Below are 72089 nucleotides of genomic sequence, written 5' to 3' on the forward strand. Positions count from 1 at the left end.
GATTTGAATGGTATTGGTCTTTTTTTGCTTGAATTCTCAAATCCAGAAATTCTCCTAAAATCAATTAAATTCACAGTTCACGTTTGTAATCTTAACACATTTTCACAAATAGTCCTACTGGTCCAAAACATCATTAGCAACTGTGTCATCACCAGCCCCTAATAAAATGTCCCCAACCATACATTCATGTACATTGTGGGTGTTTGAGTTAGAAGAAGTTAGCACTGTGATTGTGGAGAGAGATTTTGGTGAATTTACTATATTGGTGATTTTATAGTTGTCTTGTGTATTTTTACAGTGTGTCTTCATTGTGGTCCTTTGTTTGTCTATTGAATAATCTGGTGGGAGAATAGATTATGCAGTAGACAGCTAAAGAGCAATGCCAAAGGTTTTAAATGGTGAATACAGAAAAATCTTCCCAGATTTGTCAGAATATCAGAACCTAGATTTTAAAAGCCCAAAGGTATGTTCTATTATAGATCAAATGGTCTTATACACAGTATTATGCCTTTGCTTAGCAGGTGTATCCAGAAGTGACAATGGAGACAGTAGCCAGTTGAAGCAGCTGTAAGGCAAATAAAAAATAGCAGTTGTTGGTTATAACATCTATATTTAGAGATTAATAAGGAACCAGAGGAATCTGTATTTACCCAGCAGCCATCCCTCTGGCATTCATCCCACTTGAAACTTCTCAAAGATGAATAACTGATTGAAGATAAAGACATCATGACATGAATCAGGATAACCCCTCACAACACTAACAATTTTTAGTTTCACATAATGAGCCCCCTGCACATTGGTAGTATGGGCATGTTGGTGGTTAAGATGTATATGAGCCCTAGCCCGACAGGGTCTCAGCTCATTGTATTTGCAGTCTACAGCACCCATAACATTAGGCATGCCTCAGCTGCTATAAAAAAACTAACCTGACATCATTCCACTGTGAATCCTGACTAGGGAAGCAGATACAGTTGTAGAAGAGTGTTTTTAGTGTGGCTAGGACTTGTCCCAGATATTTTAGGAGGGTGGCTTGGGAAATTCCCACCACCTGGAACTGATTTACTGAATTTACCCAGTGGAAAATAGGTGCAGAACAGCCAGCAGCTTGTGCTGGCCTGATGTGGCTCGTGACAATACAGTGTCTGGCTCAAGATACTGTAAGTTTTAATGAAGAAGAGGCATAACATATGTATGACTTCCCTAACAGGGACTGCATTGAGGTTTAGTGGCCCATGGAAGAACATAGTCCTGCATAGTCTCTGCGGCAACTGTACCTGCTGGTTATTTTGTTCTATTTATTGCACCTGGGTACTGTCAGTCAGATGGTGGAATCCAAATTAGACAAAAGATTTACCCAAACACAGCAAAAAATCCTGTTTATGCCATGTTAAAATCACAGACAGTGATGCAGCTGCTTGTCTAATTTTATAAGCATCATGATTAAGGCTAGATGAATAGTAAAACTTTCCAGATCTAAACATGCTACTGATTTAGTTATCTATTGATTTTGCAGTTTGAGATGCACTTTAGGGAGATTAACAAACACGATTCTTAGTAAATCTGTGATTTGTATGTGTGTCAATGTTAAAGGTTACAATGTTTGGTCCAATAGTGCATTGTGTAGATGAGGTGTGTTTCGTCTTGTTTGAGGTGCAATATAGGTGAGATTTTGGTTTTAGTAACTCCCTGATTTGCAAGGTTGCACCAAAACTTCAAAAAGAAAATTAATCAACCAAACATAATTAAAACTATTTTTATTTTTATTTTTGCAAATAGTTGCTGTCTCAATTTTAAATGCTAACCATGTGTAGGAATAATATTGTTGTCCAAAAGGACCTACCATTTTATAAACTAGAAACCTATAACTTTAACTAATGGCACAGAAATTTATATTTGACACAATATGGGTGAGACGTGGGATTTAGATTACCCCAAGTATGGATTTTTTTTTGTGCATGTGCTTTGTAAGTAATTTTCTGGTGATCAACATATAATAATGACAAAGGGACCACATCATTTCAAAGAGGTGACTCCACCATTTCAGGCTTAAGTGTCCTCATGTGTGTTCATACCAGTATAGAAAATAGAGGGTACAATGTGCCCTCCCATATCTATGGCAAACAAATTTCCATAGTTGGTCACATATTTAAAAAAAAGGCTTTAAATGTGGGTTCCCCCATGTGTGCTGCAATTAATTACTTAGTGCCCTCCCATCCATATGCAGAAAACATGTTTAACTTAGAGTAGGGTAATATTACCTGGCGATCACAAGACAAAAGCACATTCTCTGAAAGAGTGGTATCCCATTTTCAATAGTGGGTGCCCTCAACTATACAGGTGCACTATACAGTAAGAGTTGTGTCCCCCAAAATATACAGTACATATACAGAAAATTTATATTTTCCTCAAGGCTGGCTAACATTGTCTGGTGAACAATGTGGCCCATCAGACAATACTCACTAAGGGGCCCATCATTTTTTAGTGGGTACCCCCTTTTCAAATGTGGGAGCTCATTAATTTATGGATGCCAGGTTGGGGGTTAATCTTCCCGCTTCCCTTCAACCCATTACATTTCTGCAATATTGGTGTTGACTGTTTACCAGGCAATAACTTCTATGGGGTTGTCTAGCTTTCTATAAGCAACTCCACTATTCTAGAAAAGGGTGCCCTCATCTTCTTAGCTGCAATTTTGGGGGAAATAAATGGACCTGCAGACCATATAACAGCATTTTCATGTTATTTTCTTTGTTGTCAAAAGTACTTCTGGATCCACTTCTTGGTTGGCTAGACTCCCCCCCCCCAAAAAAAATAATAACAAAAAAAAATATTATATATATATATATATATATATACATACATATGTTTAAATAAATATATACACTATATATATATATATATATATATATATAATATATATATTTTTTTATTATTATTTTTTTTTTTACTGTTTTTATTTATTGATGATATCTTTTTCCATTTCACTTGCTGTTACAGCCAACCCCATTATTTCATAAAGGTTTATTTTTAAATTGCTAATATTAGTTTAAATATTTCCCCACAATTAATTTTTTGCTCCAGGCTGTCTCAGTAATGATTAACCAACTATAGAAGTTGGACACTAGTGGTTGCATCCCAGCCAATGAATTGAAGCCTAAATGGTTTCTCGCTATTTCATTCTATGTATGACACTGATTTTAGCTAATGAGAACATTGATATTTTGACCCTATATTTTAGTGCAACAGAAACTGCAATGCTTATAAAAGAAATGCATTAATTATTTTTATGGTGAAAACATGCAAAATAACAACCTTTTTTTCTATCAAAAGTCCTAAGACTTATAATTTACCACTTAAATGGAAAATAAGCAATGTTTATTTTGATATATTTTTTTTGCTGTGAACTACGGGTACTAGCGGGCCCATAATGTCCCGCATGCTGGTACTTGTGGTTTTCCAAGTACCTGCAAGCGGGGGAGGCTTGCTGAAACCTGTAGTTCCACAGCAAGACAATATTTTTATCTCTTTAAAATGCACCACACTATGCATAATCAACCCTGCATCTACCATTTCTCCCGATTGTTGGCGAGCACCCTGTCCTGCTAATGGACCAGAATCAGCAGCTCGCCCCTGCTATAAGGCCTGTAGTGAGCTGTCATATTGTCAGGAAAGAGTAAGCATCAGGATGGCAAGACGCAGGAAGTCCCTATAATGTGTTCAATACAATGTCTAGTGCATGGCAGTTTCATGTAAAATACAGCTGGGTGGCATAGAGAAGAATAGAAATGGCAGATGGTGGTAAATTGAGGACAATGTATTGACTTCAGTAAACTTGCTTAAGAATACTGACTTCAATTGCTTGGTATTTATGCAATGCTGTGTGTGCGTCTTTTGGTGAACACAGATAGATAGATACCTGTATGTATTAAAAACAACACCTATGGTGTTACTTGTGGGTGCTCAATCATTAGATATTGTAGTTTGAAATTATATGCATCTGATCTAATTAGTCTACTTAATATTGAAGATGTTAATTATCTATGTATGTGTATAATAATTGTACAGTATTTTCTGTAAGTAGAGGTATATGTTTCAGTTGTTGTATCCCTATTCAAATAATGTATTGAGTGTTATAAAACCCCAAATATATTTACTCTTAAAAATGTTACCAATTAGTATTTGGTAATATGCTAACACCAATATTTTGCCTGTATTGGATATTACAATAAGGAGTATGTAAGCTAGTTATGCTTGATAACTTTGTTTATTAGGGTTTAAGCAATGGAATGTAGCACTGCCACATAAAAGGATGGGGAAGTGAGGATAAGGGTAAAAATCAAAAAATAAATATAATTAAATATAGAACTAGGAGACTAATATTATGGTCCAGCAGATTGATCCAAATATCTAAAAAACAGGAAATTGGTAAAAATGTGCAATTAATCTATAAGAATAAATTAATTGTTAAAATACTTTAAAACTATAAAAATAGATTAATGGGTCAAAAATAGTTCTTGATGTAAATAGTCCCAGGAAGTCTTTCCTTGCGGTAGAAATGCTGAAGAAATGTGCAGGAGGTTGCTCACAGCTGAGATTAACTAGTCTTGGCCATCAAAGATGAAACCAAAAGCTTTAAAAAGCACCACTAGCAAGTGCTCTGAATTGTGAGGTCCATGACCAAAGGGATCCAAACTGCACAACTTGCAATAGCGAGATGTTATGTCAACACCCTAATATTTTGATCCAAAATGGAGCGAACTGAACTTCGTGTATAACTTACAGCTCTCTAATAGTAATATTGTGTCCTCAGATACACAGTGCTAATGGATAAAGTGTACTCGTTACTTACTTTTTAAACATAAATGAGTAAAGAAGAATTGCTAATAAAAGACTTATGGCTAGGATACACAAATTGAATATAAGCAATATATTCTTTTTGGAAATGATGACTAAAAAGCACCACAATATAAATATATATATATATATATATATATATATATCTTTTAGAGATGTGCGGTTCGGTTTTCCTGAAAACCAAACACACCAGAACTTTGGGTTTCTGAGTCGAATCATGTGCCAGCTTGGATCACTTTTGGAGTTCCGAGTAGAAATGAGTCCCTGCCCAGGCCTGCTGTAAGTTCAGAACTCAGATTTGGATTGCATGTAAACAGGTACAAATTATATGATTTTAGCTCTTTTATCAAATTTAAAGAAACATAAATCCAAATCCGAACAAAAACACTTGAGGGTAGTTTTGCCAAAACTAAAACAAGGGGTCCACGCACATCTTTAATATCTTATCCTGAGAAATACAATGACATAAGAAATTTTGAGACATCAATTCAAACAATACAAAGGATTATTCTATTCACACAGACTAAACTAAACAAGGTTCAGTGCCTGAGCAGAGGCCTGGGCAGGTGACAATGCAGATACTAGCAAGAGCCTGGAAAGGCTGAAATTCACATAATGGTCAATATCCATTTAAAGTCAGAATCAGGGCAAGGCAATAATCAACCAGAAAAACAACCCCACAATACAATGTATTAGTACATATTACAGCAGTGAGCAGCACAGATGTCTGCAATATAAATGTGCAGGTATACAATAAGAATGCTGCCTTGGAGCAAGACCACCAGAGCCACTTTGTCTGAGTGCAGTCATGTGACCATACTTCATGTTGGAGCTATATATATAATGTTCCGCCTCCCAAATGCTCAGCGGCTTTCTCAAAATATGTATTTTAAGGAGGCTGCTGAGCATTTGGGAGATGGAGAAATGCATTAACACCCCTGCTAATGAATACACACCACCGGTGTTTGGATCTATTGTGTCTGGAGCTCTACATTTGCTATTACTTCTGCCTGCAGTCTTCACAGAGGACTCTGTGATTAGGAGAACCACCAGGGGCGTAAAGTAATGGGTGCAGGTTGTGCGGTGCACACAGGCCCCTGGATCCAGGGGGACCCGCACTGCACACCCTGCACCCATATTATCTAAAACTTACCTCTCTGAGGTCATGCATCGGGTCTCTTAGCACTGCTGAGAACGCCAGAAAATGGCCGCTGTGACCATTTTTCCGGCATTTTGGGCATGCATTATGAGGAAATTGCCAGGAAAATAGCGGCTGTATCACTGCTCCAGCAATCTGCGCATGCGCAGTAGACTCTGGGCACACTCTAGAGTATGCCCAGAGTCTACTGATTCTGTGGCGGCTGGCCAACCAAGTCAGTCTGCTGCCGGTTACCAGGGTGATAGGAGGGGGTCCATGATGATGGATGCACATGGGCCCCCTCCTCTCTAAATACGCCCCTCAGAACCACTGCTGATTGCTGACAATTTCATAATGGAGCAGTTATAGGAAGTAAGCAGTATTGGAATTGAGTATATACAGTAGGACCTGGATCATTGAATGACTTATGCTAATTGAAAATACTCTCCCTAATTGACTTTGTGGATATTTAACAGCTAAAAGTTATTCGGTGAAAACTACAGTAATTGCTAATATTGACTTTCCAAGGCTTTGCTATCAACCATATTAACATCTACTAACAACAGTGCATACGCACAGAAAGCAACATTCAGCCTTTTGCATGTGTAATCGCAATAGCGATCCTATTGAATCAAACGCAATGTCAAATATTTTGGCAACATTTTTTTTTCTAAAGTGTACCAGATTACCACAAATGTAACAATAACCCAAAGCTCAGTTTTCATGTATAACAATCATATGGAGAGCTCAAATATGATCATAAATTAATGACCAACCTGTGGCATACTATTTCTTCATAAAGGGTCATCATTTTTCAACCATGCACTACATGATCATTGATCATGTACCCAAATTAGTACGTGGTGGCAATAGATCTTTGTGGTTCCTGGAATGTGAGGCCGGATTCATAAATTAAATTCACTGGCACCTAGGGCACTTTATGAAAATTTTGGATTACAAAGCTTTCTCTGAGGGGTTTAAAGTAGAGTATGATGATAAGTAAATGTTTTGGCTTGTCTTTGAGTATGCTACAGTGTTATCTTTGCAGAGTCTATGTGTTTTTATAATACATCAGTACTGTATGTTCCCTGACTATGATGGACAAGTGTGGGCATTGCTTGCATTTACTTATTTGTCTAAGCATATATATATATATATATATATATATATATATATTAGGGATGTGCAGGCTAGGTTCTACTCGGTTCCTTTTGGTTTTTTTTACCGAATCTTATTGGCTATCCAAAACTCGTGACAGCTGAAACCCAGTAAGATTCGGTAAAAAAAACCGAATGGAACCGAGTAGAACCGAGCCTGCACATCCCTAATATATATACATATATATATATATATATATATATATGTGTGTTACAACACAATAGTTTGTTCATCAACATACAATACTTTTGATGACTATGATGGGCAAGGGTAAGCATGCCCTACATTTATGCATTTGTCTAAGCACATATATATAACAGTGATATATAATTAAGGATTTATGCTGTTCAGTGATTATAGATGCCCCTGCAAGAGTATATGTGAAGTAAATGATAATCAGGGTAGACAGGATTGGGACATGTATGTTGCATCAGTATACCTCCAATTAAGTAGCATGTTATTTGTTATTTACCTTGATATGTGATACAATGGTATTATACTCCTCATATGCTGTGTTCACTATTGATTGTATTTTGTATTGCATTGGTCTTGGCATCTATGGAGTTATATTTTCTGACTGCTATTGCAGATTATAGGAAAGATTCCGGGACTGCACACCCTGAATATACATATAATCGGAGGTGCTACCTGATGAGACTAATTGCAGGCACATAAACAGACAGATCTCAGGTGCACAACTCCAAATGACTGATAATATATAAATGCAATCAATAGAGGTTTTTAGCATAATCATGGCCACGGTTATAGGCCTACCCACCATATCCAGGTAACCTCTTTTGGGTAGGTCCCTAACATACTAGGGTTCAAATCCAGAGTACAAGACACCCCTAAATCAGCACAGCCAAGCTGCCCCAGGGCACCGCCATAGTGAGAATAGTGAAGTGTATAAAAAGAAAGAGCAGCTATGGCTTTACTGCACATCTGAAGGAAAGGAGATGCCTTCAGTCTGGATTAGCACCCCTCTCTTATTGGTTTAAAAGCATGGAGTCTGGTATTGTATATGCACACTATTAATAGGCACAATTTTAGGTAAGTCCTACAAGTTATATACTTCAGTGCAATTTTGGGGCGTGGGTCCCCTGGATTGCTTTGGTTGGTCTGCTCCAGGGCACCGCATTATAACACATTCTTTCTTTTCTGCACAATTGTAATACTTTGTTTCATTATATTTGTATTTTCACCTTTCTATGCAGCCATAGCTGCTCTTACTTTTATATACTTCACTTTTCTCACTATAGCAATGCCCTGGGGTGGCTTAGCTGCACTGATTTAAGGGTATCCTGTGCTCTGGATTTGAACCCTAGTATGTTAGGGACCTACCCTAAAGAGGTTACCTGGAAATGGTGGGTAGGCCCATACCCTTGGCCAAGATTATGTTAAAAACCTCTATTTATTGCAAAATTTTATTGCATTTATATATTATCAGTAATTTGGAGTTGTGCACCTGAGATCTGTCTGTTTCTTTGCCTCCTATAGCAGATTGTAATATGCTTTGAAGATATCTTTGCATCATTATATTATTGAATGTCATTTTTTTTACATTATGTAAGATGTTAATGATATTGCTAGACCTATATGTGTAATGTAATTTTATAAACAGCTATGCTGTCACCACTTTTTAAAAGTTGCTATGGTTCCGGTGGGTGGAGATGATGCCGGAGCCCATCTACTCCCTCTGCTGCCTATGTTGCTGTGGTACCGGTGGCTGGTTGATGAGGTCACTGGTGTCAGCCTCCCTTCTAGGATGTCAAATCGATTGGACTGCACGTGGTAGGGTATGTGAATAAAGTAAGTACTGTGTTATTTGTAAGTGATTGACCTTGAAAACAGAGCAAAAAAGGGCTCCAAAATGCTGGTGCATTACCTGTGTGTTTGCTGATTTTGTTCACCCGAGTGCCCCCACTCCAGACACATATTTTTGGACTTCCAGCTGGCAGTCCTAATGGAGGACACTAGGTAACGTAGCAGATTTGCTCATTGGAATGCCTCCCTACCAGGACAGAATATATATATATATATATATATATATACAGTATATATATTATTGATACCCCTAAATCTCTATACCTAAATGTCACTATTTAGCACTACAAGTCGCTTAAGAAATAATTGTTTTCCAATCCAATTGTGGTTCCAAAGCACAAAAAGTTTTAATTATTCAATGAAAAGTGTAACGCACTGTGATCTAGACAATTAGTGCAAAAAGCAAGTAAATACAAAGGTACAAGCCGATACATACACGTGAGCACTGGTACCAGTATACAGTCATCAATCCAGAAGCCTGTGGTCATCCAAAGAGAATGGCTGTATACTATAATCAGTACTGAGGTTATATACCTTACAGAACAAATAAACTAGTTGACAGATTTCTATTGAGTCTTTCTCCTGGACATTCTGGTACGATGCAGGTCATAGGTCAGTTCATACAGCTTCACTAGGGGTTTGTCCCAGTTCCGCAGATGTTGCTTTGTGTAGTTTTCTTGCCGTAGAACTGGTTTAAACTAGCTAAAGACACTACATACAGATATACATTCTAACCACTAATTCCCTATGATTCATAACTTGCGGACGCATGATGCGATCTCCTTGCCGATAGAAACGGAGATCTGCAAATAATCAGTGATTTACAATGGTACCAAACATGACCTATCTTCTAGTTTCTGTACCTTAAATATCATAAACTTTACATTTCACAACATAAGTATTTGCTAATAAAACTTCTAATATTAACCTCAATGCTTGGGAACCTTGTTATTATAAGTGATAGCATGTGTAAGCGTGAGAATATTGTGTAAATTTGCTAGTATGCATTATGCGTCTATGTGTTTTGTGCTTATATGTGCTTTCATGTACAGTGCAACTGTGCGTTGTGCATCTTGTATGTTTTAAATGTATTATCTAATGTGCTTATAGGTTTTGATTGGACTTTCAACAACATGCGGTAGAAAAATAGACGCACGATGTTAATAATTAAATATAGCATCGTACACAATGGTATTGTGCTGACAATACAAAATGGCATGGTCAGAAGCAACACAAAATGGTGGTGCCAGATATTAATGTACAAGATTTGGTCTCAGCCAATCATCCGGCTTCAACAATATATATGTACAGGTTATATTATACATATATTATATATATACAGTATATATATATATATATATATATATATATATATTAAAATAGATGAAACTTAATAACTTCATTATTACAAGTTTTCATTATTGTCTCTTCTAATTATGTAATATGTCCACAAAATACCTTTGTTATATTTTAATATGAATAAAAATGACAGTGTCTCAAGAGTATTGATAAAAGTCTTCTCCTTTTTCTAAATCTACTCACCTCCCCTATGAATCCTCCTTAGAGAAAATAATTACCTCTAGAGCAATCTCAATATGTATATAAAATGAATCAATATCAGTGTGTAATGGGATGCAAGCACTAAATATTGTGTTCTCACCTTCATTTGCAAATGATTCATTTTATATCTTTGCAGCGACCTTTAGTCATTAATCTGCTTTCTATGGAAAACTCTGCACATCTTCAGTCACCATTTTACTAATTCACAACATCATTGGAATATGAACAGAATATATTCTCCTTTTTTAGATAATTCTCTGACAACCTGAACCTAAAAGAGCATGGATTTTAATCAGAGTCTAGTTGATCATGTAAGAGCTATTTTCGATCTAATCTAGTCTATGAACATATTTATAAATTGTTCAAAGTTACTAATTTCTACACATGTCCAGTTACATCATCCATAACTTTGTGTGTGTACTGTATCTATACAACGGTAATAATATATCTCTCACACTTCTTGTCATCATTCACATTTATTTATTAATAACGGTATAATTGATGGTTTTTTAAAAAAATCCAGCACTCTCCTCTATTGCAATGCAGATTGTCAGGGTGCCCTCCATTAAGGTTAAGGTACATTGTCACAAGGCTGATGGTGGCACTTTAGGACTGAATAAATAATAAATAAAGCAGAGCTATTCAGATTTGCTGTTTTTAACATTTATTCAGTACCAGAGATCTGCATTTAGCCTTGTGAGTCTACAGTGATTTAATAATTTGTAAAGTCACAATTTACTGCAATTCCAGACATCAGCTTGTAGTATATGCCTCTGTCAGTTTTCAGCACATACAACAGATTGGGGAATATAAAATTTAAATCATTTTGTGGTGAGGTAATAGACTGCTCTCTTCAAGTGCATCCACAGATTTTCTATTGAACTTGAGTTAGGGCTCTGACTTGGCCACTTAAGGACATTAACCTACCTATCCTTAAGCAACTGCATTGTTTTTTTGTTGGTATCTTTAGGGTAATTTTCACACTGGAAGGTGAACCATCTGCCCATCATCAGCTGTCTAGCAGAGGGACACAGTTTTTCTGAAGACCTAATGTTGCCCCCATCATGATTCACAGTAGGGTTGATGTGCTTTTAGATGAAGGGCTATGTTTGGTTCTCCCCAAACCTAGAGCTTGAAATTCAGTCCAAAAAGTTATATATTTGATCTTTGCAGACTTGCAGCAAAGGAACATAAACATTTAAAACAATTATACCATTTGGAGCTATAATTCACTATAGTCACAGTATATACTGTAAGAAAAATTACCTGCTAATTGCTATGATCAATATAATATTTGACTATTATTTTGAACCATTATATTACACTAGCATTTAAATAAGTGTTGGACCAGAGACATAAGTCCCACATCAAAATAGATCACAGTTAAGGGAGTAACTTCAAGTTAAGAGTTAACAATATTTATTTAATGCAATTTTACTAATATACAATCAGTACCAATAATTTACCCAATGTGCACCAATGTACTGATGGCCATAATATAATGATATTACCAGAGACCTGATATTACATGTGAGGCGTGAATGAGGGTTAATGTTTAGGATTAACTGTTTAATATTATAAAGGGTGAAGGGAGGTGTTTGGTGTATTTTTTGCATATCTATAAATTCTATGTAATAGATGGAAGGGTGGCCTGTACATGTATATTTGTGGTGATATAATAAATTTTCATAAATAGGAGTGTGGAATATAAAAATGCAGAGTTATTGTAGGCCTCTGAGCTGTAAGATAAAAAAAAATAATAGTACATATTAGGTAAAATTAAAATACAAATATTTGCTAATCATTACGGTATTGTTATGTAAAGACTTGACTTTGCCTACTCTCTTCCCTATAAAAAACCACACTAACAGTTTATTTTTCACTTATTTAATTGTGTATTACTGTACCTAAAGGGACTAGCTGTAGGTCCATCAAATCTATAATAACACTGGTGAACAGTCAATCTATTGCCAGGGATTTAAGAGTCGATATTGATTAATTTTGTGCTCCTGATCATGAATATGCTATTCTTGTTTTTCAATTGGCTCTGGTTTTTGAGATATGCATATGACTTTAATATTTATGAAAAATTAAATTAAACAATGTTAAAAATAGTTAAAAATATATTTTTTTATACTGATTAAATTTGATTCTTAAAATGTTATAAAAAGACACAGGATAATTACATACAGTGTTAGGAAACTATAAGAACCATTTTTTGTAGCATTTTATTTTTTATTCTTCTTGCGGGCAGTCCGTCTGCAGACTCCAACAGTAATCGGCCATCCTGTGATGATCCCACGTTCCTTGATATCTTTCTTCCATTACCTGAAAATCCTGGTGGAACAGTTCACCCTGTTCTTTGCTTAAATCTCCTAGATTGGACGGAAAGTGATCTAAATGGCTGTACAAAAAATGTACATTAATACTCATATAGGCACCTACTTTCTTGAAACATTTTAACATGTTGTGGACTAATTCATGATAGTTGTCTGCCTTGTGATTGCCTAAACAATTTTGAATGGCAGGCACATAAATCAGCCATGCTTTAGATTCGGTTTCAGTCATAGATGTGGTAAAATATGGATCCTTCACAAGTTTCCGTATCTGTGGGCCATCAAAAATTCCTACCTTTAATGTTTCAACACTAAGAGTTGGAAATATTCAACAAATATACGTGAAACAATAGCCTGACTTGTCCAGTGCTTTTACAAATTGTTTAATTAAACCCAGTTTGATATGGAGAAGCAGCAGTATGATTTTTTTCCTGTCAATTAAGGGCTCATGAATGTTGTTGGCTTATCCTACAGTTATAACTTCGCTTGGAGGCCATACGGTTTGCTGCCAGTGCTTTTGTTTTGCATGACTATCCCATAAGCATATGTGACAAGGACACCTAGTTTATCCACTTTGCTGCCCAAGAATAAAGTTTACCATTTTTAAATTGACACAAACAAACCACTGATGCTGAGAATAAGCAATTTGATATTTTCATACTGTTCTTTAAGTTATGTTGAATTACAGATAGGAATCGACGCAAATGTACAGTATTCCCATTGTGCAGTAATATGCATTTTAAGCTCCTTTTAGAACTATCCAAAAGCAGTCGCTAGTCTTCTGCTCAATATTCTGGTAAACCCATCATCTGTAGAAGTTCTGGATTATAGTTGCAATACACAAGATTGTTGTCTTGGCTAAAGAACATCAGTATGGCTTGCTCTCTATTTTGATATGACATTGTAGTAGCATCCGTCTCAAGCCAGTGCTTTTCTTGAATTCTGAATGATAAAAGCTTAGCTCCTTTTTTCGATAAATTCAAGTCACAAACTAAATCGTTCAGTTCCTTTTGAGAAAATTTGTTTGGAGTAGAGGAACTTTCTTCAAACTCACTTTCATCTTGTCACTTGCACTGGATGCAATTAACATTTCCACATCATCACATTCAACTTCACACAATTTATTAATTTTATTTGTTACCAGTTATTTATATATCACACACATATTCCATAGTGCTGTACAGATAATATTTGTTCAATCACATCAGTCCCTGCCCCAGTGGAGCTTACAATCCAATTTCCCTACCACATGCACACACACTAGGGTTAATTTTGTTGGGACTCAATTAACCTACCAGTTTATTTTTGAAGTGTGGCAGGAAACAAGAGCACCCGGAGGAAACCCACACAAGCACAGGGAGAATATACAAACTCCACACAGTAAGAGCAGTAGTGTGAATCAAACCTACGACCTCATTGCTGTGAGGCAGTAATGCTAAAAATTACACCGTCTGTGCTGCCAAAAACAAATGAATGATGGTACAGGTAAATTTTCACTATGTGGTATTGGTTGTTTTGCAGAATTCATACTTGGGTATTTCCATTTGCATTTCTTAAATCCATTCATACCCTTCACAATTAAAGCACAAAAATAGCAGTCACTCAAGTGATCTTTTGGCTCAGGCCACATCATAGGTATGCCAAATTTATGTCTTTATCAATTGCGGAGTGATTCCTTGCAGGTTTTACAAACTTTGTGAGGCACCCAAATCTTGTCTTGCTGGCTTATGTGATATCCAAAATAAGCCTGATATGCTTGTTTCACGAATATAGTTATATTTTTTCTTTCTTTTGCAACACTATATTTGCCACAAATATAACAAAAAACATAAACAAATGTTTTCCCCAGTGTAATAGATCATAGAGATTTCTTGAGCCAACCCCTTGTGAACCTCCCTCTTCTATCAAACCTGGAGGGTGCACCCCAGGGACATTAGATATCCAGAAGGATCAGGTATATTATTGTGTATATTATTGTGTGAACCTGTCTCTTTTCCAAGCACCAGTGAGTAGGATTTAAATTTACTTTAGACCCATCCATAATATTAGGTTGTATCTATTCAAGTTCCCTGAAAGACAATGTTTACTATGGTGCTGACATAGCAACTGAGGACATAATAATAAATACTATATGTATTAGGTCAAGTAAAACCAGAACTAAAAATTGATCTTTTCCCTCCTCAGTAAAAGCCTTTGTAAAGGAAAAATTATGATGCTTGGCTCAATCTAGTTTTATGGATGGTTAATATTAAGTTTGTTACAACTGGATAACACCTTTTAGAGGATTCCTGAAATCTGTCTATTACTTCTTTTCACATTACCCATTGTATTTATCCTTTTGCAAATAATTAACATACTGATGAAATGTGCACTGCTTACAGCATTTATATTATCCTTCTATAATCTTATACAGTAATTCTGTTTAAGAGTGGAACACATTCAAATAATTGGGTTTTACTATATATCTTTATCAAGCATAAAACTTCCATTATGTGCCAAGATACCAATATAATGAAGGTTTTCTATAGTAACTCTGTATCATTTTCATGTACAGATAACACCACTGACTAATTTCTCCACAATTATATTATTGGGATTCCGGAGTAAGAACGATTTCAAAGTTCTGTTATTCATTCTGCTCCTTGTTATTTACTGTGTGACAATAGGTGGAAACGTCCTGATAATAACACTGGTTTCCTACAGCAAGAACCTCCACTCTCCCATGTACTTCTTTCTCACACAACTCTCCATGTGTGACATCATGCTGACCACAGATGTTGTCCCCAACATGCTTCATGTTGTGCTAAATGATGGGGCCACCATATCTCTTACTGGATGCATCACTCAATTCTATTTCTTTGGTTCATCAGAAGCAGGAGAATGTCTTCTACTGATGGTGATGTCCTATGATAGATATTTGGCCATATGTGAGCCATTACACTATACCTATATAATGAACAATATGTTTTGCCTTAAACTAATTATTGTATCTTGGCTTTTTAGTTTTTCTGTTTCTTTAGTCCTAACAATCATGATAAGTGATCTGCAATTCTGTGGGCCAAATATTATCGACCATTTCTTCTGTGATTTTAATCCTATATTAGAACTTTCTTGCTCAGATATTTCTCTAGTCCTAATGACATGTGTTTTTCTGGGTTTATTTGATGTAGTCTGCCCACTCTTTTTAATCATTGTTTCATACACTTATATTGTCCTAATCATATCAAAAATTTCCACATTAACTGGGAGATGGAAATCTTTTTCTACATGCAGCTCTCATCTGACTGTCGTGTGCCTATTTTATGGGACCCTTATAGCTATGTATATGCTTCCAAATAAAGGGCGATTACTGATAATAAGTAAATTACTATCTATGCTGTACACTGTGTTTACTCCATTTTTTAACCCTTTCATATACAGTTTGAAGAATAATGACATCAAGGAAGCTTTGATAAAAATCTTGTATAACTACAATGGTTATTATTTGACAAAGACTGCATTAAAAAACATCTAATAATATTTCTGTTCTCATGTCAAATATATGTAGGATGACCAAAATCTACAAAAAGTAAGTTTAAAGTTAACAAAAACTGTGTAAAATATTGTATATGTACATTATATGTAACATGTGGCTATTATCAAAACTAGACTCTGGAGGCATTGTAATGAGGAAAAATATGGAAAAGCAATTGGAGAAAACTTAAGTGAACAGATAAGCCACTATAAAGTGAGTTAATTTTGAAAACCATGTGGAGTTTTTTTATTAATACTGCCACTTACTATAAATGTTATAATAAATGGATCTCATTTATATCATGTTTAGTATTATTTACATATGTAATATATTTTTTCATGATTATATTATGTGATTATATATGTTTACTTTCTATGAAAAAAATGTTAGTGAGATACTTTTTATCTATGTATATACACTGTACATCCCATTGTAAAGCTAATTTTATGTTTAATAAAAAATATTTCTTAAATTGAGATTGAGACTTCAAAATTTTATTGCTATTTTATTGTATTTTAAGATACACTTTTAAGGAAGTCACAAGAAATTATATGCATGGGTGGACAAGGCTACTGTGAGCACAAGGCTTCTGTGAGTTTATGGACTTGATGTCCATAAACTCATACACTTAAGAGGGAGGATAGCAAGTCTATTACATCCAACTGTATAAAGCCATATTTGCTTTTTATAAGGCTGATTTATGGATTTTATTGATTTTTATAAATATTAAAATGTTTAAAGGAATTTTATAGTGATTGTGTAATTGGGTGAATTCTAGTATAAAGGTCTCTGTGTAAAATCAAGAATACAACCACAAATCTTCTCCAGTGGGTATATTACTAAAAGGAATATTAAGAAAGAGGTATTATTGGAGTCATTAGACATATATAAAGGAGTAGTATCTGGCTCACCCAAGAACCCTCTAGCAATCATTGCATTTTGGTCCATAGCTGGCATAGTTGGGTGGGGATGCAGCCAGGTGAACAGAGTATTATTTGTACTATCTAAGATTTAACATAAATTTAGTGTACAAACATTTTAGCACATTGAGGGAATCTGTAATTATATATATATATATATATATATATATATATATATATATATATATTTATAAAATGTAGCATATGGGAACACAGGTGTGGCGGCACTCCAGGCTTTGAATGAAGACAACTCGTCATCGGTGATCAATGTTTCAATGCTTTAATGCATTTTTGTCAAGCATAAATATAAAGAAGTGATGCGGTACTCACCAGAATAAATACCCCCATCACTGTGGTTGCGGGATCCTGCTTCCTCATGTCCTGATGATCCGGATTTGTGACATAGGAATTGACATCAGCATGCTGCGTGACTGTGTACCAAAATTGAAAACAAATGATAAATGATAACATTTATACAAATAATTTAACATAAATATATATATATATGATGAAAACATAATACAAAAATGCACATAAGTGAATCAGTAAATAAATGTGTCTAAACAATCAATATGTATATAAGTGCCATGAACATGTTGGACACCGGCTGTGTATGAAGCCATGATACTGTGTAGAGAAAGAAAGTTGCTGCTGCTAAATAACGTCATAGTGTCGAATGATCACGGTGATAAAAGGACATTTAAGTCCAACTAGTGTATATAAAAAATATATAGAAACACATCATATATAGCTAGGCTACTAGTCCAAAACCAATGTGTGTATAATAAAAGCAAATCTGTAACAATTATGTATAAATGTTACATGGTATCTAATGCTGGTATATATATAAATGTATATCAATATCCCTAAAAATAAATAAGAGTACAATTAGATACATATACATGGAACAAAGGTGAAGAAAGTAATTTTCAAGAACATAAAGAGCATAACAGTATTAATGTTATACTTCTAGAAGACAACTAAGTAAATAATGAGTAAATAAATTAATACCAGAGGAAGCAATGTAATCCCAAAGTATCAGTAAGTAAATTTGGAATTAAAGAATCCAATTTTTCGATCCATTTTTGTCTCTAATTGTAGCAGCCCTTTTGATCTATCCCTCTTCTGGTTAAGGGGGGGACATTGTCTGTGATATGGTACAATAAAGTAGATAAGTTGTACTGGGCTGTGGCAAAGTGCCTAGCCACTGGTTGTTCACTGGTGCCCTTGGCCAATGCTGTCCTAAACGCTGACCGGTGTTGGATCATTCTTTCCTTAAATTGTCGGTAAGTTTACCGACATATATTTTAGAACACAGGCATGTAATTATATAAATTACATATTTGCTACTGCAAGTTAAATGGTAACGGATATTGGCCCTGATTCAGAGCCGGTCACTGCTGGCGGCCGCTCGTTCTGAATGTGGGCGTGGTTTTTTTGGGGGTCTCCGGCCACTCGCAAAGTAGTGGGTGACCACCCACAGCCTGTGCGAGTGGCCAGGAGCCCATCGCAATAATTGCAACCATCGGCCTTGCAACAAGAACCTGTTTTAGGGTCTCGGCTTCCGCAAGGCCGAGTGGACTTCCTGCTCTAATAGAGCAGGAAGTCCACTACTGACATCACGAGTGATGTCAGTAGGTCTGCCCACAAATGCCAGGCATTCCCTAGGACCACCCCCCCAGCCCGCCTACAAAACAGGGTGAGCTGTCACTCACCATCGATAGTCGCCCCGTCTTGTAGCAAGCCCCATAGTGACTGAACTTCAGTTGCTGGATGGGGCTTGTGCATGTGCATGCCGAATGTAGTGCATGCGCAATCCATAAACATTGAGCCGCTTGCAAGCTGCTCTGAATCAGCCCCATTGTCCTTAGTTCCCTTGTACAAATGATGGAAAGTCCTCCCTGTTTTAAGGTAATTGCAAGTGGTGTAGTTTATGGGCATTTACAACACCCCAATTTAGGTTTGCCTAAAAATGTTTGTACGCTCTTTACTACAAAGTTGGTAATGACAAAGTCCCTCAAGGTTTCTTCTCTCTTGTAGCAAGACATGAATTTTTTTTATTATGCAGGGTATTAAGTTCCAGTTCTGATGTAATCAAAGGCCATAGTGGTTTGGCTTTATTGTTACTGTTTATTATTATTATAATTATTATTATTATTATTATAATTATTATTATTATTATTATTATTATTATTATTATTATTATTATTATTATTATTATTATTGTTATTATGGTGAGTGCAGATCCCCTGTGATTTCTGTATATATCTATATATATATATATATATATATATATAGTATATAGTTAGAGGGTAATCTATATATATATATATATATATATATATATTGTGTATATTTGCACTCAGCCCTCAATTATCAACATGCGGGGTGCATACACAGAAATATACCTTGACTGCTGTCCGTGACGATTAATTTAAAGGCAATTAAGTAGCAGACACTCTCCAAACAAAAAAATAAACTTTTCTTTATCATTTATATTTATTGGTGATATGACATGGAGTAAATTAGTAATATTTCTTTGATCTCCCACAAATAATATTAAGACTTAATCATGTCAATGTCCATGTAAGCATTTCATATAGCACACAGTGACAGCTTGTGATGTCCATAACACCAGCATGATGCTCAGATGCATAAATTAATAAAACATCCTGTAATCTTCATCAACATTGTGTTCTTGGTGCAATCTATATCACATCAGTTTAGTGCAATAATAATACTCATAATGTCCTTGTAAGGCTCAATGCCAAATATGCAATATGTAAAACTTCAGTACTTATACCAAATAAGTTGTTGTTTTGTTTGGAGAGTGTCCACTATTTAATTGCATATATATATATATATATATATATATATATATATATAAATATATACATATACACACACTACCATTCACAAGTTTGGGATCACTTAGTAATGTCCTTATTTTTTTAAAGGAAAGCACTGTTTTTTTCAATGAAGATAACATTGAACTAATCAGAAATACACTCTATACACTGTTAATGTGATAAGTGACTGTACTAGCTGCAAATGTCTGTTTTTTAAAAGAATATCTACATAGGTGTATAGAGGCCCATTTCCAGCAACCATCACTCCTGTGTTCTAATGGTACATTGTGTTTGCTAAGCGCGTTAGAAGACTAATGGTTGATTAGAAAACCCTTGAAAACCCTTGTGCAATTATTTTAGCACAGATTAAAATGTATTTGCTCGTTAGAGAAGCTATAAAACTGGCCTTCCTTAGAACTAGTTGTGTATCTGGAGCATCATATTTGTGGTTTCGATTATACTCTCCAAATGGCCAGAAAAAGAGAACTTTCATGTGAAACTCTACAGTGTATTCTTATTCTTAGAAATGAAGGCTATTTCATGCAAGAAATTGCCAAGAAACTGAACATTTCCTACAATGGTATGTACTGCTCCCTTTAGAGGACAGCACAAACAGGCTCTAACCAGAGTAGAAAGAGAAGTGGGAGGCCCCGATGCACAACTGTGCAAGAAGACAAGTACATTAGAGTCTCTAGTTTGAGAAATAGATGCCTCACAAGTCCTCAACTGGCAGCTTCATTAAATCATTAAATGGTACCTGCAAAACACCAGTGTCAATGTCTACAGTGAAGAGGTGACCCCAGAATGCTGGCCTTCTAGGCAGAGTGACAAAGAAAAAGCCATATCTTAGACTGGCCAATAAAAGGAAAAGATTATTATGGGCAAAAGAACACAGAAATTAGACAGAGGAAGATTGGAAAAAATGTGTTATGGACAGACAAATCGAAGTTTGAGGTGTTTAGATCACACAGAAGAACATTTGTGAGATGCAGAACAAGTGAAAAGATGCTGGAAGAGTGCCTGACACCATCTGTCAAGCATTTTGTAGGCAATGTGATGGTCTGGGGCTGCTTTGGTGCTGGTAAAGTGGGAGATTTGCACAAATTAAAAAGGATTTTGAATAAGGAAGGCTATCACTCCATTTTGCAACTCCATGCCATAGCCTGTGGACAGCACTTGATTGGAGACAATTTCCTCCTCCAACAGGATAATGACCCAAAGCACACCTCCAAATTATGCAGGAACTTTATAGGGAAGAAGCATGCAGCTGGTAATCTGTCTGTAATGGAAGGGCCAGTGCAGTCACCAGATCTCAACCCCATTGAGTTGTTGTGGGAGCAGCTTGACCGTATGGTATGCAAGAAGTGCCCATCAAGCCAATCCAACTTGTGGGAGGTGCTTCAGGAAGCGTGGGGTGAAATTTCTTCAGATTACCTCAATAAATTAACAGCTAGAATGCCAAAGGTGCAATGCTGTAATTGCTGCAAAAGGAGCATTCTTTGATGAAGGCAAAGTTTGAAGGACAAAATTTATTATTTCACATAAATATCATTATTTCTAACCTGGCCAATGTCTTGACTATATATGTTCTATTCATTTTGCAACTCATTTGATAAATAAAAGTCAGGTTTCATGTAAAACATTAAATTGCCTGAGTGACCCCAAACTTTTTAATAGTAGTGTGTATATATATATATATATATATATATATATAAAAAATATATTAGATATCTTATTTAATCATAGTCACATAAGAGGTATTTTCATAGCCCAAAAACTAGCTTGGTTGGTCGATTAGCATTTAAAAACACAAAACCAACTCACACACAAAGACCACCAAAGGCAAATGATTAACATCTCAACACATGTGTTCATGAGCTCTCTGGCCTTTGTTGTAACACATGCAAAGCTTAGAACCACCCCCATAAGTTTCAGCTGACCAAGGAATAACTGAACCCCACCGGTGAGGGAGGCTGGGAGTTGAATCCCATGCAAAGAGAGCTGAGACACTCACGTTGCTACATCCATACCAGAAGGATGGGATTTCAACAATAATCAATGGGGAAGTTGGCTCTTTTCTTCCCCAATGATATCAGAATTGTAGGATGATTTACAGAAACTATAATATTATAGAGTCTCCTCACATTCAAAATGGAGTTTATCTTTGGACCATGAGGCTAGAAAACAAAGAGACATGCGGCATCCCTTCCCCCATACCCCAACATTCCCCCACACTAACACAATATCTCTATATTGCTCTCTCTCTATATTATTTTTGATTATCTTACATTACATTTAACTTATCTGTTTTATTATATACTGTACTGTATGTGAACTTTGAGCATAAATTCTTTATATAAATACACTTTTACTCTAGTAGACCTGGTGTGCAATGTTTTATGAAATTAAATAATCCTAATGCTTCAAAGCTATATAATAACCTTTTGAGTAAATGACAAAAATAGAATACAGATGGGCCCAGCTAGTTTGTTGCTCATAGAATGCATTTGCAAGCCTCTGTGTCACTCCATGGAACGTTATGTGATGGCTGTACTGTGGCGTAGTGTTTTGCATGCAGATACACCAGCACTGGCTCAAAGAACATAGGCATGCTGCATATCATTTTAATCACCAGAAGCTGCTTGTGCTTTCAATTCAATTTGCTGTATGATTCAGACACAGTTGATGGTAAAAAGTTGCATAAAAAGATGCGCTACCGAGTCACACCATGACATGGCATGACTAGAAGGCTTGTTTAACATGCAAGGAGGCTGGATGTATAAGGACACATCTATAAATGTATTTGTATAATAACAGAATTCAGACACCACCAAGTGATTTCTTTTTAATCCTGTAGTGAAGATTTAAAAACTAAAATAAAAAATATATATCCTTTTCCGTGACTCAAACCCAGGACATCCAAGGTGCAAGGTGCACACCTTAACCACTCGCACACACACATCAGTCATGTTGAGAACTGCACATGTTGTGTATGTGATGTGAAGTGTAGTTGCTTCAAACATATGAGATTGAAACCAGGCAGAAAGATAAATGAAGTGCAAACAGATAAACAGGAAAGAAACAGATATATACTGTATATATATATATATATATATATATATATATATACAGCTTGTGGTTTGGCACTAGCCAAAGATAAGTGCTGTTGCTGGGTGCCTTCTTTAAATGAACATATAGATCAGATATTTCCTTGAGAAGCATGATGAGCCCCCTTGGGAAAGAAAAAAGCGGCAATCCAATAGTGAAAAAAGCAAAGTGTATTAAGAAATCACATGATACATCGAGTATGTCGACGTTTCAAGGTCTCCTTGGACCTTGTCTTCAGGACCAGTGTACTTAAAATGAACAAACAGAGAATCTTACCTAAATAATGTCTGTAATGAACAGGCGTGTGTATGCACTCTGGACACACCCGACCAGAGGATGACCCTTCCATCTAGGGAAACCTGGATTTGGCCCTCCTCAATGATGTCATGCATCTCCATGGTGACCCTGATCAACAGCACCATCTGACTTGGTAGGGGAGATCAGCTGAAAAAAAGAAGAGGAAGAGAGTAAATGAGCAGTGAGTGTAGAATGTGTAAGTGACGTGAAAAAACAAGAAAAAACTAAAATTGTGTGTCAAATAGTGAAAAAACAAATGTAAGATACATGTAAAGAATAATGACATTTAAAGAAATGTGAATAAAGTGCAATGTGTGTGAAAAATATGAGTATAATTGATGTGTGTAAAGTGCCTGGATGAAATTGGTAAAATGATTTACTGTACAGATGCATATATGTTTTAAAAAGAGAACAAAGTGCTTTGCTTAAAAGGGTACATGGACAGACATAAACAATCAGAATTATAAAAAAAAAGAAGAACATATCCAAAAAACTGGGAAAGAAGCTTTGAAGTGCACTAGTGGGAAAACAGACTAAAATATGAGTCATCAAGAATAGGCAAGTCACTATGTAATGGTGTCCAAAAAATGAGGTTATAAAAGCACATTCCAGGCAATTTTTTTGTTAAGGCCATGGGGCGCTAGTGTATCCAATCTGAAAATCCATTTAGATTCACATTGAGATAGGAGCTTGTTCTTGTCACCTCCACGACTGAGTGCGGGAATATGGTCAATTATTTTGTATTTTAGGCTTGACAAAGTATGGTTATGAGCCTTAAAGTGTCGTGCCACTGGTTGATCTATGTTTTTTCCTTGGAGGGCAGCTCTAATGGCAGACCTGTGTAAGGCCATTCTATCACAAAAAGTTCTCATGGTCTGTCCTACATAATATAGTCCACAAGGACATATGATAAGATATATGACAAACTGTGTAGTGCAAGGTGCAAATCTTATAAACCTGTATGGGGATGCTTAAAGTACTGTCCTGCTTCCATAAAGCTGCAAGTTACGCATGACGGGCATTTATAACAATCCGTTTTTTTATTTGATCAGATGCAAGGTTACTTTGTTGTACTCCAGTGATGTCAGTTTTGACAAGTAGATCCCTAAGATTTTTGCCTCTTAAAATAGAGTCTAAGAGAGTTACATAAAAATAAACAAGAAGTTTTTACTATACCAAGAAACGATCTACTGACTTCTAACAAGAAAAATCGTAATACAGAGAAAATTCCATTTGAAACAGAGTACTCGCTCTCTAGCCAGATAGTACTCAGGGTGATAAAAGCATTTTGGCCTTTGGTCACAGGAGATCGTGAGTTATCTGGACTACAGAAAAAAAGTCTAATGCTGAGTTATAAAGAGGCAAAAATCCTGTGTCTTTCCTGTTTGTGTCCTGATGAAGACCACGTTTATGTGGTCAAAACATCGACTTTCTGACAACTTTATGATGTGAACATTAAAGTAGGTTGCTTTTTAACCTTTGTAACCTGAAGAGAAGCCCTGGTGAGTGCGTTCTTTTTTCAAGTGTTTGTTATGCATTTGAAGTAGATATAACTTAATTACCTAATTATTAAAAGTTTTCATTATTGTTTTGTCACTTCCAACTATATATTATGTCCACAAGATAACTTATTTTAATATGAATAAAAATGACAGTATCTCAAGAGTAATGATAAAAGTATTCTCTTTTTTCTGAATCTACTCACCTCCCCTATGAATCCTCCTTAGACAAAATAATTACCTCTAGAGCAATCTCAATATGTATATAAAATGAATCAATATCAGTGCAAGCACTAAATATTGTGCTCTCATTTTAGATCTTAGCAGTATCCTTTAGTCATCTATTTGCTTTCCATGGAAAACTCTGCACATCTTCAGTCACCATTTTACAAATTCACAACATCATTGGAATATGAACAGAATATATTCTCCATTTCTTTTTTTAGATAATTCTCTGACAACGTGAACCTAAAAGAGCATGGATTATAATCAAAGTCTAGTTGATTATGTAAGAGCTATTTTCTATCTGGTCTAGTCTATAAACATATTTATAAATTGCAGAAGGTTATTAATTTATTCTTACACATGACTTTAACTTTTACATCAGCCATAACTTTGTGTATGTATCTTTTCATTGGTAATAATATATCTCTCACAATTATTGTTGTCATTCACATTTATTTATCCATAATGGAATAACTGATGGTTTTTGCAAAAAATCCAGCACTCACCTCTATTGCAATGCAGATTGTCAGGGTGCCTTCCATTAAGGTTAAGATACATTTTCACAAGGCGGATGGTGGCAATTTAGGACTGAATAAATACTAAATAAAGCAGAGCTATTCAGATTTGCTGTTTTTAACATTTATTCAGTATCAGAGATCTGCATTTAGCCTTGTGAGTCTACAGTGGTTTAATAATTTGTAGAGTCACAATTGACTGCAATCCCAGACATCAGCTTGTTGTATATGCCTCTGCCAGTTTTCGGCACATACAGTAGATTGGGAATATAAAATGTAAAACATTTTGTGGTGAGTGGTAATAGACTGCTCTCTTCAACTGCATCCACAGATTTTCTATTGAACTTGAGTCAGGGCTCTGATTTGGCCACTCAAAGACATTAAACTACCTATCCTTAAGCAACTGCATTGTTTTCTTGTTGGTATGTTTTGGGTCATTTTCATGCTGGAAGGTGAACCACTTGCCCCTCACCAGCTGTCTAGTAGAGGGCCACAGCTTTTCTCAAGATTTTGTGTGTACCTTGGAAGAATCCAAATTCCCTTTTAAATCTTGACCAATTTTCTCCTAAATGCAGAGAAACTCCCCTGTGACTTAATCTTACCACCATCATGTTTCAAAATAGGTTTGCTGTGTTTTGGATGGTGTGGTATGCTTGGTTCTCACCAAACATAGAGCTTGAAATGCAGTCCAAAAAGTTATATATCTTGATAATACTTTGCATAGTACTCAGAGGGCAATAAAAAGCCTTTAAAATATTTTATTATAATTCTCCAAACTTGTTCCTTTCCACAACTTTATCCCAGTGCTGTTTTGAAAGCACCTTTAGAACAATGGATAATTATTTGCATTACCGTGCACTACAAGTAGTTGAATATGTAAAGAAATGCTAAGTTTATTCTAATGAAATAAAAACCAACACAATTGATGTGAAGTGGTTTCCAATATCATGTTGTGGGTTACAATGTGTAAATAAAGCATAAAACTGGAAAACATTTGATTGCACACATCTTATAGTCCAGGGTCCAATGTAACAAAAAGATGAGGATTTTGACTGGGCACTATATATATATATATATATATATATATATATATGGTCTCTTTAAGATAAATAATTTTTTGTTTCTTAACTCCTACATTTGTGCATTTAATTCTCAAGTCTTCTATATCAGACAATGGCCATGTAATGCTCAGATTTGGCTTTCTGCTGCTATTGCTTTCACACATTATTTTTCTGTTCTTTGCATTATTTATGTTCAGATGCTGCAATAAATCATAAACTATTAGTAGTCACTTTTTGATCGATGAATGAATGTGGCAGTGATGGTAAAGGTGTTCTTTGCAGGATAACCACTGTTTTTACTTTATGGCATCTTTCACGGACTCTCTGTGACCAAAGGATCATTAGGTGTCTTCTATAATGGCATACCATTGTAACCCCCATTACCATTTACCTCAGAACCTCATTGAGGATGCCATAAAAGACAATTATAGTAGTTAAGAAGCAACAGAGAATAAAGTGTCAGTGAAAGCTGACAAGGAGAAAAATAAAGGAAATTTAAGAAGTTAATTGGGGTGACAGGAGGACATTTCAGTTCAGCTTCGCAGACTGGCGGCAGAGAAGCATAAACATTAAAATAAAATTATCGTTTGGAGTCATAATTCATTATAGCCACAATATATACTATAAGAAAAATAACCTACTAATTGCTGTGATCAATATAATATTATACTGTATTATTTTTGTACCATTATATTTAGAGATGTGCGCCAACCCACGTGTTTTGATTTTGGATCTGGATCTCCCCTGGTTTTGAATCTGAATCTGGTTTTGGATTTTTTCCTTGGTTTTTTTTTGTTTTTCGCTTTTGGTTTTGGAGCTGGATTTTTTCTTAAAATGTCATAAAAACAGCTAAAATCACATAAAATGGGCCTGTTTTTGTTCCTACAGTATTATTAACCTCAATAACATTTATTTCCAGTAATTTCCAATCAATTTTAACCACCTCACAATATAATTTTTTTCATCTAGTTAAGGCCAAAAGTGTGCATCCAGCTAGCTGGCTGACTAAGCTTAGCGACACAGTGGATGGCACTAACATGTGGCAGTTCAGCTTCCAATTTACAACAAGGATACAGTGTGTTACACAGTGTGGGTTGGATACACCAATAGTGCACTCACCGTGACACCAGTGTCGGCAGAGCAGGGTTGCTGACGGTGTCCTCAGTACATGAGATGGCAGTGCTGTGGTGCTAGCAGGTTACCAGCAGTGTCAGCAGAGTGAGGGTGCCAGCGGTGTCTTCAGTGCAGGTTTGCTGGCTGTGTTGGTATTACGGGGGTTGCTGACGGTGTCCTCAGCACATGGAATGGCAGGGCTGCGGTGCTGGCAGTGTCCTTAGTGAAGGGTAATAGTGGTGTCAGCAGAGCAGGGGTGCCAGTGATGTCCTCAGTGCAGGTTTGCTGACTGTGTCAGCAGTGCAGGGGTGTTTTCAATGCAGGTTGCCGGTGGTGTTGGCTGCATGGGGAACCAGTGGTGTCAGCAATAGGGCTGCTGGCGGTGTCAGTAGTGGGGGTGCCGGCAGTGTGGGTTCCCATCAGCAGGTGTGTTGGCAGCGGAGGGTGCCAGCTGCAGGAACCAGTGCCATCTTCTTTTAGTTGTTTTTTCCCTGCATTCAAAGGGCTTAATGCTGATTGTCTGAGAGCCGTGACAGGCGGCTTTGTCAGCCAATCAGCGCTTTTCCCATTGAAGGCAAAGGGATCTTCAAAAATGGCCGCTTGAGGCAAATCCTCGAGATCCAACAGCAGATCACGAGGTTTTGCCTCGGGAGAGGGATCCAGGGTTGGCAGGGAGATCCTAGCTTTGCTCAGATCGCCCCAGATCCCTAAAATTCGGGTGGGTTCGTATCTCTGATAACCAAACCCGCTCATCCCTAATTATATTACACAGGCATTTAAATAAGTGTTGGACCAGAAACCTAATTCCCGCATCAAAATACATCACATTTAAGGGAGTAACTTCAAGTCATTGTTAACAATATTTATATAATGCAATTTTGCTAATATACAACAAGTACCAACTATTAACTCAATGTGCACCAATGTACTGATGGCCATAAAACAATGACATTACCAGATACCTGATCTTGTACAATATTGCCCAACTGTCTGTAGTTAGATTGTTTTACTATATGTAAGTGAGGCACAATGTGAGGTGTAAATGAGGTATATGGTTTAGGATTAAACTGTTTAATATTATAAAGGGTGAAGGGAGGTGTCTAGTGTATTATTGCATATTTATAAATACTATGTAATAGATGGAAGAGTGATCTGTATATGTACATTTTTGGTGATATAATAACGTTTCATAAATATGAGTGTGGAATATAAAGGTGCAGAGTTATTGTAGGCCTTTGAGCTGTAAGATGAAAAAAAAATAAATGTAAAAATTAAGTAAATTTAAAATACAAATATCCTTTGCTAATCCTTACAGTATTGTTATGTGAAGAATTGCCTTTGCCTACTCTCTTCCCTAAAATAAATCACACTCAGAGTTTATTTTCTACTTTTTGCATCGTGTATTACTGTACCTAAAGGGATTAGCTGTAGGTCCATCAAATCTATAATAACAGTTCTTGGGGATTTCTCGAGCAGACCCCTTGTGGAACTTCCTTTTCTTTTAAACCTGGATGTTGGCACCACTGAGGAATTAGATATCCAGAAGGATCAGGTATATTACTGTGTATATTATTGTGTGACCCTGTCATTTATTCCAAGTTCCGGTGAGGAGTTACTCTTACTTTAGACCCATCCATAATATTAGGTTGTAAATATTTACGTTCCCTGAATGACAATGTTTTTTATGGTGCTAATTTAGCAACTAAGTACATAATATTAAACACTATGTGCGGTATCCAATTAGCCCTGAACATTGTTCAGGCGCAAACGGATCCCACAGAGCTATGCAATTAGCTCTGAAGTGCCGCTTGACACCGGCATTTATCATGTTTTTTTTTGTTTTGGGGGGGGAGGGGGACCTGATGTGTCCAGGATAAAAACCCACGAAAATTGTAGTTTTGTTGCCCCCGCAAAGACAAAAACACATTGGTCAGTGTCATGTCAGGTTACAGATCCTATGTGTTTTGGTCCAAAATATGCTATTTTGCATGAAATAATAGGATAGGGTGTAAAGAACATCGGTGAAAAACAGGGATAATTGGTGAAAAAATCTTGTTTTTTGCTGTTTGCTGCTAATTGGATACCAAATGTATTAGGTCATATAAAACCACAACTAAAAGTTGATATTTTCCCATCCTCACTAAAAGACTTTGTAAAGGGAAAATTATGATGTTTGGGCTAAATCTAGTTTTATGGATGGCTGATACTAAATTTGTTACAACTGGTTAAAACCCTTTAGAGCAAAGGTTCCCAAACTTGGTCCCCAGGACCCCAAACAGTGCATGTTTTCCAGGTTTTTTCACAGAATCACAAGTGAAATAATTATCGCCACCTGTATAACATGTACCAGTGAGTACTGACCACACCAGTGCACCTGCTGGGTGACCTGCAAAATGTGAACTGTGTGGGGTCCCGAGGACCGAGTTTGAGAACAAATACTTTAGAGAATTCCTGAATTCTGTCTGTTCCTATTTTCGACCATTCCAGTATCATTCACATTATCCATTGTATTTATAATTTTGTAAATAAATAACACATTGATGAACTGGTCATTTCTTAAAATGTTTATTTTATCCTTATATACTCTTATAATTATGTTAAAGAGTGGAAAGCATTCAAATAATTTGCTTTTACTATACATCTTTATCCAGTATAAAACATACAGTATGTGTCAAGATACCAACATAATGCAGACTATCTACTGTAACTCTGTATCTTTTTCATGTACAGATAACACAACAGACTAATTTCTCAACAATTATATTATTGGGATTCCAGTGTAAGAACGATTTCAAAGTTTTGTTATTCATTCTGCTCCTTGTGATTTACTGCTTGACACTAGGTGGAAACATCCTGATTATCACACTGGTTTCCTACAGCAAGAACCTCCACTCTCCCATGTACTTCTTCCTCACGCAACTCTCCATGTGTGACATCATGGTGACAACATATATTGTCCCCAACATGCTTCATGTTGTGCTGAATGATGGGGCCACCATATCTCTTACTGGATGCATCACTCAATTCTATTTCTTTGGTTCATCAGAAGCAGGAGAATGTCTTATTCTGACGGTGATGTCCTATGATAGATATTTGGCCATATGTGACCCATTACACTATTCCTATATAATGAACAATATATTTTGCCTTAAACTAATTATTGTATCTTGGCTTTTTAGTTTTTCTTTACCATTAGTCCTGATAATCATGATGAGTGAGCTGCAATTCTGTGGGCCAAATATTATCGACCATTTCTTCTGTGATTTAAATCCATTATTAGAACTTTCTTGCTCAGATATTTCCCTAGTCCTAATGACAGGTCTTTTGCTGGGGTTTTTTGACCTAGTCTGCCCACTCATTGTAATCATTGTTTCATACACTTACATTGTCCTGATCATATCAAAAATTTCCACATTAACCGGGAGATGGAAATCCTTTTCTACATGCAGTTCTCATCTGACTGTCGTGTGCCTATTTTATGGGACCCTAATAGCTACGTACATGCTTCCAAATAAAGGGCGATTACTGATAATAAGTAAAATACTATCTATGCTGTACACTGTGTTCACTCCATTTTTTAACCCTTTCATTTACAGTTTTAAAAATAATGACATCAAGGAAGCTTTGATAAAAATGTTGTATAATTACAATGATTATTATTTAACAAAGCCTACAATAAAATACACCTAATTATTTGTGTTATTTTTGATTTTGTTTCAAAGATGTGTAGCATTAATAAAACCTAATATATATATATATATATATATATATATATATATATACATACACATTTTAGAGGAACCACTGCTGTGTTCCAATGTAGAAATATGCACTTCACAACTACAATTCAAATCAGCATATACAGTATAACATCGCTGGATGTTAATATATCAAATTCTAAAGGAAATGGTATGAACAACCTAATTTTTAAATACTGTACAGTACATTTAAGAGCTCTACACTGCTGTGACTGGAAATACAGTACAATACAAATTTCAAGATATAGGTTAATACTTCTGTACTAATAAATATTTCTATATGCAACCAAACAATACCTATGACTGAAAATGTGTAAACGTAAGAAAAAAATATATATAATGGTATATTAAGCCTTATTTTTTCACTAGAATTTGTGGCTGATAAAGGCTACATAATGCTGAAAAGGACCATTGGGATGGCCAGGTGCTATTGAATTATGAGTATTTATTCCTTGATATATGATAGCTGTACTAGATGATGGCGCTTTTTTGATACCATATTGAATACAATTTTCTAAGTATTTAAATGCTTTGGTGGTGTGTTGGTTGCCCAGTGATATCTGGATTGGATTTAATTTGGAGCTCTTTAACTGTACAAGATTCAACCTGGCACCCACATAATCAAGTTGGAAATGTGTGCATCTGGATACTTTGTGATATATATCCGGAAAGTATTCACAACGCTTCACTTTTTCCACATTTTGTTATCTTACAGCCTTATTCCAAAATGTAATAAATTCATTTTTGTCCTCAAAATGCTACACACAATACTCCATAATGACAACGTGTAAAAAGTTTTTTTGAGATTTTTGCAAATTTAATTAAAAAACTAAGACTAAGAATTCACATGTACATAAGTGTTCACGGCCTTTGCCATGAAGCACAAAATTTAGCTCAGGTGCATCCTGTTTCCACTAATAATCCTTCAGATGTTCCTGCAGCTTAATTGGAGTCCACCTGTGGTAAAATCAGTTAATTGGATATGATATTGAAAAACATACACCTGTCTATATATAAGGTCACATACTTGACAGTGCATGTCAGAGCACAAACCAAGCATGAAGTCCAATCAATTGTCTGTAGACCTCCAAGACACGATTGTCTCAAGGCACAAATATGGGGAAGGGTACAGAAAAATATCTGCTGCTTTGAAGGTCCCAATGAGCACAGTGGCCTCCATCATCCGTAACTGGATGAAATTTGGAACCACCAGGACTCTTCCTAGAGTTGGCCGACCATCTAAACTGAGCGATTGAGGGAGAAGGGCCCTAGTCATGGAGGTGACCAAGAACCTGACTACAGCTACTGCTGTCAGAGTTACAGCATTCCTCTGTGGAGAGAGAAGAACCATCCTTAAGGACAACCATCTCTGCAGCAATCCACCAATCAGGTCTGTATGGTAGAGTGGTCAGACGGAAGCCACTCCTTAGTAAAAAGCACATGGCAGCCCACCTGGAGTTTGCCAAAATGCACCTGAGGGACTCTCAGACCATGAGAAACAAAATTCTCTGGTCTGTTGAGACAAAGATTGAACTCTTTGCCAAAATGCACCTGAAGGACTCAGACCACGATAGACAAAGATTGTACTCTTTGACATGAATGCCAGGCATTATGCTTGGAGGAAACCAGGCACCACTCATCACCAGGCCAATACCATCCATAAAGTGAAGAATGGTGGTGGCAGCATCATGCTGTGGGGATGTTTTCAAGTGGCAGGTGCTAAGAGACTAGTCAGGATAGAGGGAAAGATTAATGCTGCAATGTATGGAGACATCCTGGAAGAAAACCTGCTTCAGAGTGCTCTGACCTCAGACTGGGACGACGGTTCATCTTTTAGCCGGACAACGACCCTAAGCACACAGCCAAAGTATCAAAGGAGTGGCTTCAGGACAACTCTGTGAATGTCCTTGAGTGACCCAACCAGAGCCCAGACTTGAATCCAATTGAATAATCTGAAAATGGCTGTGCACCAATGCTTCCCATCCAACCTGATGGAGCTTGAGAGGTGCTGCAAAGAGGAATAGGTAAAACTACCCAAGATAGGTGTGCCAAGCTTGTGGCATCATACTAAAAAAGAATTGAGTCTGTAATTGCTGCCAAAGCTGCATCAACAAAGTATTGAGCAAAGGTTTTAAATACTTATGTACAGTACATGTGATTTCTTCTTTTTGTTGTGTATTAAATTTGCAATAATCGTAAAAAACTTTTTACACGTTGTCATTATGGGGTATTGTGTGTAGAATTTTGAGGACAAAAATGAATTTATTCCATTTTGGAATAAGGCTGTAACATAACTTGAAAAAGTGAAGCCCTTCTGTTTTAGTTTTGGATCCGGATTCATCTTTGTGTTTTGGATTTGCAATACTGCCCTCACATGTTTTGGTTATAGATCTGTATTTAAAAAGAAACAAACAGCTAAAATTACATCATTTTTACCTAATAGCATACAATCCAAAATCCAAGTTCGGTTTCAACTTGGAACCCCTAAATTTGGTTGTTGTCAGTTTGACTCACACCCCTGCACATATCTAATATATATATATATATATATATATATATATATATATTGGAATTATATATAATGTTCAAAAGATCTGCACTCTCATCTTAGCTGTTTAGAAACTATGGGGTGCACCTCAGTCAGTGCGACAACAACCACTTACATATAGTGTTTGTATTTCCAGGAAGTGGGAAAAAAGGGCACTCACCAAAATATGTAATAAACATCTTTTAATAGGACAATTCCAATTCCAATGATGCCATGTTTCAATGTTTCGAATCCAACTGAACCATCATCAGGATGGCCAACTTGACAGCTAGTACAAAAAGCAACACCAACATCCAGGTACACAGTGTTCTGGCATCCCAGGCCCCCATATAAATAACAAAGAAACAAGAAGTCACGTCAATTAGGCAAATCAATGTAACAACATATATAAGAGAAGATCCTGTACAATAAATTAATCTCAAACATGGGTAACCAATATAGCACAAGGGGTATAAAGTGTCATACAGAGAAGGTACTATTTACCAGAAAAGTTGAAAAATCATGTACCGGAAGTTGCTGATGTGGACCGAATGTACCCAGTAGTCCAGGCTGAATCACAGGGATTCAACTCTATACTATCCCTGGGTAATGAGGGAAACATAGCCATGAATAAAAAAATTCCAACAACCTGCACAGGCACTATCATATCCTGTGTACGCATATTGGTGCCAAATCAGCCAACTACATGTAAAGTGGGTTACACCAACAGTAGTGTGGCCAAATAGAAAATGGTCCAATAGCTACCTGCAAATCTCCAGAGACCTAAGAGATGACACCCCCATCCACAGAAGAGGAGACCATAGACCTCATTTTTTATTTATCAGATTATGCTTTGAGTGAGGTTGACAATTAATTACTTAGTAAACGTCTCTAAGTTGTACCCACCCACAAACATAACAACTTTAAGTGGAAAGGAAACCATTATAAATTTAGCTGCCAAATGTGACTAAGAGAATGTTTTGGTGCTAAGTCATGTTCCACCAACACTATGCTCACTCTTATGATGTTTGTCAATTTTAGTGGATCAGATACTACAACACCTGTTGTGTAAATATTCTTGCTACATCAGAGATACAAGGGACTTTTTAACACAACTAGGTGGCATTGGAAGTTTATTGGAAGAAGCCCTACTAGCCACACTTGATGTCAACACATTATACACTATGGAACTTATTCAGAGGCTGCCGTACAGTCTACGACCACACGGCCGCCTCGATGTTTGGCCAGTGCGCATGTGCACGAGGGAGCCAGCTCCCTTGTGCGCATGCGCGAGACCCGCTACGACCGACAGCGCTGGTCGTAGTGGTCTCTTTCCAAAGGGGGCGAGATGTCGATGTTGATTGACAGCTCGCCCTGTTTGGAAGGCGGGCCGGGGGGGTGGCAGCCCAAATGGAGGCGTTCCCATGGGAATGCCTACCGTTTGGGGGAGGCCCCACTGACATTACTAGTGATGTCAGTGGAGAGCTTCTGGCTCTGACAGAGCCAGAAGCTCTCCGGGGCTTACGACAAGTGAGACCCTACCCTAGGGTCTCGTCATAAGACCCGATAGTCGAGATGGTCTCTGACCATCGTGACCATCACCCGAGCGGTCGTTAGAGCTGTGGGTGTTAACCCACAGCCTAACGACCGCAACAGAGGTGGGCAGTCAGGATGCAAGTGGCCGCCCAGTTTCTGAGCGACCGCTTGCATCCTCCGACCGCCTCTGAATGAAGCCCTATAATTCCTTACAATGAGGGCATTGAAAACTTAAGATGTTCCTTGATCCTTGAAGACAGTACAAGACTGCCAGTTGAATTCATCATTGATTTAGCAAATTTGTTTATAAACAATAACCATTTTGTCTACAAGGATATATATATATATATATACTAATCTACAATGTTCTGGAATGGCCATGGGTTTGAACCTGGTACCAACCTACATAAACCTATATATGGCGAATTACAGATTAACCAACATAATGATAATCATTTGCTCCTATATTAAATATTATTGTCTTAACACTAATAGCACAGATAAACCTGTGGCTAAACACTTCCTGGGCAGCAATCATCAAGATGCAAGTTTGAAATGTAGACTGATTGACTAGAATCCCCATTGAAGCTTGGTGGTTAACATTCCTTAGCCCTACATAAGAGGGAGAGCTGGTGTTTATATAGACACAATATATTTGTACCAAGAGACCTAAATGGGAACAATCCACTCAATATGTACAGTATCTGGACTAGAAAGCCAGCCTTGTAACGTCGACAGTCCTTCTTTGCCTATATCTTCAATATAGCTTTGAGACAGATCACTACTGGTTACTATTCAGATATATATATTTTTTGGATTACTGGTCACTTGTTTATACAGTATGACCATCACCAGTTTTGCATTTTTCTCAAGTTTTGCATTTTTGCTTTTCTATTTTGCTTTTTATATATTTTTTCTATTTTGTTTACATTTTTCATATTTTGTTACATATTGTTTGGTTTCATTAATTCATTATTATTTAATTATGAATTAATTAGTGTATATATATATATATATATATATATAATTTTTGATTATGTGTTATTTTTGTTCAAGTATTACAGTATTTTAGCATTCTGCACTGCTTTACTATTTTGGGTCATACTTTTTCTTTGTACTTACCCAGTTTTTTTGATTGACAGGTAATGGGAGTGAAGTGGTTTATTATTATTTATTCACATTATTTTGGTCTGGTGACCACCTAGCATCTCGGTGCCTAGTAATACCCTATTTGGCCCCACTACTGTGGCAGATGCCCATTTTTCATGTAACCAGCTGTGTGAGCACCAATGTGCATTACAGAGGATATGAGAGCACCTATGCACATTGTCGGAATTTTTTTATCCATGTCTATATTTACCCCGTTACTCGGGGACAGTATAGCACTGAATCACTGCATGTCAGCCGGGATCGCATGGTACGTCTGGTCTGCAAGCAGCAACTTCCAGTCCACAATTTGTTTTAAATTTTCTGGTAAGTACTGTGCTTTATTGGTTACTCATGATTGAGATTTATTTATTGTATAGGATCTTCTCTTATATATGTTGTTTTTACATATGCCTATTTGATTTCACTTTCTGATGGGTGGTATTTTAGTGGGGGCCTGGGAGGCCAGAACACTATTTGTAACTGGATGTTGGTGTACCTTTTTTATTTGCTGATAAACTGGTCATCCTGATGAAGGTTCAGTTGGAACCGAAACATTGAAACATGGCAGAAATGTGGCATTAATGGAATTGGATGATGGCTTATCAAAATAAGTTTATTACATATTTTGGTAAGTGCCCTCTTTTTCTACTTCCTGGAAATACAAACAATAAATATATATATATATATATATATAAATATACACAAAATCTGGCACTCTCGAGATCCATAGCATATACGTCCGGGTGCCCTCCACAGTTAGTCGTAGAACCAGGGCCAACCGAATATAGCATCCACAGGGCGGCACTCCGTACTCAAATAAATCCAAACAACACTGCTAAGTCTGCAACGTTTCAGCACTTTATTTGGCGCTTTTGTCAAGCATAAGGTACAAAAAAAAAATTCCATATATGTTCTTGCATAGTTTTGATATCTTCAGTATTAATCTACTATGTTGAAAATAAATTAAATAGACAAAAACAATTGAATGTGAAGGTGTGTCCAAACTTTTGACTGGTACTGTATGTAAATCTACAACTGCAAACATTATATTTTCCCTTTCTATTGTACTTGCTCCCTTTCCACATTCTTCTAGAACCCTGATTTAATAATTAGGGTATACATGGAGTTTTTTGTAATTATCCCTCACTTTTTTGTATTTGTTCTTCTTAAAACTTAACAAGTCGGTTCTTTTAAGTGACTGCAGTTTATGGCTATTCGGATTGTCTATGACTATAATTTTTTGCAAGATCAGTATGGTAGTGGTGCTTTTTCCCGGTAATCCCAAATGCAGAAACTGTTCTCTATATCCCTTCTTACATTGTTTTCTACATTTTTTTTCCTCTGGTGATGTGTGTACGATAAAATAGTTTGTCTACCGTTCACATGTACAGTAGTCAATGGAAGATTTTCAGATTAATTTATGTACATATATGATATGTTTAATATTTATTTTATGTTTAATGCTGGTATACATTAGTGAGCATAATGCAGATGTCTATGAATGAGGGTCTTTTCAAGGTGCGTAATTCTATGATACAGCTAATGATGAATTAAATATGGCTATATTTGGAGATGTATACTGCAATCTTGAATTTGGACTAGGTTTTGGTATTACTTGGATGAGCATGATTATCTTTATTCTGCATATTCGCTTGCCTTCTTCATATATCTTTATATTTGTTTCTTATATTGTTGTTTGTATGCTTTTTGTTTGTTTATATATCAGATCACTGTTGCCATAGATGCTGTTGCCATGGCCATGTGGCCCACTTCTGGCAGAACGGTCCCAGCTATACTCCTAGCTTCTGTTGTAGGCAACACTGTGTTCCGGCCAACCGGATGTTGACAGCCACGGTCCTGAGACATCACTTCCAGTATGGCGGAACACAGTTTGAGACCTCTGGAAACTTTGGTGAGCTGTTGGATTTCGCCTGACGAGTGAGTCGATAATGGCCATCGGAGACTAAGTGTATGCCAGCATTCACAGGTGGGTGTAATTGGTGATTAGCACCATGGCATATTAAGCTCTAATGTTATGCTAGTCTCTGTGGCTGACCCTTGATGGAGGTTGTGTAATACATAAATGGGTCATTGGGATGGCCATGTACTATTGAAAATGTTGCTATTCCCTATTTGGATGAGTATAATTGCTTTCTACACATGATGACTTTTTATATATGATGGTGCTTTTTTGATAAAACATTAAAATCTCTTTTTGAATATTTACTATATGGTGGTGTGCTGTTCTCCTGAGGTATGTCTTGGATGGATATCTTTAGGTGCATTTTTTGTATGAACCGACCTTGGACCAACACATTCTATTTGGAGGTGTGTGTGGTTTGCTACTTGGAAATTTTGCAGCCGACAGGATTGGTTTAGAAACAGCACCACTACTTGGAATTGTTTTTATGCTGATTTTTTCAATACTTCTTATTTCATCTTTTTAATATTGTATATACTGTATGTATATATATATATATATATATGAGAAAGAGAATACACAGTAGATTTGGCACCCAATAATTAAAGAGAATTTTGTAGTTCTCAGTCGCCTTCTTCCAGAGCAATGTAATAATAGCAAAATCCCAAAGGATGCAGGCACCATTTACAGTCTTCTTAGGGCCATATTCAATTGGGGATCGAAAAGTCTATGCTGAACTTTTTGCTCTACATTGGCGGTTTTCCAGGATTAAAGTATCGGGTGCGTGCCTGCTTTATCCCCGTATTCAATTAGGGAGCTGATGGAAAGGTAAGTATTGGAAAAAATGTGGGAACTTTCGGGAATTCATCCATGGTCCTCCCTAATGATGTCCTGCAGAAGGTAAGTATGGTTTTTAAATAGCCACGTCAGGTGTTTTTTTTCCACCTGGGAAGAAGGGGTGAAGAAGAGCACTTTGCTTTTTTTTACAAAAAAAATTATGTGTATCAAATTTGGGGTACATGAAAATGGGTGCAAGCATATTTTTAAGTCCCTAAAGTGCATTTTTAAAATTCATCAAAAATGCACCTGCCGCTTCCACCCGCATTCTTTAAAATACCTTCTGCATACTTGGGAACCCCTCCAGAATTTATTTCATTAGTTTAAAACTTGTTCCCCATGTTTTTTTTAACCTCAAAATGTATCTTATTTTTGTGAGGTGTCCCTAAATTTCTTTTTTTTTTTTTCTTTTTTTTAAACAGTTAATTTTTAAGGACCTTTCCCATGGGTGCAGGCTATTTTTTTAAGCCTGCACCCCTAAACCACAATTCTGCACTTTTTTCCGCCACCTATTTCAGTGGTGAAAAGTTATCCCCATTTTTTTTCAAAGACTTTTCGAACCTGCGAAAAGTCTTTGAAATTGAATACAGGGATAATTGAAATAATCAAAAATGACGTCATCCGTTCATAAATTATCGCCGATCCAAATTTAATACTGCCTTATGTGGTAAACTTTATTTTTGCCATCCTTTCCTTAAACTGTAGCTCAGTTTTTCTTATACAATAAATGCCACATGGACATGATATCATATAGACATTGTGAGTGGAAGTACTTGTCAGTCTGTATCTGATCTTAAAATTCTTGCCAGTATGAGGATGACCAATCAGCATGAAACCACAGGTAGTGCAAACTAGACATTTATAGCACCCTTTTTGACTGCTTAAAAAATACTTAGGACAACAATAATTTAAATCAGTTATATCAAGTTTGATCACCAAGTCCCCTAAATTCTTCCCACTTTGAAAACTGGGTAATAAATGACTGTTTTTTAATAGGCGAAAGTCACTATCACTATTCACAATAGGCCACAATTTACATGTGTTTTTTACTCATCTTGAACTTTTAGAGTTATATTGGTTGACCCACACCACAGTATTATTAGTAGCATTCCTAGGATGAAGTTTAAGCAAAGTGTCACGAAACTGATTTAATTATTTAGCTCTTGCACTTTCCAGTTCCTTAGGTTTATTCTGTAGCCTCAATCTAGAAATGTAGCTGCTATAAAGTATCCTCCATAGAGCTACAAATAAGACATATTCTAATAAATTGCGAATATGGCAAACCTCTTTTTGTAGAAGCAGGTTGATGACTGTTCTAATCATAGTCTGTAGATTTGAAATATAAAGAGGTTTCAAGCTTGCCATTTTTAAGAGTTATACAGACATCCAACAAATTAAATGTAGTATGATGTACATTGTACAATAATTTAGCAGTACAGTCAGTGGCATTATGATGATCCAGCAAGTCTATAAATTAGGGATCTGCAGGATTTTTTACCGAATCTTATTGGCTATCCAAAACTCGTGACAGCTGAAACCCAATAAGATTCGGTAAAAAAAACCGAACGGAACCGAGTAGAACCGAGCCTGCACATCCCTACTATAAATATTTTTCCCCTCCAGTCTAGATGATAAATAGATCAGCTATATATATTTTATAAGAAAAAGACATGATGAGCAATAATGGAATCAGAGAAAAACTGTTATTTTTCAAAGTGGTGCATAAAGGCATTAGCATACGATGGGGCAATGGCCGCCACCCATCGCACAGCTGGCTAGCTGAAAAAGAACCATTTGTCAAATTAAAAAAAATTCCAAGTAAGGACCAGTTTTAGCAGGTCAACAAATACATCACTCCATAGACCAATATAACAATGGGTTTTTATCAAGGAACAGTTGTAAGGCTGTTAAACCATCAACATGGAGGATACAGATATAAAAATTAACAGCATCAACACAACATAGTAAGCTATTAGTTGGAGTAGTAGGCAAGCTATTAAACAAAAGCAACAGTGATGATGTATCCTTTAAATAAGTGAAAGTGTTCTGAATGCAAGATTGTACTATAGAATCTAGATAAACTGACATGGGCTGATACAGTGAGCCACAGGCTGAAGTGATAGGACAGCCTCATCTAAATTGCACATTTCTATGTACTTTGGGCAAAGTATACAGAAGTGGTAAAATGGGGTAGTTAACTGATAAATGCTTTAAATATATCATCATTGAAAACACCCATTTTTAAATGCCTTAGCAAGATATACATCTAATTCTTTTTTATAACACACAGTAGTACTATATTTCACATTTACATACATAAAATCTCTCTTGTGGTCCTTCCTGCCCCTGGCAAGAATGGACCTGTATATATGTCAAACAAATGCGCTTAACTTGCGCTAAAATGTACTTAATATCAAATAGTAACACAATTTTGTAAAACAAATATGAACGAATCCTACATTGACCTTCCACAGGTTAATAATAGATACTACTGTCACACCTTATAATATGAATTCACAATAGAGGACCCTGTAAATGGATGAACATATTGAACATTGAAACCCAATGTATTTCATCTTTAAATGGACTTCATCAGAGGTGTATCTTAAAAAAAAGAAGAAATGGGTGTAAGACAAAATGGTGTGAGACCCCAGACTTTTATAATATATATAAATGACCAATTGAATATACTGTACATACAAAATTAAAGATGATAGTAAGTAAATGTTTTAGCATGAACACATTCAACTTTTTAGTCCACAAAGAACCAATACAGGGCTACCTACTAGAAAATAATATCAATGCAATAACCTTCTATTAATAAGTAGAAGGAAAAATTCCCTCCTTATAAATGTTAAAAGACAATACTAATCTTTTCTTCCAATGTCCCACACTAATAAGGAACAAACCCTCATTAAGAACTATTTCCTTATACATACCAGCATTAATAGTCATTAGTAGATGTTTATCCTAAATTCACTATCATTATTTCCACTTAAGCTATTTGGTAATAAAATATTTTTCATTATATGTATTATTAGTATAACAACTATTTTATTTAAATATAGACCATATATTTAAAAAATCAAGCTACCAATTTTTGGTGTAATACTGCGAAGAAGACCTACCATTAGTCCTTACTAATTGACAATGATATGTATCACAATTCTCAAATTTCCAATGATCATTACTCAATATCATCAGTATGATCTCAATATGACACACCATACGTCATAGTTGTATAATAAGTATAATATATGCTGTAGTTTAAGTGAGGAATTCAGCATATTGATTACTCATATGAGTGGAGATCGATCCTGAGAGCAGCACCTCTGTGTTTGTGTGTGTGTGTGAAAGGACTCCCTTGATCTACCTTAGATCCCTCCCAGGGAGTGACATCACTTCCTTCTATTAGTACTAAACAAATATAAAATTAAACTTATAATTAATCCCCTAAAAACACTGTGCACATTCTATGAAACTCATATGAGTACTACACTTTAACAGAACATAATCCTAGCAACCCGAGATAAATTGCTTGTAAATTAAACCTAGAATACACAAAAAAAGGATACCTACGGGTTTGGGCTAAATTAATGTGCTTTCCACTGTGTTCCAATAATAGCCAATTATCCAGCACTAAAAGGTGATGTATTCTGATTCAGAATATCATTCCAAACATGCCTTTTAACCACTACCCAGCTACCCGTGGGACACCTGCTGGTACCGAGCTTAACTCATCTGTGTTCCACTGTGCTATACCTCCAAACAAACATCCGGTGCCAAAGAGGGATGTTTCTGACATTGGATTATCCGTCCCATCATACCTTGCATTCAACTACTCAGATATTCAAGGGACATTTTAATGAACCAATCGGTTACAGGGTTATGCATTCCTCCGCATTCTCGCTATATATTATTATGCTCCATCCTATTAAACATATCAAACTGAGACTTATCTTTACCAGGTTCTTGCCCATCTATTTCATTTCTTAATACAGACTATAAAATATTAATGAAGAGTCTATTGGATGCACTCTAGATAATTCTTCCCACAATTATATAAAAAGATTAAACTGATTTTACATAGGGTAGATATCTAGTATACAACATTAGAAAATCCCTTTTTTAGCTCAATGGCTGTGGTCTCCTTGGGATCAGAATGCAATCATTTTTTTTATCTTGTGGAAAAAGGATTTGCTTTAAATACATAGGGTCATCTTGTTGAATCACTTGCAAGCTTTGACTTTCCAGAAGACTTCACTGCATCAATTGTATTTTATATTTTTACTCCACCACTCAAGTAGTTACTACTAGGTTTTTTAGCCCCATTTCTATAAGACAAGGAGATAGACAGGGATGCCCATTAGTAACATAACTTTTGCTATTGTTTTACAATTATATATTTGGCTATGATAAGTGTTACATTATTTACTGGGATATGAGTCTTATTGCTGGTGATATGTAATTGTTATCTTTAACCTGCCTTACACTATCCCAATGGTGCTAAATATAATTTCTACTCTACGGACATTTGGGACATCTGCAGGATGAAAAATCTAAGGTCCTCCCACTGACCATGCCCACTCCTACACTTTTACTAAAAACTCACACCTTATTAGTTAAACTATTTGGGTATATAAATTATTTTGGATTCAGATAGACTTTGTCTGTCTGTTGATCACCAGACAATAATTACAGAGGGAGCATATCATTTGAAAGAGGTGACTCACCTCTTTCAAACTCAAGTGTCCTCATGTGTTCATGTCAGTATAGAGAAAATAGGGAACAATGTGCCCTCCCCATATATATGGCAAACAAATTTCCATAGCACTGGGTAATCTTGTCTGTTGATCACATAATTTTTAAAAGGTCTTTGACATGTGGGTTCCCCCATCTGTGTTTTTACATTGTTAATTTTAGTTTTGAAAATTTCCCCAAGTGCATTTTTTTTATTCCAGTCTGTCATAGGTACTAATAAATAACTATAGAGGATGGACACTACAGATTGTATTCCAGCCAATGGAATGAAACCTTAATGGTTTCTCTCTATTTCAGTCTATGAATGGCACTAATTTTAGCCAAAGAGAACATTGATATTTTAAACCTGTTTTTTAATGAAAAAAAACAATGCTTATAAAAGAAGTGCCTTCATTATTTTTATTGTGAAAACAAATTCAAAATAAGAACTTTTTCAATCAAAAAGTCCTAAGACTTAAAATTTACCATTTAAATGGAAATAAAGAGTTAACATTGATCATGAAAATCATAATTTTATATTTAACTATTTGTTATTGTACAGTATTTTATTAATTTTTTTTTGCAATTTGTCAAAATCCCCCCAACAAAAAAATAATAGTTAACGACAAAATTAAAGAAATGCAAGGCCTTCAGCTACATTGACTGCATGTGTGTATTCCAGTTAATACACAAACCTGTGAATTAGCATCTACACCATTTGATCCATCTATCCATATTAAATTTGGTTCTAACTCAGTAATGTGTTTTGGCAAAACCACCCTCAAGTGTTATGAATTGAATTAGACTCGGAACCCATACATTTGGGTGTGTTCATACTGTATGTCGTGAATACCGAACCACACATCATATATATATATATATATATATATATATATATATATCATAAGGGCACAGCCGTGTCCTTATATTAAGGCTGCATCTAAAAAATGGATTTCTCCATAGAGAATTCTGGAGAGGGGGGCAGGGTGTTCAAGGGGCTACACCTCAAAAGCTATTAGAGGTACGGATCTGAAAAAAGGTATGGCTTGGTAGAACTGTCACTGGGTGCTGCATGCCACATTTCTTGGCAAAAACATAAAAAATAGTATTTGGGAGTAATCTAAAGCTCCAACTGTCACATTTTTCTGACTTTCTCAATTAGGAACCTTTTCTGCTATAGTCTATGGGGGATTTTTGTGAATTCAAAACTCAGGGTGTGGGTGGAATTTAGACTTGGGTCTTGTTTTATTAGGTAGCTATTGTGCCAGGGTACGTGCATTGGGGTTCAGGTAATTGAGAAATTTACAGTTTTAAAACTATTACCTCACAAATGTCCCATTGTAGAGATAGGAAGGTTCAACTTGTTGTGCAGCCACAGTAGTTGCCTCCAGCAGGGTGTGTGAGTGTGGCTTCACTTGGGTGAACAAAAATGCACACATTTGGAGCCCTGCCACCAAAGCACCCACCCCTTTTACCTCATCCCCTACTACCCTGAAAGCCTGTCAGTGACAAAACAGCCCCTCAAACTGCAGTTGCAGTCAGGGGCGTAACTACAGCCGATGCCCAGGCATCGGGGCCATTGGAGAGTAAGGGGCTTGCCATGGCCAACCCTGTGGATCATTGATGATCCGCAGCATGGATGTCAGGTCCTTAGCTTAGTAGCAGCGAGAGATCACTGCTGCTGTCAGTGTACTGAGCCCGGTCAGGCATCCCTGTGAAGATCTGAGATTGCTTTTGCAGAGAGCGGTGGAGCAGCCACTGCTGCTACTCAGACTACCAAAGAGGGGGCTTGGGTGATTCTCATTTGCTGGTAGGGCCCGGGTCTGTCACCGCCCGTACCCCCACTCCCTGCCATCTGGGCAGATTCGGCCACCAGGAAGGTCCTGCTGGGTCAGCCGCCGTTCACATGCACCCCACTAAAAGGGCTGCCCAGGCTGACACTGTCAGCCAGTCCATGCTGATTCCTCCCATCCTGTCCCTGCTTCTAACTATTCCGCCCAACCTGCCCCCTGCTTCTAACTATTCCTCCCATCCTGCGCCATGCTTCTTACTGAACCTCTCATCCTGCCCCCTGCTTCTAACTACTACTCCCATCCTGCCCCCTGCTTCTAACTATTCCTCCCATCCTGTCCCTGCTTCTAACTATTCCTCCCATCCTGCCCCTGCTTCTAACTATTCCTCCCATCTTGCCCCCTGCTTCTAACTATTCCTCCCATCCTGCCCCATGCTTCTTACTATTCCTCCCATCCTGCCCACTCCTAACTATTCCTCCCCTCCTGCCCCCTCCTAACTGGTCCTCCCATCCTGCCCCCTGCTTCTAACAATTCATCCCATCCTGCCCCCTGCTTCAAACTATTCCTCCCATCCTGCCCCCTGCTTCTAACTATTCCTCCCATCCTGCCCCCAGCTTCTAACTATTCCTCCCATCCTGCCCCCTGCTAACTATTCCTCCCATCCTGCCCCATCTTAACTATTCCTCCCATCCTGCCCCTTCCTAACTATTCCTCCCATCCTGCCCCTTCCTAACTATTCCTCCCATCCTGCCCCCTGCTTCTAACTGTTCCTCCCATCCTGTCCCTGCTTCTAACTATTCCTCCCATCCTGCCCCATCCTAACTATTCCTCCCATCCTGCCTCTTCCTAACTATTCCTCCCATCCTGCCCCCTGCTTCTAACTGTTCCTCCCATCCTGTCCCTGCTTCTAACTATTCCTCCCATCCTGCCCCCTGCTTCTAACTATTCCTCACATCTTGCCCCCTGCTTCTAACTATTCCCCCCATCTTGCCCCCTGCTTCTAACTATTCCTCTCATCCTGCTCCATGCTTCTTACTATTCCTCCCATCCTGCCCCCTGCTTCTAACTACTACTCCCATCCTGCCCCCTGCTTCTAACTATTCCTCCCCTCCTGCCTCCTGCTTCTTTCTACTACTCTCTTATGAGGCCACGCAAAAGAGCTTAAAAGTTGCCGTCCCCCAGATGAAGACCAGTAAAATTAAATATTGCAATATTAAAGTGTGTTGTGTTTTTGTAATATTACTTTTTACAGGTGGACTACAGGTGGCAGTTGGCCCTAATGCCCAGCATACTGGTACTTGTTGTTTTCCAAGTACCTGCATGCAGGGACCTATAGTTCACCTGCAAAAGAAATATTATTTAAAATGCACTACATCACATAATCAACCTGGCACCCATCACCCAGGGGTGCTGGGGATAGCCCCGGGCTATCAGCCTAGGCTTGTGGTGCCCTGAGGAGGGGGACCCCTTTATTGGGGTGGTCCCCAGATCCTCAGGGATCCCCGGGCCTGGACTTACTAGTGGTCAGGGTTGATGATGCAGCTGGGGGGCCCAGTGAAAGGGCTCCCCTGGCTGTGGCATCAGCCCCCCATTAGAAATAGTCCGGTGCTGGTCCTGGAGAATACAGGGGGACCCTACTAATTTATCCCCCGGTATTTCCAGAACCAGGACCGGATCAGAGCCCAGTGTTGGTTGCACAACATACAGGGGGCACCTACGTCATTTGACCCCCATATTTTGGCAACCAGGGCTGGTTCTGACTAGCCTGGTGCTGGTTGGGCTTAAATACAGGGGACCCCTATGTCATTTGTTCCCTGCATGTTAGAACAACCAGGAGTGGCTGCCTATGTTTAAAAAAAAATGGCGTTGGAACCCCAGTACTGGTTGTGCTACATATAGGGGACAAATGACATAGGGGTCCCCCGTAATTAGCGCAACCAGCACAGGGCTCTGAGCTGGTCCTGGTTCTGGAAATACAGGGGAAAAAATGCATAGGGCTCCCCCTGTATTTTTCAGAACCAGCACTGGACTCCGTCTAGCAGGGTGGTGATGCCACAGCCAGGGGAGCCCTTTCAACAGGCCCCCCAGTTACAGCATCACCCCTGACCGCTAGTCAGCCCAGGCCGGGGATCCCTGGGGAGTTGGGGTCCCCCCAATAAAGGCAACTAGGCCTGGGGCCCAGTAAAAGGGCTCCCCTGGCTGTGGCATCACCCACCCCCACTAGACAGAGTCTGGTGTTGGTTCTGGGAAATACAAGGGGAGCTCTATGCATTTTTCCCTCTGTATTTCTTGAACCAGGACCGGCTCAGAGCCCTCTGCTGGTTGCACTAAATACGGGGGACCTCTATCCAATTTGTCCCCCGTATTTTGGCAACCAGGACAGGTTCTGAAAAGCCTGCTGCTGGTTGTGCTTAATATGGGGGACCCCTATGTCATTTGTCCCCTGTATGTAGCACAACCAGTACTGGGGCTTCAAATCCCGGTGCTGGTTGTCTTATAGGGGGCGGGGCTACGTGCTTTTTTTTTAAACATTCAATTTTAACAGATGCGTAGATGGATCTCACTGCTGCATTCGTGCATCTGTGACTTATTGATTTGATTTTCTCAGGTGCATACGCACTACCAATGAGCCCTCTGTTGCCCACTGATGCCCCCTTTTCACTGCACCACTGCCACTGCTCTGCACCACCGCTGCTGCTACCCCACACACCTACAGTAGACTCACACTCTGCACCTCCCAAACCAACCTCCTGTGTGCTGTCCCCTTTTCCACTTGCATTAGGGTACCATTTTGTTGCCCTTCTCCCCTACAGGTGGCCCAGTTTGCTCATCCAAACCGTGATAGTTAATACATTTTAAAAAAAACATGAAATTCCATAGACAAAAAACCTTATGGTTTCATATGTCCCATTAAAGCTGCCTTGGCATGATCTGAAATTTCACAAAACCTATAGATTTTCTGCCACTCAAACTTCAAAAAGCAATGAAATTATGATCATTAAGACTCATGCCTTAATGGATGTGTTCCTTGCGCAATACAAATATGGTATGCCATCACACCCTGTAGTTAACTGCAGATTCAGCAGTCTCAGAATTGTGTGCTCATTGGAATACACACATCTTATGTTTGTATCTTATGCTTGACAAAAGCGCACAATAAAGCGCTGAGATGTTGCAGTCTTGCCACAGTTGTTTTGGTTTTTGCATGGAGTGCAACCCTGTGGATATTGTATGCGGTCAGTCCTGGTTCAGGGGCTTGCTATGGAGGGCACCAGGCCACATTTGCCATAGACATCATGATTGCAGAATTCTGGAGTTATATATATTGTGACACAGTTAGGTTAGGGGGTCCCTCTCCTGGGTAGAGGACTCCTTCCTTTCACACACAGCAGCTGGGAAACAGTACGCCAGACTGGATGCAAGTACAAGCTGGTCGGCGCCAGTCTTTATTGTGCAATGTCAGAGATAACACAAAGAAAACATAAATGTAAATCCTAGCCCTGTCGGGGCACTAACTTCACAGGTAGTTCCCTCACTACCAGAACCTGGCAGGGCCTATTGCCCTCACCAGCAACAAAAGCACAGCACAACACTTACAGTTAGGTTTTCAAGTGTCTCTGAGCAAACTCCCTGTCTGCTCTCCCAGGTGAGACAATCAGCCCTCAACACACTAGGCTTATATTGGCCACTCTCAGGTGGAAACCTTAACAAGCATGTTACCAGGCTGCAAGATCCAAAACCTGGAGTGGCCGTGGGTGGAGCCCTCCCTCTCCTCTCACCCACAACCCCCTGGTAACAAACCGGCTTTTCAAAAAACCGAAACTCAAGCCTGCTACACTGCAGACTTTCTCCTGCGGGTTTAAAACACATAAGACAGGAATCTGGGACAAATGTACCTGCCACAGACCACTTTACCAATGATCCTATCATATATCCCCCCCTTTGTTTCGACCTATGGGGCGGAACAACTGAAGCCCCCAAACAATGAACACGTGACAACACGTCTGCATTAAACAACAGGCCCCATGGCCTGTGTTCCACTGAAAATTTAAAAGTTTGTAACGCTAAGAACCATCTCGTAATTCTCACATTACTGTCCTTATTTTCGGACATCTACTTCAAAGGGCATGGTCAGTGATCAATGAACTTTCTACCAACCAAGTAGTACCTGAGAGCCTCTAATGCCCACTTTATGGCCAACGCCTCCTTCTCCACTGTGGCACCGTGTAGGCATCGAATTTTGAAACACTGTTCAACTTTTGGAAGTCATTGCAGAAACGCACACTCCCGTCGGGCTTTGGAATCAACACAACGGGAATTAACCATTCACTATGTGATACTTCAATAACCCCTAACTCTAGCATATTTTTAATTTCTTTTGACACCGATTCTCTTGGTGCTTCTGGTAACCTATAGGGCTTTAGATTAACTTTAACCCCTGGGTCAGTGATGATGTCATGTTTAACGACCAAGGTTTTCCCAGGTACATCAGAGAACAGCACCCTATTTCTGACCAGAAACTCCTTGACCTCTCGTTGTTGAATTGCCGACAGGGTTTTTGCCACTGTCACTTTGGGAACTAAGGGCCCTGGATTTACTGGAGGGGCTCGGACGGCCAACAGTACCGTTCTATCTTTCCAGGGCTTTAACAGATTTATATGGTATATCTGTTCCGGCTTTCTTTTCCCCGGCTGGTAAACTTTGTAATTGACCTGTCCCACTCTTTCTAAGATTTCAAAGGGCCCTTGCCATTTAGCCAAAAGTTTATTTTCCACAGTGGGAACCAACACTAACACTCTGTCCCCAGGAGCAATGCTGCGTAACCGAGCATTGCGGTTGTATACCCTCTGCCGTGCCTGTTGAGCCGGTTCCAGGTGCTCTCTTACTATCGGCACCTCTATAATAGGCACTGGAACTAGTGGACCCTTAGAATGTGGCCTGGGAGCATGATACTGACACTCAGGGCAGGATGCGCAAAAGTCAGATACCTCTTTATGAAGCCCGGGCCAGAAAAACCTCTGCATTATTCGCTCAGTGGTTTTCTCTACCCCTAGATGACCTGCCATTATACGACCATGGGCCAGATCCAACACTGTTCTTCTGTAGGCTTTGGGAACTATTAGTTGTTCCACAACATCTTCCCCCTTCTTAGTCACCTGATATAACCAATCCTGACACATTGCCATGTGGGGATAGGACAAAGGACTATCAGGGTCTATGGGTTTACCATCAACTACTTTTACATTCTCCCTGGCTTTTACCAAAGTAGGGTCATTCAACTGCTCCACGACAAAGACCTCTCTTCTGACCTCTAAATCAGGCAGACAATCACCTGGCCCAACAACACTTCCCACCTCAATGGGAGGCACATCAGTTGGTGGGCCACCGTCACGCTCCGCATTCTCTAGTTCGCCAATCATAGTAGAAAAAGGGAGTAATTCTGACTCCGAAGAAACTCCCTCCTCCACTATATCGACAACCTTCTCAAATGGATCGGGGTTGTTCACTTCTGGAACAAAACGGCTTTCCCACAACTTCCAGAAGTGAGCAAAGTCTCTCCCCAATATTGCATCGTACATCAGACCATGCACCAAACCCACAGAAACTATAGCTGAACCACATGGTGTCTCGAGGTTCACCTCGGCAGTAACATAATATCGAGTATCCCCATGTATGCAGGTCACACCAACAGTTTTCCCCTTATGCCACAAGGGGTTTACCAGCTCAGCTTTTATAAGTGTCACCAAGCTACCAGAGACTAACAGTGCCTCTACTCGGTTGCCATCTAAAGAGAGTACACACATGTGCTTATCAGTCTCAGCCTGCCGGTCAGCCGTACAGGCTGTCTGTGCAAAGAAAGACCCCATGCGGTAGACATGAGCAGTATCACATTGCATAGTTTCAGTTGTAAGTGAACAATTAGCGGAAATATGGCCGAAGTCACCACACCGGAAACACTGAATCATATTAATGTCTGGTAGTTTACGGGGCAAGAACCTTCCTGGCCTGGCAGGCCTGTCTCCAGGTTCTACACCCTCAGTCTTAGGTACATCCCACCTCCCAGCACCCTTCTCCCCTGGAACAGTCTTACCAGTGTCTGTGGGAGTTCGCCGGTGCACCATCGGGGCTCGGTGGGGCATACTCATCAGCTCCTCAGCCGCCACGTACCTCTCCACCAGCTCGACCAACTGGTCCGCGGACAGGGTCTGCATGGCTCACCCACTTGCGCAGAGTCACGGGTAACGATCGCAGGTACCGGTCCATCATGACCCTTTCCATGATCTGTGGTCCCGTCAGCGTCTCAGGCTGTAGCCATTTTGAGGACAGATGGATGAGGTCATGCATCTGTGAACGTGGAGGCTTGTCCATATGGAACTTCCAGCGGTGGACCCATTGGGCACGAACAAAGGTGGTGACTCCCAAGCGAGTTAGGATTTCCTGTTTTAGTTTTTTATAGTCCATGCCATCAGCCAGGCATAAGTCGAAATAGGCCTTTTGTGGCTCCCCAGACAAAAAAGGTGCCACCAGACTTGCCCACTGCTCCTTGGGCCAACTCTCCCTTTCGGCCATTCTTTCAAATGCGGCGAGATAGGCCTCCACATCATCGCCCGAAGTCATCTTTTGGAGGAAGTGACTGGCTCGTACGGAGTGAGTGGTGGTGGGAGGACCAGTATTAACATCTCTGGGCCAGGCGACCAGGTGCTGTACCACCTCTTTTATGGCCTGGCTGTTTTCCGCGATGGCAACTTGTTGTTGCCTCTGGGCTGTCTCCAAGGCCAACAGTTGCACCCTGGTGGCTTCCTGCTGAGCCCTGGTAGATTCCTACTGAGCCCTGGTAGATTCCTGCTGAAGTTTGTTCGTCTCCTGCTGAGCTCCTGTAGCTTCCTGCTGAGCCCTGGTAGATTCCTGCTGAGCTGCTGTAGCTTGGAGCAAGGCCTTAATAATGTCCTCCATTTTGTCCTGGGGTGTAGGTTGGAAGCTGAACCTTGCCTCTCTGAGCATTGGCTGACGCCTCCTCTATGGGACTCCAAGGACACAGCGTTATTTCCACACTTACAAATTGGGTGTCTGTCCCTTTAATTTTTAAATGGAAAGTTTTCCTCTTGCTGCAACTTCAGTGTGTGTGGGTGCCCGCATTCTCCACCATATTGTGACACAGTTAGGTTAGGGGGTCCCTCTCCTGGGTAGAGGACTCCTTCCTTTCACACACAGCAGCTGGGAAACAGTACGCCAGACTGGATGCAAGTACAAGCTGGTTGGCGCCAGTCTTTATTGTGCAATGTCAGAGATAACACAAAGAAAACATAAACATAAATCCTAGCCCTGTCGGGGCACTAACTTCACAGGTAGTTCCCTCACTACCAGAACCTGGCAGGGCCTAATGCCCTCACCAGCAACAAAAGCACAGCACAACACTTACAGTTAGGTTTTCAAGTGTCTCTGAGCAAACTCCCTGTCTGCTCTCCCAGGTGAGACAATCAGCCCTCAACACACTAGGCTTATATTGGCCACTCTCAGGTGGAAACCTTAACAAACCTGTTACCAGGCTGCAAGATCCAAAACCTGGAGTGGCCGTGGGTGGAGCCCTCCCTCTTCTCTCACCCACAACCCCCAGGTCCCAAACCGGCTTTTCAAAAAGCCGAAACTCAACCCGGCTACACTGCAGACTTTCTCCTGGGGGTTTAAAACACATAAGACAGGAATCTGGGACAAATGTACCTGCCACAGACCACTTTACCAATGATCCAATCACAATATATATATATATATATATTTATACTTAATATACTATCCCTTTAAACTAGTACGCTCATGAACTACACAGGTTCATTGGCTGGCTGACTTCAAGCCTAGTTTTTACCTGGTTTTAATAAAACATTTAACCTGTATAATACATGAGTTTCCTGGTATAAATGGACAATATGGTAAGTATATATATTGATGCCATATGGTGCATAACTAGAACTACCAGTTAGCATGCTAAACTGGATATCTTAAAGTAACAGCCTAAACATAGCATTGGTTGTAGTGGTAGACAAATTTAGAAAAAGAGGATATGCTCTCCAACTACTTAAGGACACAAAGAATAAAGTTTAGCATGCTAACTGGTAGTTCTAGTCATGCACCATATGGCATCAATCATGTACATCCATATAACATAATATGTCTACTCTATTGCTTATGCTCAATCTTGTTCCTGTTGCCTATATGTCTATATAACTGATATTTAGAGGGTGCAATCATAATGATAAACCAGTTAAATATTTGCTGAGTTTTATATTTGGGTATGTATTCATGGCAAAGGTGCTCCTTAGTGTGTGGATAAAACTATTTTGCACTTTCATTTTACTTATGTTTATATATATATATATATATACATATATAGTTGTTATAGCTGTCTGCCAGAGGAAGAGATGCCGCCAAGGGTTGCCATAGCTACCTGTCGTGACTCGGCTCTGATGTCATCCCAACTGCGCGGCAGGACGGAGCGGACGGGCCCCTCTCACCTCCAGAGACGTCTTCATTCACACAAGAGGGGATATAAGGTAAGCACTGTATGTGTTGTTTTTGTATTATTGTAACCTTGAAAAAGGAACTCTGCGCAGTCCCGAAATGTCAATATATGCACACAGCATAATGATTTTCTACTATACAAGTCCTGGTGTGACCCGTGAGTTTGTGTACTTATATAAGTGCTGAACGAGAGTCTACTGCATTTACCAGTACGGGAGCACCCAGGCTGCTGCAAAGGATTAAGTGAGTGCTAGACCATTGGACTTCTATATATATATACATATATATATATATATATATACTGTATATATATATTGTATATATATATATATATACACAGTATATATATATACATATAGTATATATAGAAACTTGGCACTCAATTTTCAAACTGTAATTTCTTTAAAAACAGGGAATGTTAGTTCCTAAATATTGTAATAATTTTCCCATCTGGCCAGTCCCTACACTTTGCTCTTCCATATTTGGCTCTAGCTATCACGCAAATTTTAAATTCAATTCATGCTTCATCCTTTAGTATAGATTCTAGCTTACAGAATCACACACAGGCATGTCAGTTAAGGAGAATCTGGGAATGAACAAAGTGTGTCTTACATTTGGAAAGAAGGGTGCCCTAAATATATATATATATATATATATATATATATATATATATATATTATATATGTATAGAAAATCCCAAATAGCCGGCACTCTCCAATAGTGAATATATGCCAAGGTGCTCATTCACAATAGTTAAAACAAGTAGGCAATTTAAATGGCACTCAATGGTCTTTACAAGATAACATCAACAAGGGCACTCAGTCCACTGTTTCCTGCAATGTTTCGAGGTTTAATCCTCGTCCGTCTTTTGTATTTACTGCCTGAGGACGAGGATTAAACTTTGAAACATTGCAGGAAACAGTGGACTGTTGGGGTCATTCAGACCCGCTCGTGAGCGGCAGTACACTCGCAAGTGGGTCAATGTCCCCCACTGCGCATACGCACGACAGAGGGAGCTCCATCGTGCGCATGCGCGAGACCTGGAGAGCGACGGCTCTCCATCTCTCTGGGTCTCGCACCAAAGGGGGCGTGCTGTCGATGTTGATTGACAGCACGCCCCCTTTGGTGGGCGTGCCGGGGGTGTGCCTGACAGATGGAGGCATTCCCATGGGAATGCCTACCGTCTCAAGCCGGCCCCACTGACATCACTAGTGATGTCAGTGGGAGTGATTTTGGCTCTGATAAAAGCCAAAATCACTCCAGGGCTTGCGGTAGCGAGACCCTACCACAGGGTCTCCATCGCAAGCCCGATGGTCGTGATGGTCAAGACCATCGCGACCATCATCATGGACGCTCGCTATAGCTGTGGGTGGTAACCCACAGCTATGCGAGTGTCCATGAGGACGCTCCAAAAAAATGGTAGGAGGGCCCTGATTCAGAGCAAGCGCTCTGGTCAGAGTGTTCAGCTCTGAATCAGGCCCTGAGTGCCATTTTTGATGTTAACTTGTAAAGACCATTGAGTACCATTTAAATTGAGCTTGAAACATCCCTTTGTCAAGGTGTAAGTAAGTTGGTGCTATGGATTAAGCACACATTTTTTTTCAAGTTTGAAGCATACGAGTACTGTTGCTTGTTTGTATTGCTTATATATATATATGCATTTAAAGTAGATGTAACTTCATTACTTAATTATTAATAGTTTTCATTATTGTTTTGTCACTTCTAATTATATATTATGTCCACAAAATAACTGTTATATTTTAATATGAATAAAAATGACAGTATCTCAAGAGTATTGATAAAAGTCTTCTCCTTTTTATGAACCTACTCATCTCCCCTATGAATCCTCCTTAGAGACAATAATTACATCTAGAGCAATCTCAATATGTATATAAAATGAATTAATATCAGTGTATAATGGGATGCAAGTACCAAATATTGTGCTCTCACCTTCATTTGCAAATGATTCATTTTAGATCTTAGCAGCGACCTTTAGTCATTAATCTGCTTTCTATGGAAAACTCTGCACATCTTCAGTCACCATTTTACTAATTCACAACATCATTGGAATATGAACAGAATATATTCTCCTTTTTTTTAGATAATTCTCTAACAACCTGAACCTAAAAGAGCATGGATTTTAATCAGAGTCTAGTTGATCATGTAAGAGCTATTTTCGATCTAGTCTATGAACATATGTATAAATTGCTCAAGGTTACTCATTTCTACACATGTCCAGTTACATCAGCCATAACTGTGTGTGTACTGTATCTATACAACGGTAATAATATATCTTTTACACTTCTTGTTATCATTCACATTTATTTATTAATAATGGTATAACTGATGGTTTTTCAAAAAATCCAGCATTCTCATCTATTGCAATGCAGATTGTCAGGGTGCTTAAGATACATTGTCACAAGGCTGGTGGTGGCACTTTAGGACTGAATAAATAATAAATAAAGCAGAGCTATTCAGATTTGCTGTTGTTAATATGTATTCAGTACCAGAGACCTACCTTTAGCCTTGTCACTCTATAGTGATTTAATAATTTGAAGAGTCACAATTTACTGCAATCCCAGACATCAGCTTGTTGTATATGACTCTGCCAGTTTTCGGCACACACAGTAGATTGGGGAATATATAATTTAAATAATTTTGTTGTATAAGATTTCTCTCTTCAAGTGCATCCACAGATTTTCTATTGAACTTGAGTTAGGGCTCTGACTTGGCCACTTAAGGACATTAACCTACCTCTCCTTAAGCAACTGCATTTGTTTTGTCGGTATCTTTAGGGTATTTTTCACATTGGGAGGTGAACCATCTGCCCATCATCTGCTGTCTAGCAGAGGGCCACAGTTTTTCTCAAGACCTAATGTTGCCCCCATCATGATCCACAGTAGGGTTGTTGTGCTTTAGATGATGTGCTATGTTTGGTTCTCACCAAACCTAGAGCTTGAAATTCAGTCCAAAAAGTTATATATTTCAGCTTTGCAGACTTGCAACAAAGGAGCATAAATATATAAAACAATAATACTGTTTGGAGTTATAATTCATTATAGCCACAATATATACTGTAAGAAAAATTACCTGCTAATTTCTGTGATCAATATAATATTTAAAAAAACAAACAATAGTCCAAGCGCCAGTGGTGGTTTGTTGATCTAGCTCCCCTACTTCCATATAATGCTGCACCCCCACAGGAAGCTTTGCCCAACTTCCAACAAGACAAAAAGATATGCAAAGAAGTGGGTGGCACTTAATATACCCAGCAAGGAGTATAAATGTTTACTTTATTAAAATTACTATAATGCAGTGAATAAATCCAAAAACAATGACATTCATAAAACTGCCGTGAGTGGGGGTATGTAAATACAGCAAATGGTAATAATAAATTACAGACAATAAATAGAGAAATTGCATATAAATAAAAATAAACAAAAATAAAATCAATGATAAACACAAACGTCCAGAAACAAAAATAAAAATAAAGACTTCTCAGGTGAATGTGGGCTAATTGCAAAATTAGTGGCACTAGTTTGCAACATGTATCCATAGCTAGCAATGTCACAAGGGGCCATACATAGTTTCACTGGGCTATTCTTTATTGCCACATATGTTGACTTCTCATTGGTGCTTTCACATCCAAGAGGATTGGACAATTTCTATCAATTTGGCCCCTTGTGAAATTGCTAGCTACAGATACATGTAGCCACACTAGTGCCAGTGATTTTGCAATTAGCCTACATTCACCTGAGAACTCTTTATTTTTTTTTTTGATTCTGGACATTTGTGTTTATTCATTATTTTATTTTTGTATGTTTTTATTTTTATTTATATTCAATTTCTCTATTTGTTGTCTGTGATTTATTATTACCATTTGCTGTATTTACATACGCCCACTCCTGGGAGTTTTATTAATGTCATTGTTTTTGGATTTATTCACTGCATTATAGTAATTTTACTAAATTAAACATTTATACTCCTTGCTGTGTATATTAAGCGCCACTCACTTCTTTGCATAACAATATAATATTTGACTGCATTATTTTTGAACCATTATATTACACTAGCATTTTAATAAGTGTTGGACCAGAGACATAATTCCCGCATCAAAATAGATCACAGTTAAGGAATTAATTTAAGTCAAGAATTAACAATATTTATATAATGCAATTTTACTAATTCACAACCAGTACCAACTATTTACCCAATGTGCACCAATGTACTGATGGCCATAATATAATGACGTTACCAGAGACCTGATATTGTACTGTATTGCACAACTGTCTGTAGTTAGGTTGTCTTACTATATGTAAGTGAGGCACAATGTGAGGTGTGAGTGAGGGATATGGTTTAGGATTAACCGTTTTATATTATAAAGGGTGAAGGGAGGTGTCTGGTGTAATTTTGCATATTTATAAATTCTCTGTAATAGATGGAAGACTGATCTGTACATGGATATTTTTGGTTATATAATAACATTTCATAAATATGAGTGTGGAATATAAAGGTGCAGAGTTATTGTAGGCCTTTGAGCTTTAAGATAAAAAAATTAAAAGTACAAATTAAGTAAATTTAAAATACAAATACCCTTTGCTAATCCTTACAGTATTGTTATGTAAATAATTGCCTTTGCCTTATCTCTTCCCTAAAATAAATCACACTCAGAGTTTATTTTCCACTGATTTCATTGCGTATTACTGTACCTAAAAGGATTAGCTGTAGGTCCTTCAAATCTATAATAATAGTTCTTAGGGATTTCTTGAGCAGACCCCTTGTGTACCTCCCTTTTCTTTTAAACCTGGATGGAGGCACTGCAGAGGCATTAGATATCCAGAAGGATCAGGTATATTATTGTGTATATTATTGTGTGACCCTGTCATCTATTTGAAGTTCCGGTGAGTAGGATTTACACTTACTTTAGACCCATCCATAATATTGTGTTGTAATTATTCAAGTTCCCTGAAAGACAAAGCGCCTGATTCAGACCCACTCGCGAGCGGCTGTCCGCTTGCAAGTGGGTCGATGGTCTGCACTGAGCATGCGCACGACGGCGGGAGCTCGGTCGTGCGCATGCGCCAGACGCGACGAGCGAAGGACTTTCCTTTGCTCGTTGTGTCTGATCAAAGGGGGCGTGCTGTCGATGTTGATTGACAGCATGTCCCCTTTGGTGGGTGTGCCGGGGGCGTGCCGGCCCACTGACATCACTAGTGATGTCAGTGGGCGTGATTTTGGCTCTGATAGAGCCAAAATCACTCCGGGCCATGCGGTTGAAAAACTCAACCGCAGGCTCCTGCTCGCGGTGGCGATGGTCCCGATGGTCACGGCCATCGCGGCCATCAAACTGCACGCTCATATAGGCTGTGGGTGGTGACCCACAGCTATACGAGCGTCCAGGAGGATGCTCCATAATTATGGAGGGCTGCCCTCATTCAGAGCGTATGGCTCTGAATGAGGGCCAAAGTTTTTCATGGTGCTAATTTAGCAACTAAGTACATATTACTAAACACTATGAGCGGTATCCAATTAGCCCCAAACATTGTTCAGGGGCAAATGGAACCCCCAGGGCTATGCAATTAGCCCCGAAGTGCCGCTTGATGCTGGCATTTATCGTGGTTTTTGTGGGGGGGGACCTGATGTGTCCAGGAAAAATAAAACATGAAAAGTGCATTTTTTTGCCCCGCAAAGGCAAAAACACATAGGTCAGTGTCATGTCAGGTTAGAGATCCTATGTGTCTTAGCCCAAAATATGCTATTTTTGGTGAAATAGTTGGACAGGGTGTAAAAAACATCAGTGAAAATCTGTGAAAAATCCTTGTTTTTTGCCGTATGCCCCTAATGTGTATTAGGTTATATAAAACCAGAACTAAAAGACTTTGTAAAGGGAAAATTATGATGTTTGGGCTTAATCTAGTTTTATGGATGGTTGATACTAAATTTGCTACAACTGGTTAATACCCTTTAGAGCAAAGGTTCCCAAACTTGGTCCCCTGGACCCCAAACAGTGCATGTTTTCCAGGTCTGCTCACAGAATCACAAGTGAAATAATTATCGCCACCTGTATAACATGTACCAGTGAGTACTGACCACACCAGTGCACCTGCTGGGTGACCTGCAAAATGTGAACTGTGTGGGGTCCTGAGGACCGAGTTTGAGAACAAATACTTTAGAGAATTCCTGAATTCTGTCTGTTACTTCTTTGGACCATTCCAGTATCATTCACATTACCCATTGTAATTATCATTTTGCAAATAAATAACATACTGATGAAATGTGCATTTCTCAAAGTGTTTATTTTATCCTTATATACTCTTATAATTATGTTAAAGAGTGGAAGGTATTAAAATAATTGGCTTTTACTATATATCTTTATCCAGTATAAAACATATTGTATGTGTCAAGATACCAACATAATGAAGACTATCTACTGTAACTCTGTATCTTTTTCATGTCCAGATAACACCACAGACTAATTTCTCCACAATTATATTATTGGGATTCCAGAGTAAGAACGATTTCAAATTTCTGCTATTCATTCTGCTCCTTGTGATTTACTGTGTGACAATAGGTGGAAACGTCCTGATCATCACACTGGTTTCCTACAGCAAGAATCTCCACTCTCCCATGTACTTCTTCCTCACACAACTCTCCATGTGTGACATCATGGTGACCACAGATATTGTCCCCAACATGCTTCATGTTGTGCTGGATGATGGGGCCACCATATCTCTTACTGGATGCATCACTCAATTCTATTTCTTTGGTTTATCAGAAGCAGGAGAATGTCTCATTTTGACGGTGATGTCCTATGATAGATATCTGGCCATATGTGACCCATTACACTATACCTATATAATGAACAATATATTTTGCCTTAAACTAATTATTGTATCTTGGCTTTTTAGTTGTTCTATTTCATTAGTCCTAACAATCATGATAAGTGATCTGCAATTCTGTGGGCCAAATATTATCGACCATTTCTTCTGTGATTTTAATCCTATATTAGAACTTTCTTGCTCAGATATTTCTCCAGTCCTAATGACAGGTCTCTTGATGGCTTTTTTTGACATAGTCTGCCCACTCATTGTAATCATTGTTTCATACATTTACATTGTCCTGATCATATCAAAAATGTCCACATTAACCGTGAGATGGAAAACATTTTCTACATGCAGCTCTCATCTGACTGTCGTGTGCCTATTTTATGGAACCCTATGTGTTACATACGTGCTTCCAAATAAAGGGAGATTACTGATAATAAGTAAAATACTATCTATGCTGTACACTGTATTTGTTCCATTTTCTAACCCTTTCATATACAGTTTGAAGAATAATGACATCAAGGAAGCTTTGATAAAAATGTTGTATAATTATAATGGTTATTATTTAACAAAGCCTACAATAAAATACACCTAATTTCTTTATTGTGTTATTTTTATTCTTGTTTCAAAGATATGTAGCATGAAGCATGGATAGAAGCTTATACATATACACATTATAGAGGAATCACTGCTGTGTTCCAATGTAGAATATGCACTTCACAACTACAATTCCAATCACCATATACAATATAACATCTCTGGATGTTAATATACAACATTTTAAAATAAATTGTATGAACAACCTAATTTACAAAAACTATACAGTACATTTAAAAGCTGTATACTACTGTGACTGGAAATACAGTGCAATACACATTTCAAGATATAGGTTCTGTACTAATACATAATTTTATATGCAACCAAATACTACCTACGACTGAAAATGTGTAGACATAAGAAAAACTTATATATAAGGCATATATATATATATATATATATATATATATATAGCATACTACAAAAAAGAGGCATCACTCAGAAACTTGTACATCCAAAATGGTGTATTACTGTGATATAGGCATATCAACATTTCGGGGTCCGCAACCCCGTCGTCAGGATACAGAAATAAGAACATACATGTGCTAGTAAAAACTCTTAAATAGGCTTACCAATCTTGGTACGCTGCGTCTGTCACTGCAACACCTGCGGTCCTTCCAGCATATAGCTCCGTGTTCTCCACTTTCTGGCCTCACCGGAAATGACGCCTTCAAGGTACAGCTAGTTGCCATAGCAGCCCAAACAAAGCACGCTGCGTCTGTCACAACAAAGCCGACAATCCTTCCGGCTTGTATCTCCGTGTACACAGCATGCTGAATGCCCTGGATGCTCCGCCTTCCAGATTGAGCTGGTTGCCATTGCAGCACTATTAAAACAAAACAAAAAAATATATGCACACAAACAGTTTGTACAATATAGTGAACTATAAAACAAGTGGCATCTAACGCCCTACGATGTTAATTAATATTTAATATACTGACATATGTATCCAAAAGAGGTGTAATAAAAAATGATAAAATGTGTCGTAATGCTGAAAACAAGTGAAAGAAAAAAGTTAAAAAAATTCCATTAAACTTTGTGACAAAATAAGTGACCAAAATAAATTACGTGTCCAAGTGTAGATCATCTAAATAAAACCCCCTTAAACAAATAGGGGCTCAAAATCAGTTTAACCCTATGCTATACATGGCAAACCTCATTATCATGTTGTAAAAAACTTATGTATGTAATGTGATAATAATTGGGGACATATAGCCTGTAATAAAGAATAAAACATACAACCATACTTTTTTGTTATGTGACTCCAAAATCAAAATTACTAAACATTAAGTGTGTCAATACGGTAAACAATATACAAAATCAATTACCATCCTTAAACATTTATACTGTAATAATCCAATTATACATAATTCTGTCTAGAAGCATAAATATAACCCTGCTTGAATTTGATCAGTATTAACTCTACTATACTGTCAAAAAGTTGTAACTAAAAAATACTGATGTTAAATATTGACTCAACTTTTAATGAATGAAATTATCATCCCAATTTGAGCTATTCACTGAAAATGGTGCAAACCCAAATAGTCATTTAAGCCTCTGGGTTGTATGGTTCCCAAACGGTGAATCCACCTGGACTCCAGCTATAGTAGCTTCTTTGATCTATTGCCATCACTTATATTGTTCAGGACATGATCAACAATCCTATAACGAAGAGTTGCCATACTGTGTTTATACATGGCAAAATGTCGAGCTACTGGTTGTTCACTGGAGCCTGTTAATAAAGCTGCCTTTATGGCACTCCTATGTTGGGCCATGCGTTCCTTAAACTGTTGTTCATTTTTGCCCACATAGTTGAGGCCACACGGGCAGCTCAAAATGTAAACCACAAACTTTGAAGAGCACGTTAAAGGCAATTTGATGTCAAATTTTTTGCCCGAGTACGGATGTCTTATTTCACTACCTGGTACTAAATAAGTACTTATAACAGCCATTTTTTCTACTTAAAAAGTTGGGCTTAGATTTTTTTAAAGCCAGTGATATCTCTTTTCATCACCAAATCTCCTATACTTTTACCCCTTGAATAACTGGGCATAATCCGTGTATTGTGTAAAAGAGATAAGTCTGAATCCGAAGTTACCATCGGCCATAAAGATTTGGCTATTTTGCTGGTGTTGTTAATTTGAGTATTAAATTCATTCATTCAGGGATTTCTATTATCTCTACCTGTTTTTAATTTGGGTTTCAATAGGTCTAGCCTATTTTTAGATAAAGCCTTCTCTTTAGCTTGTAAAAGCAACTTCCTGGGGTAACCGCTAACTTCAAACTTATCTAACAACAATTCCATTTGTCATAGAGTTTCTACAGACCTCTAGTCATTGCTGTTGGGTGGAAACTTTCATACCGCAAGATGGTATTGCGATCGGTTGACTTGGTGTATAATGAAGTTTCTATTTTGGAATTCTTAACTGTTATACAGATGTCTAAAAAATGGATCACATTTTTATCCATAGTCACTGTCAATTTATTGGGGTGAGGGGACCTGTTTTGAAACAAAATCACCTCCTCAAGCTCTATTTCTGTCCCACTCCAAACCAACAATAAATCATCTATGTATTGATGGTACAAGGTGATTTTTGAAGATACCTGTATGTTTTCAAAGAATAAATGATGCTCTACTTCCCACATATAGGCGTTAGCAAAGGACAGGGCTACCGATGAGCCCATCGCGCAACCCGTCCTTTGTTGATAGAATTTCCCATCATAAATAAAGATGTTATGAGTCAAAGTAAACTCCAATAACATAAGAAAAAAGGAAATATCTGGTCCCTCATAATGGATATTGTTTGTAATTAAATGTCGCACTGCCTGCAAACCTTCTCCATGAGGTATACAGGTGTACAAACTGGCTACATCCAAGGTAACTAGCCAAACCTCTTCAGGGACTGTATCAAATTCCAATAGTTTACTCAATAAGTCACTGGAATCCCTTAAATAACTGGGAATATGTTGAATGCAAGGCTGCAAATATACATCCAAAAATTGTGCAAAGGGCTCACACAGTGACCCCCTGGAAGAGATGTTCGGTCTGGCAGGGGGTCTCTGTGCATCCTTATGCAACTTCAGAATAACATAAAAGATGGGAATTATGGGAAAATCACTAATCAGTTTACCACAAATTGATTCTGAGATAAGACCATCACACACAGCTTGCTGCAAAATATCATCTAATTCACTTTTATAAGCAGTGGTGGGATCATTTTCCAATACTACATATGTATTAGCATCATTAAGTAAATGAGTGCATTCTATACAATAGTCACTTGTATTCAGAACTACTGTTGCTCCGCCCTTATCTGCCTTCCAAATGATGATGTCCTCCCTCTTGGACAGAGATTTTAGGGCCAATCTTTCCTTTAAGTTCAAATTATGAGCCAAAATGCTATGCTCCTTAAGTGGTGCTGTTTCCAACATGCGATGAAAGGTTTTTAACAATGCATTATGTGAAATGGGATCAAACTGTGATTTGTGGCCTACATTTCTCAAAGCTACAGGCAAATTTGTGAGATTCATTTGTGGTTGTTTTCCAAAATGTTCCTTGAGTTTCAAACTTCTGTAAAACTTATATGTTTCCACCTTCGACCGAAACTCGTCCGGATAATTGGTGGGAATAAATGACAACCCTTTGTTGAGTACTTGTACTTCCTCTGCTGTTAAATCCACCGTAGATAGATTGAAAACCTGATTTATTTCCTGGAAGGTTTTTTTCCTTTCCTCTTGCGCCATGTCTGGCCCCACCATCCTGGTAGGTCTCGACCCCGGCCGGTGCCGCCTGACCAGGTCTTGACCCCTAAAGGGTGCACAGATGGTGTAGATGTGCTTGTTAGTATCTATCCTTCCTCAGTTTCACTGGCAGATGTGCTTGAAAAGCGAAGATTTTGTCTGCATCCCCTATAGTTGGAATTCCGATATTTGGTTTGAATCGGATTGGGCTGCCCTAACCAGGAATAAACCTTGTGTTGGTCATAATCCTGTTGCACCCAGGTAAACTTTTGTTTTTATACTGAAGGAGTTCTCCCCTATATGTATCTATCTGTGTCTTTAACTTTTCCAGCCATTGCTCAGCGGGATCAGTAGAGAATTTGGACAAATGCTCATCCTCAAATGTTTTAATTTGCTCTTGGGTCTGTCGTATTTCACATGTGGCCTCTTCAATGACTAAAAGCATCAAGTCCATCGAGCATGTGTTAAGCACTGAAATCCATTTTTTGCAAAATGGAATGCTAAACCGCCCTATAGTGGGCATGTTATGAACCCTAAAGCCTCTTGGAATTTGGCGCCTTCTGTAATAATCCGATAAGGTTCGGCCGTGATACAGGAAGTCCATTTCTCGCTTTTTCAGCTTAAAATATTCCCAAAATAACTCATTGTTAGAAACATCAGAATATTCTTCAAAGGCTGGATCCTTATGTAGGATATTGTCAGCTTCTAGATCAGAAAAACTAAAGGTCTCACTATTGTCACATTGTAACATGTAAGAGACCGCTTCTGGTAAATATCCCTCTGTTGCCATATTGCTAAAAACTTTGTGAAGTTGAGTGAACTCAAATGTGAAACATATTGAAACCAAGAAATACTAAGTACTAATACATAATTTTATATGCAACCAAATACTACCTACGACTGAAAATGTGTAGACATGAGAAAAACTTATATATATAAGGCATATATATATATATATATATATATATATATATATGTATATATATATATATATATCATCTGAGTGCCAGCTCCTGTGTTTTGGTTTTGGTAGAGCTGGCCCTAGCCCATTTGGTGCCATAAGCAAAATTTTGACTCATGCCCCCTAATAACTTCCCATACTGAGCTGAACAGCTCCTCAGGAAAAAAAATAGGCGGCACTCCTCAGCTGGTGCTGTTGACATTTTCAGACCCATCTGTCTATTCATCAGGACATGTCCTGATGAAGAAAAGCAATGGGTCTTGAAACATCAACAGCACCTAAGTGATTTGTGAAAATATATCACTTTTTTACAACTACTGATGAGCGCCGTCTGTTTTTTTCCCGGAAGAGGATATTCAGCTCGGTATATGATTTTGTTCAACATTCCTTACTTAGGAGGGCACCCACGAGATTACCAGTACATTTATCCAGAGTGCCGGACTGAATGCTATATATATATATATATATATATATATATATATATATATACAGGTTGAGTCTCCTTTATCCAAATATTCCAAAATACGGAATATTCCGAAATACGGAATAATTTTGGCATGACTGAGATAATGAAACCTTTGATTTTTGATGGTTCAATGTACACAAACTTTGTCTAAGTCACAAATTATTAAAAATATTGTATAAATTTACCTTCAGGCTGTGTGCATAAGGGGTATATGAAACAAAAATGAAATTCATTTCTGTACACAAACTTTGCTTTAGCCACAAAATTATTGAAAATGTTGTATAAAATTACCTGCAGGCTGTGTGTATAAGGTGTATATAACACATAAATGCATTCTCTGTGTATATTGGGGTCCCATTCTCAAGATATTTCATTATGATATGCAAATATTCCAAAATACAGAATATTCCATTATCCAAAATGCCTCTGGTCCCAAGCATCTTGGATATGGGAGACTCAACCTGTATAAATAAATAAATATATATATATATATATATATATATATATAAAATATGTGTGTAGAAACACTGGAATGGCACTCCGCTAAACCGACCAATACATGCTCCTGTGCCTTTTGCAAATAAGTGGAACAAATCAACGGCACTTGGAGATTTGTGAAGAAGGACCCCTCACATCACACCGATGTTTCGGGACTCACACGCCCCTTTGACAAGGTAAAAGAACTAAAAATAAGAAAAGACAGCTTACCTGATAAAGGGAGAAGCCCACCAAGAGAAGTGAACCGGATGCTGCCAGGGACTCCGTGTCGCTGCCGGAGTCCCGCAATGATGATGTTGTCACACTGCATGTCTCTTGTTGTCAAGACAACCAGGAAGCCAGCCTATCGACACGGCTGGCCATTGTGTTACAGAAAAAAGATAAGATGGAAATAGCTGAGTGAAAATGTTAGAGACAATTGCAGCATTTAATAGCGTCGGTGTGATGTGAGGTGTCACATTAAACTTTTTCACAAGTCTCTAAGTGCTGCTGATTTGTTCCATACACACATATATATATATATAATATATATATATATATATATATACACACACACACGTATATACTGTATATATTTACATATATATATATATATATATATATATATACACACACACACATATATATATATATATATATATAAACATGGTGCCCACCCCAACATACGTCCCTCTCCCATTTAGAGAAAAGTAATATAGCTAAAGGACTTACTAACCTTCTTTATTTGCATTAAACAGCGCTGCACAGCTAATGCTGCCACTGAAGATGCCGCGTGTCTGATGGCCGGGCGGCTAAAATGGTGGCGGAGGCGGTGCCATGAGTTGTCACTCACGTCTCTGCTCCGCAAAGGCCCATGGGAGGAGTGGACGCGGCTGGGCATGCGCAACATGCCCTCCCACAGCCATCTTGTTTCCTCCTGTAGCCAGAATGAGCTTCTGTCCAGAAGTTCATTCTGACTTGGGCGGCTCACCTGACCGCTGTGCTGTCTGGTCGGAGCTGCACTTCGATCGCGGCAGCAATGTCAGCTCAGCAGCAGGTAAGGGGCGCTTACCGATCAGAGCTGAGCTCTGATAACATCAGCAGCAGGGGAGGCACGGCAGAGCCCTGGAATGTCCCTTGGCATTCCAGTCGCCCCTAGGCATTTGCTTATTATGCCTATACCTAGGGCCGGCTCTGGGTTTTGGATCCGGATTCATCTTTGTGTTTTGGATCTGTATTTAAGAAAAAAACAGACTTCTGCTTCCGGCTTACATGTAGGTGGAAGCTGAAAACTGGAGCTCCGCTGCCACCATGGCAATAAACCTACATACCACTCTTTGGCATCTACGGTACATCTGCTTACTACCAACATCAACAGGGACACCTCTGTCACCGCTGCATGGACAAATATTTCTCCCCTCTTATAGCGTGCAAAAACACCAGGCAGCGTTCTGACAAGCGCCAGGAATCCAACATGGCCACCACAGCAGATACGCTGGCAAGTGATAACTCACAACACACCCTACCAGTGAACTGAATGACTGTTCACAACACTCAAATTATATTTCCAATGCCCACTCTGTTCTGGACACTGATAACCCAATCACTTATGCCACTGTGGTACAAGCCATTAAAGATACCATGGGTCCTATGTTAAAAGACCAGGCAGTCATTTTCTCCCAGGCTATTGCTGAAGTTAAGACTTGTGTATCTAGACTTGCCACATAAGTAGACACTCTGGAAAACAGAGTTGGTGCCAATTTTCATGATATACAAGAATTTAAAATATGATAAACTTCCCTGGAAAAGATTCATTTTCAGTTAAGCAATAAAATTGATGACCTAGAAAATACGTCATGCAGGAATAATTTGAGACTTGTCAGCATACCCAAATCCATGAAAGGCCCCACCCTGTTTACTTTCCTACAGCAAGCCCTTTCAGATTACTGAATCTTTGTGCAGCGTGCGCAGATCTTGTCATCAAAAGATAACATCGGCAACCCAAAGAGGGAGCTAATAACAGACCCCGTGTGGTCATATTAAAGTGTCTTAATTTTATGCATAAGGAGGTTATTTGGTCGGCATCTAGGAGAAGATGTAATTTTGTTGCTTTTTCAGAACTATTCAGTAGAGGTCACTAAGGCATGCAAAAAATTTTCCCCTGTTTGCACCAGGCTTATTATAGCAGGTTGCAAATTTGCACTTTTATATCCTGCAAGGCTCTGCTTATTTGATGGATCCTCCTACAGAGATTTTTCTACAACTGCAGATGCCTCAACCTTTCTATCAGAGGAAATCCTAGCAAAATCATCTTTCCCCTTATTGTGATCCTGAACAGTCTTAAATTTCAGGTTGATTCTGTTGCAATACTCTCTGTCACAATGTGGACCCTATTGTTATTGTCCCTGACTATGTGATGTTTATCCCTGTTACTCAGAGTATAAAGTTTGCATGTACGATTTGTTTGAAGGGATTCTCAATCTCCTACATGTTATTTAGTTTATATCTGTTCAATATGCCATTTTCAATGTGTCATATATTTATCTTTGGGCTAGGAGATTAGTTAGATTTCTGATTATTGCTTTCACTTAGAACTCAATAGTTAGTGGAAGTTCTAACAGACCTTTTGCCTACATTTCTGGGAGGCTTCCGTCTCCTCAAATGTTTAAAACTTTGCTTTTTTGTGGTTTTAATTTTTTTCTTGTGTTTTTATTTTATTTCTCAAAAATTGCATTTTTCTTTTTTTTTCTTTTCTTTGCTTCCTAAACTTCACTTGACTTTCCCTCCCAACCCTTCTCACAATATAGCTTTGTAGACTATATATTTTTATCCATACCGACTGTAAGCAAATTGAAAACGATTATTATTATAATGATTGGTACCATTATTGTGTTTCAGCATAATGCCCATTATGCTAGGATCTTGGAATATAGGGGGGTTTCACTCTCCATAAAAACGCAAGACAGTGTTTACATATCTTTGCAATTATAAGATGGATTTGGTTCTATTGCAGAAGATACAATTGTTAGAACCAGAAATAATTAAGCTTAATATGATGCAATACAAAGTGATTGCCTCTGCAAATTACTCATCAAAGGCACCTGGGGTTGTACTACTTCTTCACCAACATCTTCCACATATATTGCATTCCTCTTATTCAGATTCAGAGGGAAAATTTCTGGTTGCTGATATAGCTATTCAAAATTCTAGATATATTGTATGCAAAATACATGCTCCTAATATATATAACAAAAAAAATGTCAACTGGTAATTTGATGACTACAAGCTTCATCAGATTCTATGCCCATAGTGGGTGGTGATTTTAATATTATATCATCGAAAATTTTAAATAGTCAGTCTATGGCTGCAAGGAGCAGTAGGCTTCCCGAATTGGTTATTCCTTTTTTCGTAAATCAATTAGGCCTCCTAGATGTCTGGAGAACTCTCCATCCTACATAAAAAGAGTACACATGCTTATCTGCAGCACATAAATCTCTTTATCGAATAGACTATATGCTCCTCTCCAACAGTTTTTTTCCCAAAGTTATAAAGGCAGAAATAGAAATTGTATGTATCTCACATCATGCACTGACATGGGTAGAGCTTTTTGACTCGGTAGATAGGTGTCCCTATTTCCAATGGAAATTCCCCAACCATTTGGCATCTTCATTGAAATTCCACTAAATGTTAGGATCAGCTTGGCAATCTTACCTAATTGATAATACAGAAAATGCTAAAACCAACCCAGCAATTTTCTGGCAGGCTTCCAAAACTGTGTTGAGAAGCGAGATAATATCATATCTCAAACAATATATACAAAATTATAATAAAAACTATCTTGTTGCACAGCAAGAACTAACTGCATCTTACCAGCGCTATAAATCAACTCCCACCAAAGCCCATAAAAATTCGTATCTACACAAAAAATCCTTGTTTGAATAAATGGTTTCACATTATCACGATAGGTCCCAATATGCACATGATTATCGATTTCACAAATTGGGTAATAAGATAGGCCGTTTGTTACCTAATCTATTAAAAGGGCACTCAGGGTTCTAATATTATCCATTCTTTTCAGAAACCAGATGGTTCTAAAGCTACTCAGGTGCTCAAATCTCTGAGATATTCAAGCTCTTCTATACTACTCTATATGCAGATAGCCCACTTATCCAAACACAAAAAGATGCCTTTTTGAGAGGCTTGAAGCTACCCCACATTTCCCTTGAACAATCCTCTCAACTAGGAGCCCATGTCACATTAGAATAATTGTCCAGAGTAGT

The 72089-nt window shown here is 38.2% G+C and overlaps 3 protein-coding genes across 3 annotated transcripts; all 3 read left to right on the forward strand.

Annotated features, from left to right (window-relative positions):
• The first annotated feature begins 379 nt into the window (after positions 1-379).
• LOC148513875 (olfactory receptor 11L1-like) lies at positions 380-16381 on the forward strand. Its single transcript, XM_088481296.1, has 2 exons — positions 380-463; positions 15422-16381. The coding sequence occupies exons 1-2, from the start codon at positions 380-382 to the stop codon at positions 16379-16381; spliced, it is 1044 nt and encodes a 347-aa protein (XP_088337422.1).
• Positions 16382-16415: 34 nt separating this feature from the next.
• Positions 16416-31658, forward strand: LOC148513876 (olfactory receptor 11A1-like). The gene is made up of 3 exons (XM_088481298.1): positions 16416-16435; positions 29445-29520; positions 30699-31658. Exons 1-3 carry the CDS (start codon positions 16416-16418, stop codon positions 31656-31658), a joined length of 1056 nt encoding a protein of 351 aa, XP_088337424.1.
• Positions 31659-56876: 25218 nt separating this feature from the next.
• On the forward strand, positions 56877-62162 carry LOC148513877 (olfactory receptor 10A7-like). Its single transcript, XM_088481299.1, has 2 exons — positions 56877-56906; positions 61203-62162. The coding sequence occupies exons 1-2, from the start codon at positions 56877-56879 to the stop codon at positions 62160-62162; spliced, it is 990 nt and encodes a 329-aa protein (XP_088337425.1).
• Positions 62163-72089: the final 9927 nt, after the last annotated feature.

The sequence above is a fragment of the Taudactylus pleione genome, unplaced genomic scaffold, assembly GCF_031769625.1.
Source record: "Taudactylus pleione unplaced genomic scaffold, aTauple2 ptg000268l, whole genome shotgun sequence".
In the NCBI taxonomy this organism is placed as follows: domain Eukaryota; kingdom Metazoa; phylum Chordata; class Amphibia; order Anura; family Myobatrachidae; genus Taudactylus; species Taudactylus pleione.

Coding starts and splice junctions, on each gene's coding strand:
- LOC148513875 (XM_088481296.1), top strand. CDS start 380: ATGCCAAAGGTTTTAAATGGTGAATACAGAAAAATCTTCCCAGATTTG. Junction 464..15,421: donor TAGATTTTAAAAGCCCAAAG/GTATGTTCTATT, acceptor TTTCATGTACAG/ATAACACCACTGACTAATTT.
- LOC148513876 (XM_088481298.1), top strand. CDS start 16,416: ATGACCAAAATCTACAAAAA. Junction 16,436..29,444: donor ATGACCAAAATCTACAAAAA/GTAAGTTTAAAG, acceptor TTTCTCGAGCAG/ACCCCTTGTGGAACTTCCTT. Junction 29,521..30,698: donor TAGATATCCAGAAGGATCAG/GTATATTACTGT, acceptor TTTCATGTACAG/ATAACACAACAGACTAATTT.
- LOC148513877 (XM_088481299.1), top strand. CDS start 56,877: ATGGATTTTAATCAGAGTCTAGTTGATCAT. Junction 56,907..61,202: donor ATCAGAGTCTAGTTGATCAT/GTAAGAGCTATT, acceptor TTTCATGTCCAG/ATAACACCACAGACTAATTT.